Consider the following 72,089-nt stretch of genomic DNA (forward strand, 5'->3'; position numbering starts at 1 on the left):
TATCCACCGGGACGAAAGGCAGTCACCTACGAGACTTGTACCCTCGCCCCAAGGTTAGCGTTTGTTGCTATTGGTTTTGTCATGAATTCTGTCAACCTTTAATTGTCTATTTAATTAAATTGTGAAATTTGTTACACTATCACGCAACTCAACTGCAACTACACAGAAACATCCTCAGTGTTAATGTAACTCTGAGAGAGTGTACAAATGGAACCAAATGGTCCCATATTCCAGTTGGTACACATCATTTATCAGCAGCCATAGCTGAGTGCTTAACGCGCCGGCCTGGGCAGCCAGAGACCCTGCTGGTTTTCAGATTGCATTCCATATTCCTTTTTTCACAAAATAAGTACGAACAACACAAATACAACACAGTGCAAGAAGTATAAAGTGGAGAGTTATGGAACATAGTGCAAAACATGTCCGGGGACACTCCCTAGGGGGCAGGGGTGGGAGGGAAACCAGAGTCATTTAGCAGCCTGGCGGCTGAGGGGAAAAAGCTCAGTCTGTGGTGGGTTTTTGTAGCATTCGGCAGCCGCAACCTTCTCCCAGAGGGGAGCAGAGTGAGGAGGCCGTGGCCAGGGTGGGAGGGGTCGGCCATGATCTTTCTCGCTCTCCTCAGTGCCATGGAGTCATGCAAGGACTTGAGGGAGGGCAGTGGGCGGCCAATCACTCTCTCCGCAGAGCGTATCACCCGCTGCAGCTCGGCGAGATATTTTGCAGCTGCAGCGGGGAACCAGGTGATGATGGAGTGTGTGAGGATGGACTCAATGATGGCTGTGTAAAACTGAGCAATCATGGTCCCTGATAGTTTGAACTTCAGCTGCCTGAGGAAGTAGAGCCTCTTCTGGGCCTTCTTCAGGAGGGCCATGATGTTCAGCTCCCACTTCAGGTCCCGAGAGAGGATCATGTCGAGGAACCGATATGACTCTACTGGGGTCACCTGGGTGCCTCCCAGCATGATGAGGGGTTCCTCCACCATCTCCACTGTCTTTAATAATAATAATAATAACTAGAACTGCACTCTGTCGAGTGCATACTTGCTTGTTGCACACTAGTAGGCCATAAATGGCCAACTAGTGCGCAAGCAGAGCGCGCAAGTCCTTTCGACCGCTGTAAACTGTCAAATCTCAGTATCTCTGTGAAGGAACGTTTGAAATGATTAATGTTTAGATGTAACTATTTGCTACCTACCTACTTTATGCATATAAACACCTAGTATTATTAAGTATGGTTCAAGTTTCTATCTATATAAGAAATACTGTTTTATCGTTGTAGATATATTCTGGATCCCTTTTTAGTTTTTCAGAGACAAATAAATCATTGATATGTGTTGATATCCCCCAGCTGTTCCGCCATTTGATGTTTATGCAAGAAAACAGCAAATCTGTGCCTGGTTTGCTGGGACCAAATGACCACAAATGAACATATTTCTTACGTCATCATTAAGAGCTAGTCATACATATACACACCACGTACTCTGGTCCCAGCAGATCAGGCACAATTTGCTATTTTATTTTTTACTGATTATGTATATAGTATACGTATGACTAGCTCTAAATGATGACGTAAGAAATATATATAGTATATATATAGTATATAGGCATATACTATATACGTATACATATATACTCTATACTCTATACTGTATAAAGTGTGTAGTTGTAAGTTGATTAGCGGTATACTGTGGTTACTTTGCGCCAAAAACCGTGACAGCTGTTCCGCTATTTGATGTTTATGCAAGAAAACAGCAAATCTGTGCCTGGTTTGCTGGGACCAAATGACCACAAATTACCATATTTCTTACGTCATCATTAAGAGCTAGTCATACATATACACACCACGTACTCTGGTCCCAGCAGATCAGGCACAATTTGCTATTTTATTTTGACTGATTATGTATATAGTATACGTATGACTAGCTCTAAATTATGACGTAAGAGATATGGTAATTTGTGGTAATTTGGTCCCAGCAAAACAGGCACAGATTTGATGTTTTTCTGCATAAACATCGAATGGCGGAACAGCTGTCACGACGGAGGAGACCGGGCGAAAACATTACTTGCGCGCTCTGCTTGCGCAAGTAATAAAACTTTATTTGTATAGCACCTTTCATGACATGAAATGCAGCTCAAAGTGCTTTACAGAACAATGGAGAATAAAAGAAAAGCAAGGCAGCGACAGTAATGCAATACAGTGAGGACATGAATAACAAAAACTAAAATAAAAACAACTAAAAGATCAATTAAAAGCAATGTTGTAGAAGTGGGTCTTGAGCTGAGCAAAGCGAGCAGGCCAGCAGTGGAAGACCTTAGCGGGCGGTTTGGGACATATTTAGGTAGGTAGGAAGGTGCGAGACCATTGAGAGCTTTATAGACAAGTACATTTTAAAATCAATCTTAAAAACAACCGGAAGCCAGTGCAGTGATGCCAAAACTGGAGTAATATGTTCTCTCATCTTAGTTCTAGTTAAGTGCATTTTGCTCTAAATTGTTGTTACTGCACCAACTCTGCAGCCGCTCGATGGGCTGCTTTGATTCCAGTGCAGAATAGTGTTGCAACACGCAAGACCCTTATAAGGCTTAACCCCAAATTGCTCCCGAGGTGCTTCCCCCATAGTGCCCACTGCTCCTGTTACTCAGGATGGGATACATGCAGAAACCTAATTTCACTGGTTCGTCTGGTATGCAAATATACAGTGACAAATACCACAAAGCAGTGTGGACTATATTATTATTATTGACATAATATTATATATATTATATAGTGACTGCAAGTCCTGTTCCTGTGTGTTCTCTCAGCCTCTAGACCTGCCTTCAATTTTGAGTGTCTTGGGAGAAAAAGCAGTCAGGATGAGGTTCCCCCTCCTTCCTCCTGCACAGCCGTACCCCTGCACCTTATGCAGCAACAGGTAATTGTACTAGCCCTGCACCTTATGCAGCAACAGGTAATTGTACTAGCCCTGCACCTTATGCAGCAACAGGTAATTGTACTACCCCTGCACCTTATGCAGCAACAGGTAATTGTACTAGCCCTGCACCTTATGCAGCAACAGGTTATTGTACTAGCCCTGCACCTTATGCAGCAACAGGTAATTGTACTAGCCCTGCACCTTATGCAGCAACAGGGCTCGACTGAGACAAAGATTAGGCCCAGACATTTTCGTGGAATTTGGCCCACCACAACCAGTGCGCAGATACTCTATTGCCTTTTCCGGTCGAGGTCCATACAAATACTTGAAATACAAACCCTTAACACCACCACATTTACAGTACAACATAAATGATACACAACCAACAGACTAATTTAACATTTGGCCCAGACCGGCCCACCAGAGGGTCGGCCCACCGGGAATATGCCTGGTACAGTACGTCCTGTGGCCACGCCAGTCCACCCCTGGGCAGCAACAGTTAACACTTAAGTACGTTTAATTAAGTTCTGTACTTATCTATCATTTTGACACTTACAGAGACAAATATTGTACTTTTTACTCTATTATCATACAATTATTTGAGTTTAGTTACTGCTTACCTTGCAGATTTATATTATTATTATCTCAAAACAGCATTAACTAATACATTATGAATTGTATTATTGGTCATTTATATTGGTTAAGGCAAGCTACCCAGCAGCCCCTCTTTTACCAGCTGCAACATTTCATTCTGTGAGTAAAATTGAAGATTGCTAATATTTTAATTTAATTTCATGGATTCTCTCTTATGACTCACCATGACGTTTGTTGTTTGTACTCCATTCTAGGTAATGGCGGTGGCAGGTTTGGATGGCAGTAGGATTCATCATCTGTCACCGACAGGGTCACCTTGCACCTGGGCCACACCCCCTGCCTCTCCCATTGGTCGCGACTGCTCACCTAACTACACACCACTCATACAGGTGTGTGTGTGTGTGAGTGTGAGTGTGTGAGTGTGTGAGTGTGTGTGTGTGTGTGTGTGTGTGTGTGTGTGTGCGTGTGTGTGATGTACACTATACGGCTCAGGGGTCGGCAAATTATTTTGGGGGATCCCCAGATTATTAAAAACAAAAAAATCAATTGGCAACTGAATGGCTGGAAAATGGAAATTTACATAGTTACTCATAGTACATAGTACATACATAGTAAACTCATAGTACATACCAGTAGTACATGCATAAGCTTTTCTTAATGATTGTATCTGGTTTCAGTATTTATGTATGCTGTATTTTCTCTATTATTATTAAGGTTATTGTAGCGGTCAATTTGTATCTAGTGACAGCACTAGACCCGTGGTCATGGTGGTATGGTATAAAAACTTAGATTGGAGAGATTCATTGATTGATGTACTGTAGATTGATGTGAAAATCAAGCCTCTGGAATGTTTTCAATCAATCTGGAATCGGATATCTGGGACATATTTGGACAAACTTTTGCTCTGTTCCTGTCAGTCCTTGATGCCTGGCGCTCAGCATTTTAGTATTCAGAGGGAATGACAGTACTGTATAGCCCTACGTCTAAGTTCAATATTAGTTTTCAATATTGTTATACATGTATGTTTGTATTTAACCATGTTATGACATGGTTTCTGCTTGTGTGCAGGTGGACTGGCGTGGTCCTGGCAGTATCAACAGCATCCCCGGCATGGTGAGGAAGAGTTCATGGTATACAGACACCCAGGATGTCCCGCCCAGCCGCTGTCACTCTCCGTCACACCTACAGTTACCTACTGAGAGACGGACACACTTCCTGCAGAAGAGAGGAAGTGCCAACAGTCTGGTTGAAGCTGTGAGTTCAGACCTTGGAGTATATATTAATAGAGACGGCACCCGGCGAAATGGACATAGTGGCCGGATTTGGTATTGCAGCGCTGAGCCAAACACATGCTGGTCCGTTGACTATCATTGTGCACGTTCATGATGACACGTGAACGCTGTTTTATACGTGAACGCGTGCAATGATAGTCAACGGCCAGCGCGCTCATGTGTTTGGCCCAATCAATCCCAGAAAGCACTCTGTTCCTACCCGGAAGGAGGAGTGAAATCGCCTCATGCGCTTTAGAGCAACTTAATGCAATCATACACACAACGTCTACAATGTAGAGTAATGCGTGTATGTTTTTGCACTTGTGCTGTTAACCCATCATGTAGTCTCTACATGATGATTTTAGCCTTAATGTCTGACTGTGCCTTGTGCTGTTTACATTTTATTTTATTTTTATATATGTTATATATAAAACATGTTATATGTTTTGGGCTTTTTGCCTTTATTGATAGATTAACAGTAGTTTGACAGGAAAGGGGGAGAGATATGGGGGGGGGGAAGACACGCAGCACAGGTCGCCGTGATCAGGACTCGAACCCATGACACGCTGTCAGGCTGGCAAGATTTTACCTTTCATTTATCTCCTCCTTTTTTGCATTCACAGGTGCTCATCTCAGAGGGCCTGGGCATGTATGCCCGTGACCCAAAGTTCGTCACGGTGACCAAGCATGAGATTGCCGACGCCTGTGCGATGACCATCGACGAGATGGAGAGTGCCGCCAGCAACCTACTGAACGGCACCATGGGTAGTGGTAACGATGGGGGGGTGGCGGGTGGACCTGCTGGGGCTGCTGGGACCAGTAGTTCAGACACGCTCTACTCAAGCACAGGGCTCAGGGACTGTAGTATACGAGACTACAGCGACGAAGAGCCAGACATTTTGGTCAAATGCCGGGAGGAGGACCTCACAGATGAGATGATATGTGTCACAATGCTATAGCGGCAGCTTGCAATGGGATCATTTATTTTTTCGTTATTTTTTATTTTTTATCCCACGATTTTGCAACCCATTTTTTTTACACCCGGGAGCCAATTGCCTAAGCTGGAATCCTATGGGCGCTACTTTCCCTCTGCCAACCTGAGGAGAGTCCCGAACTAAGCTCATGCTTCCTTCGATGCATGAGGAGTGAGCAGCACCTGACAGGGGGGATTTTCCCTGACACGTGGAAGGAACACGTTATTCCAACCAGTTCCTTTCCCCTCCATCAGGCGCCCCGGCTGACCAGGGGAGGAGGCAGTATAGAGACCAGGATTACTGCATGTTTTTTGTGAGGGTACCTACCCTAGGGGACACGGGGAGAACATGCAAACTCCACACAGAAAGGCCCTTTCGCCAACCATACCTAGTGTATGGGTGTTGATGACTCAGAGGAGAGAACACGCCCCACAGCGACCCCGGCAGGAATCAAACCCGGGACGTTCTAGCTGTCAATGGGATCATTTAGGTTTTTAAATGTAATTTATGGAACCTTTATTTTTTACTGGGAAATCACATTGCAGGAGGCAATGTCTGTTTTTACATTTCATCCTGCTACTATATGAACAACTGACAGTAAATATAGTAGATATTTTTATGAACTCTTTAAAATCACAGGGAGGTGATGGCAGAGAGTGGGGATGAAACACGCTTTTCGGAAAACCGACGGAAAAACGCTGCTAAAAATTAAATGAGTTTACTGGACAGCGATGGATAAGAGAACAAAAAGTGCCTTGCTTTCTTTCTTTCCATGTGTTTTAGGAGGAAGGATTGCAACATTACAAGAGAAGATAAGAATGATTGTTGGAATGGTGGGCTGATATAAAATGATGAGAGGAAAGTACGGTAGATGAATGGAAGAAGGGATGGAATGGTGATGGTGATGGTGATGGTGGATGGTGATGGTGGATGGTGAATGGTGATGGTGAATGGTGATGGTGAATGGTGATGGTGAATGGTGATGGTGGATGGTGATGGTGGATGGTGAATGGTGATGGTGAATGGTGATGGTGAATGGTGATGGTGAATGGTGAATGGTGATGGTGGATGGTGAATGGTGATGGTGAATGGTGATGGTGAATGGTGATGGTGAATGGTGATGGTGGATGGTGATGGTGGATGGTGAATGGTGAATGGTGATGGTGAATGGTGATGGTGAATGGTGAATGGTGATGGTGGATGGTGAATGGTGATGGTGAATGGTGATGGTGAATGGTGATGGTGAATGGTGATGGTGAATGGTGATGGTGGATGGTGATGGTGGATGGTGAATGGTGATGGTGAATGGTGATGGTGAATGGTGATGGTGAATGGTGAATGGTGATGGTGGATGGTGATGGTGATGGTGAATGGCGATGGGGATGGTGGATGGTGAATGGTGATGGTGATGGTGAATGGCGATGGGGATGGTGAATGGTGATGGTGAATGGTGATGGTGATGGTGAATGGTGATGGTGGATGGTGATGGTGATAGTGAATGGTGATGGTGAATGGCGATGGTGAATGGTGAATGGTGATGGTGAATGGTGATGGTGATGGTGAATGGTGAATGGTGAATGGTGATGGTGAATGGTGATGGTGAATGGTGGTTGGTGGATGGTGAATGGTGATGGTGAATGGTGATGGTGAATGGTGATAGTGAATGGTGATGGTGAATGGTGATGGTGAATGGTGGTTGGTGGATGGTGAATGGTGATGGTGAATGGTGATGGTGAATGGTGAATGGTGATGGTGAATGGTGAATGGTGATGGTGAATGGTGATGGTGATGGTGAATGGTGATGGTGATGGTGAATGGTGATGGTGAATGGTGAATGGTGATGGTGATGGTGAATGGTGATGGTGAATGGTGATGGTGAATGGTGATGGTGATGGTGATGGTGAATGGTGATGGTGAATGGTGATGGTGAATGGTGATGGTGAATGGTGATGGTGAATGGTGATGGTGAATGGTGAATGGTGATGGTGAATGGTGAATGGTGATGGTGAATGGTGATGGTGAATGGTGAATGGTGATGGTGAATGGTGATGGTGATGGTGATGGTGATGGTGATGGTGAATGGTGATGGTGAATGGTGATGGTGAATGGTGAATGGTGATGGTGAATGGTGATGGTGAATGGTGATGGTGATGGTGATGGTGAATGGTGATGGTGAATGGTGAATGGTGAATGGTGATAGTGAATGGTGATGGTGGATGGTGAATGGTGATGGTGAATGGTGAATGGTGATGGTGAATGGCGATGGTGAATGGTGATGGTGAATGGTGATGGTGATGGTGATGGTGAATGGTGATGGTGATGGTGAATGGTGAATGGTGATGGTGGATGGTGAATGGTGATGGTGAATGGTGAATGGTGATGGTGAATGGCGATGGCGATGGTGAATGGTGATGGTGAATGGTGAATGGTGATGGTGGATGGTGAATGGTGATGGTGAATGGTGAATGGTGATGGTGGATGGTGAATGGTGATGGTGATGGTGAATGGTGATGGTGATGGTGATAGTGAATGGTGATGGTGAATGGTGATGGTGATGGTGGATGGTGATGGTGATGGTGATGGTGATGGTGATGGTGAATGGTGATGGTGGATGGTGGATGGTGATGGTGAATGGTGATGGTGAATGGTGATGGTGGATGGTGATGGTGGATGGTGAATGGTGATGGTGATGGTGAATGGTGATGGTGAATGGTGATGGTGGATGGTGATGGTGAATGGTGATGGTGATGGTGAATGGTGATGGTGGATGGTGATGGTGAATGGTGATGGTGAATGGTGATGGTGGATGGTGATGGTGGATGGTGAATGGTGATGGTGATGGTGATGGTGAATGGTGATGGTGAATGGTGATGGTGAATGGTGGATGGTGATGGTGATGGTGAATGGTGATGGTGAATGGTGATGGTGAATGGTGGATGGTGAATGGTGATGGTGAATGGTGATGGTGAATGGTGATGGTGAATGGTGATGGTGAATGGTGAATGGTGATGGTGATGGTGATGGTGATGGTGATGGTGAATGGTGATGGTGAATGGTGATGGTGAATGGTGATGGTGATGGTGATGGTGATGGTGAATGGTGATGGTGAATGGTGATGGTGATGGTGATGGTGGATGGTGATGGTGATAGTGAATGGTGATGGTGAATGGTGATGGTGGATGGTGAATGGTGATGGTGAATGGTGATGGTGATGGTGAATGGTGAATGGTGATGGTGAATGGTGATGGTGAATGGTGATGGTGATGGTGAATGGTGATGGTGGATGGTGATGGTGGATGGTGATGGTGATGGTGGATGGTGATGGTGATGGTGGATGGTGATGGTGATGGTGAATGGTGATGGTGGATGGTGATGGTGAATGGTGATGGTGAATGGTGATGGTGGATGGTGATGGTGGATGGTGATGGTGATGGTGAATGGTGATGGTGAATGGTGATGGTGGATGGTGAATGGTGATGGTGATGGTGATGGTGAATGGTGATGGTGATGGTGATGGTGAATGGTGATGGTGAATGGTGATGGTGATGGTGATGGTGAATGGTGATGGTGGATGGTGGATGGTGATGGTGAATGGTGATGGTGAATGGTGATGGTGGATGGTGATGGTGGATGGTGAATGGTGATGGTGATGGTGAATGGTGATGGTGAATGGTGATGGTGGATGGTGATGGTGAATGGTGATGGTGATGGTGAATGGTGATGGTGGATGGTGGATGGTGATGGTGAATGGTGATGGTGATGGTGATGGTGGATGGTGATGGTGATGGTGATGGTGAATGGTGATGGTGGATGGTGATGGTGAATGGTGATAGTGAATGGTGATGGTGGATGGTGATGGTGATGGTGATGGTGAATGGTGATGGTGGATGGTGATGGTGATGGTGATGGTGAATGGTGATGGTGATGGTGAATGGTGATGGTGAATGGTGATGGTGATGGTGATGGTGAATGGTGATGGTGGATGGTGGATGGTGATGGTGAATGGTGATGGTGAATGGTGATGGTGGATGGTGATGGTGGATGGTGAATGGTGATGGTGATGGTGAATGGTGATGGTGAATGGTGATGGTGGATGGTGATGGTGAATGGTGATGGTGATGGTGAATGGTGATGGTGGATGGTGATGGTGAATGGTGATGGTGATGGTGATGGTGGATGGTGATGGTGATGGTGATGGTGAATGGTGATGGTGGATGGTGATGGTGAATGGTGATAGTGAATGGTGATGGTGGATGGTGATGGTGATGGTGAATGGTGATGGTGATGGTGGATGGTGATGGTGAATGGTGAATGGTGATGGTGAATGGTGATGGTGATGGTGGATGGTGATGGTGAATGGTGATGGTGAATGGTGATGGTGGATGGTGAATGGTGGTTGGTGAATGGTGATGGTGAATGGTGATAGTGAATGGTGATGGTGAATGGTGGTTGGTGAATGGTGATGGTGAATGGTGATGGTGAATGGTGGTTGGTGAATGGTGATGGTGATGGTGATGGTGAATGGTGATGGTGATGGTGGATGGTGATGGTGAATGGTGAATGGTGATGGTGAATGGTGATGGTGATGGTGGATGGTGATGGTGAATGGTGATGGTGAATGGTGATGGTGGATGGTGAATGGTGGTTGGTGAATGGTGATGGTGATGGTGATGGTGGATGGTGGATGGTGATGGTGGATGGTGAATGGTGAATGGTGATGGTGGATGGTGAATGGTGAATGGTGATGGTGATGGTGATGGTGGATGGTGAATGGTGGTTGGTGGATGGTGATGGTGGATGGTGATGGTGGATGGTGGATGGTGAATGGTGAATGGTGATGGTGGATGGTGAATGGTGAATGGTGATGGTGATGGTGATGGTGATGGTGATGGTGATGGTGATGGTGATGGTGATGGTGATGGTGATGGTGATGGTGATGGTGAATGGTGATGGTGAATGGTGATGGTGAATGGTGATGGTGATGGTGATGGTGATGGTGAATGGTGGTTGGTGAATGGTGATGGTGATGGTGATGGTGGATGGTGATGGTGATGGTGATGGTGATGGTGAATGGTGATGGTGGATGGTGATGGTGAATGGTGAATGGTGGTTGGTGAATGGTGATGGTGATGGTGGATGGTGATGGTGAATGGTGGTTGGTGAATGGTGATGGTGATGGTGGATGGTGATGGTGAATGGTGATGGTGAATGGTGATGGTGAATGGTGATGGTGATGGTGATAGTGAATGGTGATGGTGGATGGTGATGGTGAATGGTGGTTGGTGAATGGTGATGGTGATGGTGGATGGTGATGGTGATGGTGATGGTGAATGGTGATGGTGGATGGTGAATGGTGATGGTGAATGGTGATAGTGAATGGTGATGGTGGATGGTGAATGGTGATGGTGGATGGTGAATGGTGGTTGGTGAATGGTGATGGTGATGGTGATGGTGGATGGTGATGGTGAATGGTGATGGTGAATGGTGATGGTGAATGGTGATGGTGATGGTGATAGTGAATGGTGATGGTGGATGGTGAATGGTGATGGTGAATGGTGATGGTGAATGGTGATGGTGATGGTGATGGTGATGGTGGAAGGTGGAAGGTGTCTGCAGAAGAAGTCGCTCAATCTACCTGACTTCCTCTTAGTGGCAGTACTTAAAATGTGTTTTATATTTTTACTCTTCAATGGTGAATTGTTAGTCAAACAGCCCACATGTTTGACTGGTAGACTGTAACAAAACACATTTTATGTGTTTCTCCCACATATGATTTTAGACCCAACACACTTTTTCAGATAATGAAAACATTTTATATCCCTTCAGGTCAAACCCTACGTTCTCCCCATTAATAATTTGTTTCATTGTGGAAATGCCAATTAAGCCATTTTTTTTCCTGTGAAGCAGTTTGACAATACAGGTAGTTTAGCTTCAGGGGCCAGTTCACCTCATTTCCACTGACACAGGGCTATAGGGCTCATGTCTGATCTTGAACCAGTTTGTGAATTTCCACCTAATAACTACTTGTTCTAGGCTGGAAACATTGTCTCTATACTAGAGAACTACAAAACCGCTGGGCTCAAAGCCAGGAGGCTCTGACAGCAAGGCTGTTTTGTTTCTTCTTGGAACAATATGGGACGCCTGTGAGCCGCCAACCTATATCAGTAGAAATAAACAATCAGGGATTAAGGGGTTGTTTCTGCCACAACTTGACTTGAAATGGAAATTACATATCTGTTGAATACGACGTCCTCCAGTCCTCGGGCATATCACACATACACACACACACACACACACACACACACACACACACACACACACACACACACACACACACACACACACACACTCACACACACCGTTTCCCTACAAGACTACAAATACAGGTACAAAATAATTGGTATGCAAATGTTGATATGGCATGTGTAGTATGCCACAGGTCTGTATTCTTATTGTCAGGTGAAAACCCTGTATATCCCAATTGTTTTTAAATATAATTTCTTGATTTTGTACTTTCTTGATTTTGTTCATACGCTTTGAGTTTTGAATACACTCAAATACGAAAGGCAAAATTCCAAGATTGTCCATCTGTGCATGCTGCCCGTTTTCAGGACTCTGTAATCACCTACAGGCTCATGACACCCGGAAAGTTTGGTAAAGTTATAGCCTAGAACTGCTACGGTATGTCTATAGACATGTGAATTTGGATATAAATGATTGAGGTTATGTATTGTCATTCTCTTTGGTTACTTGAAGTAACCAAATCAAAGGATGATGTTTAGCTCCATATTCTGACACGCGTGAATTCCGTTTGTCTGCATCTCGGAGGACAGTCAAGACGGGCAGTGTCAGTAGACCAATCACAGGCATGCTCGGACACAAACGGAATTCACACTTCTGACACTCAAGCATCCTGCTCAATGCTTGGCATAGTTTAATTAATGTAGACATTTAGCTAATGTTCTTCATAACCCCCAACTTCTAAATAATCTGTCCATTACGTAGGGACAGTTACTGTATCGCTATAAAGAACTTGGAAGTCTTGGAAAAGCTGTAGAAGGAATAGGATGTTTTATGACAAGCTTTTGATGACAGTCTTGTTGTGAGTCTATTTTGAGACACGGTCAAGGTCAAGCTGGGCGCTTCGTTTTACAGCAGATAATAAAAGCTCTTAAAACAGTCTCCTCGTCAGGTCAATCAGGCAATCCTCTTGCCATTGTTTTCAGAAGAACTTGACACCTCAGGGGCTATTTCAACCATGTGGTCTGCAGCAGCTTCCACCAGCACAGCAGGTTATTATTTTCCTAGTATTCTATCTTTTTCACTTTCTTGGAAACTGCACTTTCTTTTAAACCCGTGAACCTGTATTGTGACAATCAAGTTGAAGTTCATCAAAGTGGCTCAACGGCTTTCACTGTGTATGTTTAATTTAGTTTGACAGAGTTTTGAAGAGTCTTCCCACAGTGGCGGTGACCATCAGTTGGGAGAGGTTGTTGTCAGTGTTGAGTTTGGTTCGGTGTCCTAGAGCAGTGGTTCCCAAACCTTTTTGACACTAATTAGCCCGTGGACCCCCATAAGAGAAGATTTTTACGGCTCTAGCAGTGATTCTCAACCCGCTTAATTTACAGGACCCCCAGTTTGACATGCATTAGGCTACGGACGCCCCATTTACTGGCATTTATATCTCTGGGTCCCCCAATGTATATTATAAAATCAAAGTAAATTTAACTCTGAGAGTGTACAAATGGAACCAAATGGGGCCGCGAGGGTCCATTTGGTTCTATTTGTACACTCTGAGTTACAGACCAATAAGGGTCCATTTGGTTCTTAACTATCATTTAGCTGGGGACCCCCTGGAACTCTTCAAGGACCCCTGGGGGTCCCTGGACCCCACTGTCCTAGAGCTTGTCATTCCTCCTGGGGAGCCACGATGTCATTCCCTTTATGATCCACATTATCAGCTAGCAGAGACTGATTATTCAGTTTCAACTGTATTCTCTTGCAAACACGCTTTCTAAACAGAAGCTCAATGTTTCTTCCTCTCCAGAGCTTGCTTGCAATTTGCATAGACTCTTTGCTTCTTGCATTTATTTAAGTGTTTTATTCCCCTCTTCTCCTTACTTTATATACAGTAAAGACACAAAAACAAAGCTTTGTTATACTGTATGTGGCTATGTGCAATTCACAGCTTTATGCTTTATACTTTTCCTGATCATTTAGATTTTGTGTCACGTGATGAGGACACCATCAGAGTATATCCTCTGGTGTATGTTCAAACAATTACACTTAAAACTACTATCACAAAATCAAAAAACTTTGTCACAAGGCTGAGTACATCATCCCTTCTGATCCAATACAAAGAATCATGACATACAATATAGAGCGTCGCAGTCCCGCCCCCTACCAGGGCCCAGGAAATGATTCCCTGTTCATTTTTCAAAACGACGACCTCTGCATCCACGGGATGCACTACTGTACTACTGTACTGTTTTTATTACTTGCGCAAGCAGAGCGCGCAAGTAATAATTTCGCCCGGTCTTCGTTCACCGTGACAGCCAACCCGCCATTTGATGTGTATGCAAACAAAATCTGTGCCTGGTTTGCTGGGACCAGATCACATAAATGACCATATGTCTTACGTCATCATTTAGAGCTAGTCATACGTATACTATATACATAATCAGTAAAATAAAATAGCAAATTGTGCCTGATCTGCTGGGACCAGAGTACGTGGTGTGTATATGTATGACTAGCTCTCAATGATGAGATGACGTAAGAAATATGGTCATTTATGTAATCTGGTCCCAGCAAACCAGGCACAAATCTGCTGTTTTATTTGCATACGCATCAAATGGCGGGTTGGCTGTCACGGTTTTTGGCGCAAAGTAACCACAGTATACCGCTAATCAACTTACAACTACATACTCTATATAGTATATGTATGTATACGTATGTCTTACGTCATCATTTACAGCTAGTCATACGTATACTATATACATAATCAGTAAAATAAAATAGTAAATTGTGCCTGATCTGCTGGGACCAGAGTACGTGGTGTGTATATGTATGACTAGCTCTCAATGATGACGTAAGAAATATGGTCATTTATGTAATCTTGTCCCAGCAAACCAGGCACAAATCTGCTGTTTTATTTAGTATTAATATCACTAATAGTATTAATATCACTATAGTCCAAGATGAAATACATTTAAAACAATTGACAATTTACAATAAATAATAAAATAATTATACTGTATAACATATTTTAATTCAGTTTATATACCTTTTTTTCATCACATATCAATGATTTATTTTTCTTTGAAAAACTAAAAAGGGATCTAGAATATTTCTAAATCGATAAAAGTGTATTTCTTATATAGATAGAAACTTGAACCATACTTAATAATACTAGGTGTTTACATGCATAAAGTAGATAGGTAGCAAATAGTTACACCTAATAATTAGACATTTCAAACGTTCCTTCACAGAGATACTGAGATTCCACAGTTTACAGCGGTCGAAAATACTTGCGCGCTCTGCTTGCGCACTAGTTGGCCATTTATGGCCTACTAGTGTGCAACAAGCAAGTATGCACTCGACAGAGTGCAGTTCTAGTTCTAGTTTATTTTGCTAGCTTTAGTTATAATAATCATTTCTTCTTATGTTTTCTACATTAATATAACCACATTATAACCATATAAAATGAAATGGGAGTTAAATGCTGCAATTTGCAAAATATGACTCCTAACGTCGTTAAAGTGGGACACATAATGTCCCTGCAGACTCATCTAAAAGACCATCCCTGCATCCCGGGACTCATTACATTGAAAACCTATTTACATCACTGTTAATGTTGCTATGAAATTTTGTTAGACTCAACACAGATTATTATAATTGTTCCTACATAATCTCACCTTGCGACTCTCGTGGCCTGAAAATGTGTGTAGACCACGTGTACACACATTTATGTGGAGAGATAACTATGCACTTTCTCACGTCAAGTTTCCTTTTCAGCACATTTTTCAGCACATACCATATTATGGCCCCAATTACATAAATGTGTTCCTACGGTAATTTATTTGTAAACATCCATATACACTTCACTGACAAGAAATTAAATATATTTCGTATTTTTATCTTATACATGCAATTCATTGTGTTCTGAAGGTAAGAGGCAAAGCTACCGTTCTAATATCCTGAGCTATAATTCATACTTATTGGCACTTCATTGAAATGGTCACGAGACCAAACAGATCCAGTTAAGATCTGTTTCATGTTCAGAATGCACTGTAATACTTGATTCTGATTTGTAATAATAATAATTGTAACCACTCCTTCAACATATAGAAACAAATGCTGATCTACATTCCCACAACGCATCACAATGTGAGGCATTCTGCGCTGATAGATCTGTTATTTTAGTTGGTTTTTTTCATGTAAAAGAATTAAGGCACATTTTGACAAATTGATTGTTGCCCATAATCGGGATGCCAGGGTTAATGTGGTCAATTGTAATATCATACAGTCAACATTTCCCTAAAGGAAATTATTGAATTCAGTCTGATCAGAAGCAGGGATAAAACATATCCTCACCGGTGATTATAATTAAAAAAATGACCATGGGGGGGTATCTAAGACCAGCATTGGATTCCCCATCCTTTCCAGAAAACCAAGCCTCTCATAAGATGTTGAAAACATGTAAAACTGACAGTTCCTCATTCATTCTAAACGCGTTATTTGTTTTCATAACAAGGATTTTGTCTTTAAATCTAATACGGTAGTCATACATTGACAATTGTAAATCCTAGAGAATAGGCAATCCATAGATATTGTACAGTACACATTCACTTCATTTAGAATGCCCACTGTTGTTGAACAATATGTATAAAGGTCAGTAAACAAACTATTGCAAACGCTTAACAGTCGAGAAAAAAACGTGAGATCAGTTTTTGCACGGTCTTTGTTAGACTAGAATGTGTAAAATATAGAATTTACATAAATGTATTTTCAGGTCCCAAAATATATTTTCAAGTACATTTCTAATATTTCCCTTTGGACATTCAAATACTGTCAGCTACATTACTAAAGGGATACTGAATCCCTTTAGGGATTTTTTTATATATTAAATGGAGTTACTGTACATTAGTTTAACACTTGGAGGGCTTTATATTAAAAGGTGATATACCAAGGCTGCCGGGATTGTTTAATTACCTTTGGAGCATAAGGCCGAAGTATTTGTGCCTTTTATCCATGAAAATCCCCCTGAAAATAGTGTTGTCGAACCGAAACATATTCCACCGTCGCGATGCGGAAGAACAACAAGCAGCGAGAGCTGATGCAGCCCAGTTGAAACTACCGTTCACTTGCATTGAACTCATTTTCCCAGAAGCCCTTACAGACCAGAGCACGGATCGGTTTCCGGTTTTGTCATCATAACGCGACGCCTCGTCACCAGGTCCTACGACAAATCCGCTATTTATTTTTAATTATTAAAAAACGGCAAATTAAACACAAAACAAATAACGGGTTTAGCGTATTACTGAGGGGAGAAACATGGATTAATAAATATCGTGGAAAGCGTGTTATGCAACTAAACTGTTAAGACTTGATGAATCCCTGAGCACCATCATGGACTAAGACACTAACCAAGCAGCCCAGCCCAACTGTTATTAACCCATTTAGGTGTAACCTGTACGTGGTTTTACCTTAAATGCCGGCTGCGCCCTCTGTGTCGCATACACCTCCGTGTTTTTTTTTTTTTTTAAGATATTTTTTTTGCGGCTTACGCCTTTTATTGATTTTTGAAGGGACAGACAGTAGGCTGACAGGAAACGGGAGAGAGATGGGGGGATGACATGCAGTAAAGGCCGTGTCGGGTCCGGGAGTCGAACCCGCGGCACACTGCGACTGGATTACCAGTCCGGTGCCCAGACCGTTACGCTACGGCCTGGGCCCAGCATTTCTTTTTTAATAATAATTTGAAGGTTTTCAGAAAACCTTAGGTTAGGTTTTAGGAGGCGTTTTTAGAATCGGCCTTCAGGTCTAAATGGGTTAAGATAGGCTAAGGGCCGATTCATACTCCTATTTTAGAGCCGAATAAAAGTCGGTTCGGCGCTGTAGAGCCTACAATTTGACGTCATTTGAGGTTCGGGGGGGCGGGTACCGTCCTAAAGTTGGCTCTTCGGTGCTACTGAAATTTTCTGACGAGCCGAAATCATTTCGGCACTACAGCGCCGAAACAGTGGTAAAATAGGAGTATGAGGTTCGATTCCAATTTCAAAACGTTTTCCCAATTCTCATTCTGCCCATCCTTTGTTCAAATTCAACAATGTCAAGTATGACATTGTTGACAGTATTATATCAAAAAGGTTAAATTTGTGTTTCCTCATGGATTTGACCTAAATTCTCCATTTATCTGTCAAAAGAAATCTAAGCAGAAGGCAGTACAGGAGAGGCAGACAAGGAGCAAAAACAGAGCCTTCACACTATCTTCATTGGCAGGGCGTCTTCTTTCCCAGTTCCCAACCCACCCCAGCTCACCTCTGGGTGTCAAGTATCGGGGGGCTGTACACAGGAACACCCGGGTCAGCGAGTGCCGGGCGTCCACGGATGATGTCAGCCGCCTTCTCCGCCATCATGACGGTGGGCGCGTTCAGGTTGCCACTGACGACGCTGGGCATGATGGAGGCGTCGACCACTCGCAGGTTCTCCAGGCCCAGGACGCGCGCGTCCGAGTCCACCACCGCCATGGGGTCAGAGGGCGAGCCCATCTTGCAGGTGCAGGACGGGTGGTAGGCGCTGTCGGCCTTCTGTCTCACAAAGGCATCGATTTCGGCATCCGATTGGACCGCCGGGCCTGGCTGGACCTCAGGGCCGCGGAATGGGTCAAAGGCCTTTTGGGCAAAGATCTCCCTGGAGAGCTTCACAGACTCCCTGAACTCCCACACATCAATGTCTGAGGAGAGGAGAGGAGAGGAGAGGAGAGGAGAGGAGAGGAGAGGAGAGGAGAGGAGAGGAGAGGAGAGGAGAGGAGAGGAGAGGAGAGGAGAGGAGAGGAGAGGAGAGGAGAGGAGAGGAGAGGAGAGGAGAGGAGAGGAGAGGAGAGGAGAGGAGAGGTCTTGAACTGCATCTATCTGTACACCTGCTGGCTTGGAATGCAGCAGTGTATAGTAAGTAAGTAAATTATAACACAGTCTCCTTAGACTGACTGTTGGCTCACACAAAGTTCAAATACTGTCTAACGCCGAAGCTCTACTGCAGCCATGTGGGCGTTGCGTCAACGCAACCTGGAATGTTCCCATTTTAATCAATGACGGGTGGGTGCTCCACTGCCAACGTCATTGTGCCTCGTTGCATTCGCCACCGGTTCTTTCTTTTTTTACGCCGTCCGAACACAACGCAATGCATAATCAAAAAGTGTCAGGAAATCAATGCACTTTCCCTCCCTATTTCTCTATGCAATAACAGTGGAATGGAATCACTACTTATGTTCTCACGCTCACAGAGCACAGAACCTATACAAACCAAGATTCAACCAAAGTTCAATATAAATTCAGAATACGGTCACACATGCGATTGCAGACTAATCTGACCATCAAAGTGACATTCATATGTTGTCCAGCTGAATGTTGGCCGTGCAGGTCCTGCAGGATATGCTGCACTGTTGTTGCACACGGAGATCTGTTGTAGTCCGTTTGAGTGGATGGATTGGAATGGACAGGTGCTTCCTTGTAATCAGGTGTGCTTTCTCTCGTTCAGAGATACTAGTCTCTGCAGTAGTATACATGCAACATTGCAACAGCCACCAAAAAGATTTGTGTTTGATTATCTAACCACCACTGACATGATGACTGCATTATTTACATTGACAACCATTACATGGAGTTCTGAGGTCCCTAGAGGGTCAATAATTCTATTGAGCCTGTGCCATGTATGGTCTCATAGTAGCTCTTACCTGTGGAGAGGTAGTTTGGCTGTAGAATGGGGTGATCTAGAGGGTTGGCACTCTTCAGCTTCATCCATCCAATGCTGGTGCTCCTCATTGGTCCGACGTGAACCTACAGTATGGCAAAACCATCTCTCATTAGTTCACAATAAACTTAAAGCGCAAATAACATGCATTTTAAAACGGCTTTTAATATTTAATATCATATTGTTTATGTCCATCAAAGTTATTTCTAATGGTTTGAGCCTCAATCACCACTCTGATATAACCAGGCCTTGTCATTTCTTTCTGGACTTTGAAAGCAGTTTTAGCTGCAATACCACAATGTCCTGAGGTGGTGGGGGTGCTGATATGCAGAATATTTAATATTTGAGTCATTATAATACTGATGCTAGAAAAAAACAGATTTGTTTCCATTCCATGCCAGCTTGGAAAATCAACAATGGTGGACATTGTAAACAAAGTGGAAATGCAAATTTGAAACTGAAGACTGAAGAAGGAGGAAATATACAAAGTAGGGTGACATTGATGACGATGAGACCAAAATCAGTTGAGCTGTTCCTGAGAGCAATTTCCATTAAAGCACCTATATGATATGAAAGCCTGATTGTTCAAAATTGGTTATTTGTGGGGAGAGAAAACACATATGGGAGCCCCAAAAACACAAAATAAATTGAAAAAGTTTAATTTTATGTTATAGGTCCTTTAAAGATTATATTAATGATATCTCATAAGCCCAACATAAGCATACAGCCATTAAAATCTAGAGCTGAGCTGAGTGTCCCAGGGTGTGACAGTGATTGTTTTATTGTTGTGTATCTGTGTGATAGCCAGCTGTTATTCAGGTTAGCATGCATGAACACTGATGGACTGTAATAAATAACACCGTAGATTGCTTTTCACCTCTGACCAATATTTAAAAGAACAAGCAATCTGGAGTGTTCTGTTTATTATTTCTACAATGTTTTCTAGGTGACTTTTTCTATTTTTTCCCCTTTTTCTATACTTTTACACAACAATGTACATGCCCGTCGCAGTCGGTCACTGGCCTACTTGGGAACAATGCAACTTGGGAACCTAATGATATACGTTGTCATAGCACCCGTTTTAACTGTCAGCCAGTGTCCCACATGGAGATCTGTGTATGTGCCTGTGCCCACTGGCAGAGCCTGATTGGTTGAGCCTCAATTGGCTGAGGCAGAGGCTGGAAATTGCTGAAGGTAGTTAGTAGAAGCTCTTATCCCATTGCAGCGAACAACAACAAAGTGTGCAAGACCTACGATAGCATCTATATGGAAGAAAAACTAATTATTGCCAAAGTTCCCTGTGCTATTTAACCCTACCCTTTGAATTTACACAGCATGGCTTCAGATACATCTTCCGCTAGTGTGAACGCATTACACATACTTGGTAGGCTTCTATCTTGGAGGCAACGCGTCCATGGTCGATAACTTGTGAGGGTAGGAAGTGGAACTGGAGGTCAGGGTGCGTGACTCCAGGTCGACTCCGAATGAAACCCCCACTCTCCAAGTGGGCTGTCGCCCCATAACCTATAGGAGACAACCAACGGTTTTAAGTTCCAAGCAGTATAATAGGACAGGGGTTTTCAACTGATTGTGAACGAGGGACCACCACCCTGACTTACAATCAACCTGGGGACCGCTGTTATGTTGGATGGGGATATGGGCTAATAACTATATTATGCTATACTGTACATCCCACTGTTTCTCAACCAATGGTCCATTGACTACTAATAATTTCCTAATAATAATGACTCAACTAGACAATCTGGTGCACTTCCCCCTCTTGAGATTCTAACTCCCTTTTTATTTTATTTTATCTTTTAAACTTTTTATCCCACGATTTTGTAACCCATTTTTTCACCCAGTGTAAATTATCGAATGTAATCCTGGGCGCTACACTTCATCTGCCAACCTGGGGGGGCAGCCTGACTGACCTCATGCTTCCTTCCCTATGCATGAGGAGTCTAAGCTGCTTCTTTTCACCTGACAGGGGAGAGTTTCCCTGGCCGGACGTAGCGCGTGGAAGGAACACGTTATTCCGACCAGTTCCTTTCACCTCCATCATGCTGGCCAGGGGGAGGTAGTTTAGAGACCAGGATTACTGCATGTTTTTGTGAGGGTACCTACCCTAGGGGACACGGGGAGAACATGCAAACAGTCATCATAGGTCACCAGGTCATTCAGTTCACGGTTTATCAACTAGTGGAAAGACATTTCTAAATATCTACAAATCCTACAGCTACATTACTAAATGCATGGTCAGGGACCACATGCAATACCTTCATGGACCACCAGTGGTCCACGGACCACCTGTTGAAAACCCCGGTGTAGTAGATCACAATGAGATTGTGCAAGATGTGTGCAGTGTGCAGTGTGCACAGCAGCACACATTGTGTGCATGTATTGTACATAATGGGTGTCTGTGTGAGTCTTACCAGTAAAAATAGAAAGCCACTCCAGGCCTATCTTCACCATGCGGAAGGGTTTCTGAGCCTTATAGAGGGTGATAGGCTGAGTGCACTGCTGTTGAACGTACAACTCCAGATGGTCTTGAAGGTTACTGCCGACACCTGGGAGATATAACAGAGAAAGAGAAGGTGTGGGGATGGGGGACATAAAGACAAAGCAAGAAAAGTCAATATAAAGAGACACATATCAGAGAGTCAAACTGCTTGTTCATTGTAAACCAGCTTATACAAGCATTATCGGCATTATATTGTATCTATTGTCTGATTTGCTTTATTGGCCATTTAAAAGCTTTTACAGACAGACAGACAGACAGACACACACACACACACACACACACACACCTGGTAGGTGCTGGACTACAGGGATGCCTAGTGTAGTGAGGTCATCAGCATTTCCGACCCCAGACAGCATGAGCAGCTGAGGAGAGTTGATGGCTCCACCACTCAGAATCACTTCCTTCTCTGCAAATACCTGGTGACAGAGAGGAAATACAATGGATTTATCAATGAATCAATGAATGAGTGAGTGAGTGAGTAATTCCTTTTTTATCCTCTACGAGCTTGCAAGGCATTTTTAATTGTTTTGATTATTCAACTTACTTGATTATTATCTTGCCTATGCTGCCACCGAAGCTCCAATTACGGCATGCACACATTATTGGTATTTGTTCTGAAAGCTCCTAAAGCATTTCCTTCCTCCCTACAGTACCTTCTTGGTCTGCCCGTTCTGACTGTACTCCACACCGACGGCCCGGCTGCCTTCAAACAGGATCCTGGTGGTCAAACATTGGACCTCCGTCTTCAGGTTGGGCCGACCCAGAACTGGCCTCAGGTAGGCACTGGCTGTGCTCCACCTCTTCCCTGAGGAGGGTTTTGTATTGTTAGGCCTGACGTTGAAATTAAAAAGACGTCTTTTAAATCATGACAATTGTCTTGTTATTGTACTGCAATTGTTTCTATATCAGTGGTGCGCAATATTTCATGTCAAGGACTCCCAGAATTATCTGTATTTGGCCGCCATCTGAAAGTATGTTGTTCCAGGGACTTCCCCAGAAGCAAAGATTTGAATTAAAAACGTTAAAATAATAAATATTCAAAGATTTGTGCCACATATTCGCGATTTTTCAAAAATAGCAGACCTACAAGCTACGAGTTTATAGATCTGCTATTTTTCAATAGCTAAAGCATAACCATGCTTAAAACACCAAAAGGGGTTCCCACCCTGAATGGGTTAATCACATTATATATCACATACATATAGATTATCACCCAGGCATCTCTCCTAGCGAATACCATACGACGATTTGTCCATCACATACCTAGCTTATTATACTGTACTATACTGTTTGATCAACACTTTAATTTAATAAATATATTAACATTACACTTTTACTGGCATTAGGAAACTATCCCTGTTGGGGTTCCCTGAGTGTGCATTGGGAGATGGCTATAGACAGACATGACCTGGGTAAACTCGGTGTCTCTTCAGCTGCATGTTACCAAAATCTCTGCAGCAACCATGTTTGGCATTTTCCTACAGAGGGTATGCGTGTGACATCATCAAGTTATGCTGGAACACCTACTGAGTGGCAAAAAAAGAACTTTCTGGCCTTGACAGCCCATACATCCAAATAAAAAAGTAAAAAATTAAACGATGTTAAACGACGTTAAACTCAATTTGCCACTCGATTTGCCATTCACTTTATGCATGCACATACCCTCTATAGGCAAAACTATAGGCCTCTATCGTGCAAACCACGATGTGGCCGATGTACAGTATGTGTTGTCTTCAACGCTGACATGTCATGCAGCTGACCAATTTGGCGGTTCATCACATTCACTGTTGTTCCTCTTGCTGTCAGTGTTACTGAAGGCTGTTATGCGTTTGTTTGTTTGCTCCCACCACCACCCCCAGCACCACAAAAGGCCCTGACACTTAGAAGATACATTCCTCTGTGTTTCCTGTACCTTTATGGATGGTCATGTCCATCCAGCCCAGGCCCTCCTGCTGGAAGCCGTTCATGTCATCAGTGAAGGGGTATCCTGCCTGCTGGCCCGCTTCTATAAAAGTCTTGTGGAGAGGATGGTTGGTCTTCCCTCTGGACACGTGGAGAGGCCCACTGCCTCCTCGGTACCTGTGGAGCAAAGGGAAGACATCAGGATATTACAGCCATCGATTCAACAGTCGTTCCCAACCTCTGTCCTTTCCATTCTACCAAGACAGTAATTGTATTCACCTGTCTATTACAAAGCACTGTGAGAAACATACCTGTCTTCTCCCAGTTCGTGACACTGAGCCTTCCTAAAGTAAGGGAGGCAGTGCTCATAATCCCAGCCCTCGGCTCCCTCCCTCTGCCAGCGGTTGTAGTCTTCAGCATGACCTCGGATGTACACCATGGCGTTGAGCGAAGAGGAGCCGCCCCAGACGCGGCCCCTCGGCCAGTACATGACCCGGTTGTCCATGTGCGCTTGAGGTAAGGTGTGGTAGTACCAGTTGTACCTGAAATAGCGATGGAAAAGGAATGACCATATACGTTTACGCCAGTTGTAGATGAAGTGATTCAAAACCGAAATATTGCCTACATAAACTTCTACACAGGAGTCCAGCTTCAACCGTGTGATCTTAAAGGAGAATTCTTTCTTACCTTTATTTGTAGTTGTTACGTCCCCACCAAAGAGGTCCCGGTGTTATTTTGTGCAAAAGCGCATCATTGGCTATTTCCCCTAATATAAGCCCTCAATGAATTGAATTGCATTGAATTGAATGGGGCGATTTCCATCGCTCAAAAATCGTTTTTTTGTATATATCCTCTCTTCATAATGTAAATAGTATCCCAAGTGGCACACTTTACTACTTATTTAGATGGAAATAAGCGAATTAGCACAATATTAGGGGAAATAGCCAATAATGTACTTTTGCACAAAATAACACCTGGACCTATTTGGTGGGGACATAACAACTACAAATAAAGGTAAGAAAGCCTTCTAGCATGGAATTCTCCTTTAACCGTCTGTACATATTTACAAAAATCTAGCAAAAGTAATGAAATCAAACGGCATACTTTTCATCACAGAGGTTATAGGTCAAGGCGGCCGGCATGTGGATCTTCCATGACAGTCGCACACTGCCTAGAAACATGTCCTTTGGCCCCGCCTCCAACAGCAGCACTGACTCATGGGCATCCTCTGTGAGACGGTTGGCCAGGACACATCCCGCCGACCCCGCTCCCACAATAATGTAACTGTAGGAGGGACTTTTCTGATTGGCTGCGGATGATGCCGAAGCATTCCGATTGGCTGCTGTGATACTGATGGATCTGGAGAAGGCGCAGGTCGAGGATAGGGAGGAAGATTTGGAGGACAAAGACGAGAAATGGCCCAACTGTCCTGCCTGAAGGGTGGAGTGATAGCGTGCAGGTGAAAGGGCTTGCAGACCTTCATCTCCTGTCCTCCTCCACGATCTGATCACACCCAGTCGGGCTCCAGTTCTGCCCAGTGTGGTCCAAGTCAGCATCCTGGTTCTACATTCACTGGTCACCGATTGGGAAACTAGGGGTGGAATTAAGAGAATGAATGCATACTCGTAAATGTCCCAAAATAGTAGCATAAGCATAACTAATGTCAATAATTTGAATATCAATTACAGGTTTGAGTATGACACCTTAACAAAAGCTGAATCCAAGACAAATACTAACTAAGTGAACTAAAAGTCTTAAAGCACACAAATAATAATAATCAAATTGAAGAAGTGTTTTTAATTTATTTTGTATTAAAGTGTTAGTAATAGCTCTATATAGCCTACTTTTATATTCAGTAATAGGGGTTTCTCCAGTGAACAGAAAATACATTTTAATGTTGGGATACCAATTTCAACAGGAGAGGAGAGAAAACTCATACAGGATACAGGTGAAATTGTAACTGATAAATGGGTTCCCCTGATAGGACAAAATTGGTGTGACACCTGAACATTTCTGTTTACTAAAGAGTTATAGAGGCAGTGCCACCTAACTCTAGCAAAAACAAATTATCAGAATATAAAGCTTTTTTGGTTTTAATGAAACAATATCACTTAGACTATCCCGGGCCATCATTCTGTCTGGAAACATTAATTTGTGTGTGTGTGTGTGTGTGTGTGTGTGTGTGTGTGTGTGTGTGTGTGTGTGTGTGTGTGTGTGTGTGTGTGTGTGTGTGTGTGTGTGTGCGTGCGTGCGTGTGTGTGTGTGTGTGTGTGTGTGTGTGTGTGTGTGTGTGTGTGTGTGTGTGTGTTTGTGTGCGCGCGCATTGCAGTAAACTACATGTGGCCTGTGTGGGCAATAAAAGTCTGTAAACAATAGAAAAACAAGGCAAACCAAAGATTTAGGTCAAAGGCGAAGCTATATGAGAGTCGTATCAGCGCCCGATGGACTTTGCCGACTGCCTCCCTGGAGAGAGGGTTACATTCTCAGTGTTACAAATGGTAAATTAACACTGAGCATTTTACTGTGCAATAAGCCCATGGCATGTACAGTAGACTTTCACTTTCTGGCCGTGAATTGACTATCAGATATCAATGCAATTGCACAACGATATTAAATGCTACTGTAGCGTGTAATACCGTGTATTATCTTTGGGCATATAGGCATAGGATAGCCTATACCCTATAAGTTAAATTAATAGAACCGTTTATCTCACGAGCGCAGCCGCGGTCGAGTAAAGTTCCACTTCCAAGTTCCACAGGTCTCCTATTATGGCTGTTTACATTTCAAATCAACACAGCCTCGGCCCTCGGGATTTCAAGATTATAGCCTACAAGAAGGAAATCGATCGTGTAAATTAGATGCTTGGTCTAACACGCATCCTTACGTTCATGTTAAATGCTATTGTCTATTTTATACTACTGTTACTTATGTGGAAATGATCGCTTGAAGGGGGAGAAAAAGTTGTACGCACCGCTTTCATGGAGATACTCCTGTGAGGCTGTGGTGGGGAGTTTATGAGGAGGCGCGGTTTCATTACGCGTGGGCGGAGTGTTGTGTCGTCTTTCTTGACGATAGGCTATGTAAGGTAACGGTTCACTGAAGGTGCTGAGAATAAAACGGTGGACTACCCATGATACCCATCCATCCATCCGTCGTACCAGGGTGCTGTTGTTTGGACATAAGCCTAAAATCTTCGCAAAAAGACATCAAAGTGGACTAAAGGTTATTAATTAACTAATTACAAAATAACATAAGCGAGCGTCAGATTCCACACACGTCAATCGAGCAAATATCAATAAATAGATACAACATACTAGGTATCCCATGTTGTATCTATTTATTGATATTTTAGCCTTTGTCAATATAGGACAAAGGCAAAAGTGTATTCTGTAAATACCCACCCAGATGAATTTATTGAACTGATTGGGTCATAAGCCTAGTTACTTGGTCAATGTTTTTGTGGATAGTCTCGAGCTCCTTCTACACCAGCTTCGGACCAGGGTGTATTTTCTATGAGTTTGTAAACTGTGTAAAAGGATGAGGTTTCCAGAGTCTTCACACCCATACAAAGGATTTCAGGAATATATGGAGGAGGCCTCAGCAGAGACGAGGGAATAGGTCATGGAGAAACATGCAGGATAGGATGTGATATGGATGAAAAGCCTGCGTCTCACACAAAATGACTGAGAAAACAGCTGTGTTGGAGGCAATGCAGACTCCTCATCTGGATACCGAACGCCCCAACATAATTCAAAGATGTTGGGCGCTATCTTGTGCCACCTCTTACCCCTATTTTGAAAAACATTTTAAAATAGTTCAACAAGGCGATCTATATCGACACGTTGTGACTCGTGAGCTTGTAGATTGGCTATTTGAACTATTTTAAAAAGGTTTTTCAAGATAGTAAAAAAATGGCAAATAAATGTAGGGATAAGGGGTAGGCCTAAGGGGTGGTGCTGCAAGATATAACGTGTTGTCTACAATCTCTCTCTCTCTGAGCTCTGTCTCTTACTTATGATACTTTTGCATGTCTTGCACCTGGGCCACGGATGTGCGTGCACTATACCTTCCTCATACTGTGTATAGAACACAAGATACAACTTGATACATGACTCTGAATCCCCCCCCCCCCCCCCACCCCATTTCCCCTCACTGTATATGTATCTTTTCCCTTTTTGCTTCCTATATGATGAATTCCTGTTCTGTTCTTTAGCTACATAGAAGTGTCTATTTGTATGTCTCTAAATGTTTTGATGAATTGAACAATGTGGACCCTGTTGTAAACAAGTGTAATGCTTAATTGGCTCACAGTTAACAGTCTTTGTATTGAGTTTGTGCTTAAAATGTACTGTAAATTCTACAAACTGTTAATAAATATTTCAATCAATCAATCAAACTTTCTTGAATAAAGCATTTTGAATCATATACCAAATTGGTGTTGAATGAATCACATCCATGGAGATTTTCAATGCTTAGCCCTACAAATAACGATACATGCACAACAACATATTTGACGTTCAATGACAATGCTAAATCAAATGACCTATTGTACGAGGACAGGCTGTGAGGCTGTCTGATATGACTAAAACATCTCTTCCACCCACTCTGTACCAACACGCTGTCTGTACACTCTGTACCGAGCCGATGCCACAGCTCTCCATATGCCACTGACTCATTCTAAACATTTATATGGGACATTTAGGCTATGTGAATTGTTTGCAGACTTTAGCATTGCGCCCAAAATGATCCCTAGCCGAATGGTGACCAAACTACTTGAGCAGACTCAGCAGCACACATGCAGATGGATCAAGGACCTCTTAACAAACTATGCACTGTCACAAGACCACTGGCAGTGCCTTATATATAATACTAAAGAGCTTTCCCCCCCAGTACAGTCAGACGCTAAAGAAAAGCTTGAGAAAAGCTGACTTCAAATTCCTTGGGCACATACATCTCCCAGGACCTCACATGGCCTGTGAACACAAACTCATAAGGCACAGCAGCCCTAGCACTAGCAGCCGGTTAACTTAATTGACCCAGCAGCTGCTGGTGTCATTTATATTGCTGGTCTGTTGAACTTGGTATCTTTATGCTAGAAGCTGCACTGTGGCTGAAGAAAAAGCACTTCAGTCAATTGTTAAATCAGCACAGGAAATCACCAGTACACTGATACAGTATAGGCTATACCTTCACTTTAGGACACATAGCCTACTAACTGTATAAAGAACCTGATGCCTATGTTAGAACACAAACATAAGGACACTTCTCATATACACAGGCACACTTTTCCACTCTGATGACCACTGGGAGGCGCTATAAAGTCTACACTTCCAGACAGATGAGAAGTTTTTAGCCTATGGTTTTACATGTGCCACCAGGGGGGCAGTCAGACAGATATTTCGTGAAGCCACTAAGGAAATCGGGACTTCCTGAAAGTTCATATAATGGCCTGTTGTGGCGCTGTCATTGGGCCCAAAAAAACCCATAGGCCCATGTATTTGGGCCCAACTTCACCTAGACTGCATTACCTTAATAAACATGGTCATGAATACTTTCTGCTTCCAGTCACTAGTTTAAAGTCTCATTTCTCATGTCATAATATTATTTTTGGAAAATTATGGTCCCATTTATTAAAAGAATAACCATAAAGTCACGTATGTTCTGAGGGGCGTGGCTACCGTTACCGTTATGATCGGGAGCCAGCTGGGCCAGCTGGGCCCAAACGGAGCCAGCCAATGGCCAGCTGGGCCCAAACGGATCTAGAAATATGGTTGACAAGTTATGATACAAGTTATTATACAAAAATCCATTGTCTTATGTCTTACTGTATGTATCGCTAGTGCCGCTATATGCCAAAGCCGCAAAGCCCCCTCAGGTACATTTTTAACACATTTCAGCAATGGGATCATTTTTTTGGTGGGTAGATCTTATTGAGCTGGTCATTTTGAAAGTGACTCTCGTGTCAAAAAAGTGTGGGCACCCCTGGTGTAGAGCATCCTGTACAGTGCAGTGGTTCTCAACCATGTTTTAGGGGGAGATAATGTTAGGATCAATCAATTGATTGTGTTGCAGGCCGGCTTCGATCAATGGAACTAACTTAGTACAAGTAAGTATTTTGCCAATTACTTTGGGGGCCCACTTGCAATACCCTTGTGGCCTACGAGGATGCCCCGGCCCACAGGTTGAGAACCACTGCTGTAGTGCAGTAAACAGGGCTGAACCAATAAAGCCTCTTCTCCTTTACTTTACCTGTGTTTTCTCTGACTCCCAGTCCCTTACCCACATCATATCTGTCTCCTTCATGTCATTCATTCATTGTTTACTTGCTATCCTCCTAGACAGTCTCTTGGAGGTCCTACAAGGTTCACTTCTGCACTCTGTTCGTGGGGTGGGGTCCGGCCCAGCGACCCCCAGGTGTCCTTGGGCTCTGTCAAAAAGAGTTAAACCAGTACATATGCTGCCTTCTACCTGACAACATTTTTAATCTAAAATTTAAATCATATTAAAGAGCACAGGAGTCATATGATATGTTTTCATATGTTTCATATGGCAAGAAACTGTGTTTTTTCAATAGTTGTAGTAGGGAAAACAGATTTAAAATATTTGAATCCATCACTATACACAATGGCCCATTATGTAGTGATGGATTAAAATATTATATTATATATATTGTTATATATTATAAAAGCACTAATAGTCCCATTATTAATGGGACTATTAGTGTTTTGTGATCAAAGCTATATCAAATCACAGACACTAAGGTGACCAAACCTGTTGCGAAAATTTAACAAACATCAATACAGTAACAGTATACTCATCATATTGAAATCTGATTGAAATTGATGAACTACTCCTTTAACTGAGCTAGAATGGGAACCTCCAGTAAGCCAATAGATAACTCTGCTTGGTATCACGTGACCAAATACGGAAGTGTGATGTTCTTCACAGTGGTTGCAGAAAAGCTCCATGAAGCATAGTGTCCACAATCTTCTTGTGATTTTCTTTTTTTCCTGATGAAATTTTAAGTTCTCAACTCACCGATTTGAAACATATTGGTTTTGTTAAAACAACGAAACGGTCAAAATGACCCAAGCTGAGAGAGAACAAGAAAACGGGAAGGAGAAGGACAAGGAGCGAGAGAAAGAGAAAGACAAGGAGCAGCAGCGTGGGGTCAAACGACCCATCGCCCCCCCGGCGATCCCAGAACCTCTTCAAGAAGTAAGATGAAACCTGTGATAGAATCTAACTCACTGCCCAGCTAGCAAGTCATGGCGCCGGGCGGAGGACACGATTATTTACAGAAAAAATAAGGGGTTTTATTGCAAATATGTTTATGGTCAGTAGCCTGTATAGGACCGAATTGCAATAATTAAAATAAATTGTACAAGATCAAAAAGAGCACTGAACAATGGAGGGGGGTGAGCCATTCATTATCCATGCATACTTGTCATTTGACCAACAACAATAAAACTGGTTCTAAATGTTCTCCTTTGACAAACACACCAAGCCGTGTATATCCACGGTCAGAGAGAGATTTTTTACCTGTACTAATATTTTTACCTGTACTTTTAAACAGAGAGAGAGAGGGGGGGGGGGGGGGGGGGGGGGGGGGTAAAGTGTCTAGTTATAGTTAGAGTTGAGGGGGCCCAAGGGGGGGTCATCAGCCTCTTTTGTTTGAGTGTGTATAGTAATGTGGAAGAATTACTCTTATATTTAGCCGTGTGGCGAGTTAACTAATAATAATAATAATAATAATAAAACTTTATTTGTATAGCACCTTTCATGACATGAAATGCAGCTCAAAGTGCTTTACAGAACAATGGAGAATAAAAGCAAGGCAATGACCACTTACTTAATTAGAGGATGGTTTCCCTACCTGTTTAAGAGCAGGATTCGGCAGGTGGAGGCAGTTCAGTCTCACTTGAGGCTATAGGTAAGAGACAACAGGGGAGAACTGCCAGCCAGGGAAAAGCCTGTACGAGTTCCTGCTTGTCTCTTGATTGTATATAGTTTTTCACGTTTGTTTTGTTTTATTGGAATGTTGTTTTGGCCAGTATTATTTATTTTTTGACTCGCACTGCACAAAAAGTACTTGTGGACCTGTCTACTCCCTGGAGCCTCCGGCCAACTGCCAGCATTATCACAGGATCTGTAGCGGTCCGCAATTAACCTATTGTTCAAGCTTCACACTCCAATACAAATGAAACTATTTGAATAAAGGTTGTACACATCAGTGAAATTAACCTCTGGGAAAATCCCTAATTGAGAGTGTAGGCCTTGCAAGCCGCACCATGAACTGATTTGACTATAAAGTAGTTACATCGGTGTCCAACGCTATGAATATTTTTCCAACAGCGTCGGGACCCTTGGGTCCCGTAAGATTAAAATCCTGATGATCAGAGTCAGACATGACTTATCAGTCATGAAGTACTTTTTGGTTTGCATATAAATATATATCTGTCTACAAATATAAGCACATTTAGTTGTATAAATATATAAAACTATGGTTGTAACCATAGGTTGTAACTGCCTGACAAACTCAAGGTATCATAAGTTTAAGCTAGCTAGCTCTGGTCCATGGCATAAGAGGCTTGAGCATCATTGTACTGTCACCTTCATCTCATATATATATATATATATTTATATATATAGTCGATTTAATATGAAATCACTGAGGGATTATTACATTCACCTGGATAATAAAGTAAAGTAAAAACAGTATTTTGAACAGTAATCACAAAAATACTTTATATGAGGGAATGCCTTTTTAGTAGGCTGGCGCTGTGGTGGAATTTCCATCGTCTGCCTAATGCATGGCTCGATGTATTGTACTCTGCAACTTACAGTATATTGTTTTGTCTGTTTATTTCTTTCAGCAAATACAAAGCAACTTTGTAGTTGTCATCCACCCTGGTTCGCGGTCACTCAGGATCGGCAGAGCAACTGATACACTTCCAGTGACAATCCCTCACGTGATAGGCCTCAGACACAAGCAGAATGGACAGCCCAAACATGAAGACGCATGGCTAATAAGAGAGGGTCTGAATGTAAGTTACTAATGATCGTATTCAGACATTACATAATTTAGTCATTATTAGTCTTCCTGTCTTTAACTTTAATATGGCTCCTTGTTCCACTGCACTTAATAACTAGCTTGCACAAATGTTGTCTCTCTCTACTTCCTTTACACTCATATTTCCACAATTTCAGCAAAATCTTTTGTAAATGGCGCATAAGGATATAAAATGGGAGGTTGCATATCACTGGAGTCCTGTCATATTAAAATGAAGGAAATAGTTTTAAGTTTCATATGCGTGGATGATTAAAAAAAAACCTTTCCCCTGTACTGCTCTCCCACCAACAGAAACCAGAGAGTGGTGAACAGAGACAGAATGGTCTTAAAATGGTTGATCAGGCCATCTGGTCCAAGAAGATGTCAAATGGGGTGCGAAGGACGCCAGTTTCAGCAGAACAGGTGTGTTAAATGGTGTGAGGGGGGGTGTGTGTGTGTGGGGGGGGGGGGGGGGGGGGTGGTGGTGTGTGTGTGAGAGCAAAAGACACACATCCTGTATGTTTTAGTGAGGTTTGCTAATGGCAACAATAAGGCACTTTTTTCCTCTCATCAGCACCACACATTGTTGCTTCCTTTTTGAAAAGCATTGATTTGATGTGCTGAAATGGAAATAGCACATCTCATTTCATTCTTTAAACGCCCAAAGGAGGCTTGTTTCTAGTTTTAGTAATCTGTATTTGTTTGCTTGTGTGTGTGTGCTCGCGGCGTGCATGCATTGGTGCGCCCTCAGGCCAGGTCATACAACCGTCAGATCCGTCCAGGTGTTCTGGACAGCAGCTCCAGGGTGAAGTGGACCAGCACAGCCCACCACCCTCAGTACCTGGTGGGGGAGGAGGTCAGTGAGTCTGTCTAACTCAGTGCACCACCCACAGTACCTGGTGGGGGAGGAGGTCAGTCAGTCTGTCTAACTCAGTGGTTCCCACTTACCCCAGGGGTCCTTGAGGGAGTTCCAGGGGGTCCCCAGCTAAATGATAGTTTGGAACCAAATGGGCCTTATAGACAGGGCTGCACATAAGTGGTGCGCCACCGCGCATGCGTCGTCAAAATTCAAAATGCGCTGTCAATCAAGCGCCGGGAAGCGCTTCTGCGTACCAACAGCCGGGGCCGCCTAGAATGATTATTATGGCCAGAATACTAGTACATTCTGTGGCGAGAGCATTTTCCACCGACTGCCACTCAAAGTGGCTACTGGCCAATCACAGCGCGTCCTTACTCAAAAGGGGGAGGATCCATGCTGCTTTCTGTTTCTGCTGGGAGCCTGCTCAGCCTGGGAGGAGACGGAGGGCGGTTGACAGGAAAACCTGACACAAATAGTTTCGTCTTCTCCGTTTCAGATAGCAAACTACTGTAGTCCCCGGTGTAGAAGGGCATGCTTTGGATGCTTTGCACTCTTCCCATTTGCCGCTGTGCTTGTGTTTGTTTTCCGGCTGTTGGAGCAGCATGGTTGCTCGTGTGCGATGCCGTCTCAAAACCCGAATCCGAGGTAGAAACCATATTAGCGTCTCTCACAGCCTAGGCACCGGCCACCGACTTTTTACGGGTACTAAGGTTTTAGTTCCGACATAGTGGAGTGGGAAGAGTTTAAAGCATTGCGGACTGGCACTGCTGCTGCCCAACATGAACACCGTGTCTCGACATACTGTGCCTTATTATCGTAAAGTCGGGTAGTGTACACTGTTTATTTTTGCACCGAGGAGCCATGTGTGTCTGACTGTCTGACTACGTACGTCGCCTCAGCTAAAAACAAAAGGGAACTAGGGAAGCCTGATGTATGCTTCGCCGTACGATGCATGTTAAAAAAATAGCTGATCTGCAAGCTCACAACGTGTCGCAACACGTTGTGAGCTAGTAGATCGGTTATTTAAATACAAAATAATAAAAAATCTAAATATTGCTTTGATGCTCATATTATCCTTAGGAAGTATTAAGTTGTTACCTTAATTTTATCAAATTTATATATTTTTAATAATGGGATGAATCTACAACAAGAGCCATTCTAGGGCTAAATCTAGAGTTGCAATACCCTCCATTGACTCCCCACTCATCCAATAAATATTGTTTTGCTATAAGTTATTCATCCCTCTTTTATCCATCCGGCGAGACGGGTCGCCGCATTTTAGGAGCACCAAGCAACTCCTCCAGGTGCTCCTCTGAGTACTAGACCAAAAAAGTTGTGTGCAGCCCTGCTTATAGATCTGTAACTCTGAGAGTGTACAAATGGAACCGAATGGACCCATTTGTTCACTTTTTTTTTTTTTTTTTTAAGATATTTCTTTGCGGCTTACGCCTTTTTATTTATTTTTAAAGGGACAGACAGTAGGCTGACAGGAAACGGGAGAGAGATGGGGGGATGACATGCAGTAAAGGCCGTGTCGGGTCCGGGAGTCGAACCCGCGGCACACTGCGACTGGATTACCAGTCCGGTGCCCAGACCGTTACGCTACGGCCTGGGCCCATTTGTTCACTTTTAAGAGTTCAATTAACATTGATTTTACAATATAAATTGGGGGTCCCAGAGATATAAATGCCATTAAATGGGGGTCCGTAGACTAATGACAGAGCATGTGAGTGGAGCGGAGCGGCCGATAATTCCGCTCTTCGCTCTCGACGGCTTTTGTTATGCTCGCTCCGCGCTCACGTTCATCTCCCCCCACGCCGCTCCGCGCTCACTTCAAAATCCACACGCTCCGCTCCTCGCTCCGCTCGCGCTCACATGCTCTGTTGTAGCCCATCGTCATGTGTCTAAATCCAAAAGAACAGATATGTAAACTGTCGACACGCCATGAGTGGTGCATTGGTGATTTGTATGTCTACGTATTCTCATGGACAGTCCGTGAAGCAGATTACGCGTATGGGGCTGGGCTTGAGTCTGAGAGCAGGCCCGGTGCCAGGATGAAATGACTGAGAGGGCAATTGAGATTTTTGAGGGGACACAAAGGCAAAGAGGTTGATTTAAGGGCGCAAACATCCCCTTTACCCCCCCGTGGTGCCGGGCCTGCTTGAGAGGCAATGATTGATGTAAACTGCTAGCCGAGCTTGCACAGTGCCGTGCCGTGTGCACTGATCGGCTCGGAGCGGCTCGGAGCGGAGGACAGTTCTCGCTCCGGAAGTCAATCTGACCCATTTAAAAACCCGCTCCGCGCTCACGTCAAAATCCCCTCGCTCCGCTCCCCGCTCCGCTCCGCTCACATGCTCTGACTAATGCATTATCAAACTGGGGGTCCTTGAAATTAAATGTGTTGAGAATCACTGCTAAAGCCGTACAAATCTTCTCTTATGGGGTTATATGGCATATCTTTTCAAATGGGGGTCCGTGGGCTAATTAATGTCAATTTGGGGGTCCTTGACATGAAAAAGTTTGGGAACCACTGGTCTATATCCAGTGAAATGAGCTACACTTCTTAATCTCCCTCTTAATTTCTCTGTCTCCATCATCTCTAATGATCTTTCATTCTCTCTCCCCAACCATCTATCTCTCCGTCTGTCAACCTCCATCGTTATTCTGTCCTCCCTTGCTCCTGTCAACCTCCATCGTTACTCTGTCCTCCCTTGCTCCTGTCAACCTCCATCGTTATTCTGTCCTCCCTCTCTCCTGCAGGCGCTGTATGTGAACCCATCAGATTGTTATGACATGCACTGGCCCATGGTGAGGGGACAGCTCAATGTGCACACTGGTCCAGGGGGCTCTCTGACAGCTGTCCTGACCGACCTGGAGACCATCTGGACCCACGTCATCCAGAAGAACCTGGAGATCCCCCTCAAAGACCTAAAGGTAAAAAAAACAACAACATCACAGTTACATTCAGGCATTGTCATGACGCTGCAAGCTTGAATCCAATCCAATTCAAATGAGCTTTATTGGCATGAGAAAACAAGTGTCAAAATACAATAAAAACAGTTAAACTGTATATACAGTTGAAGGGGGCACAGCATTTTGTAGACAGCAATGTCACATTGCATCATTAATCATTATAACGGGGTATAAAGCATTTTGTAAACAATTTTCTTTGCAGCACTTTGGGATAAATGGTATCATTTCTTTCCTCAAGACTATATAAATTGTATACAAAAATCAGATTTAAGATGTGTTTAAAGCTCTATTAAAATCCCATGAAAGGGCCCATCTCAAAATATGAAGTACTGTGTGACACACACACACACACACACACACACACACACACACACATAGACACAGATGATTAATATTGAGGAGGTGAAAACTGCTATTGCGGCCCTGAAGGTGGGCTAAGCATCAGGTTTTGATGAAATAACAAATGAAATACTTAAGAATACCTGGTTCACAGAGGCACTTTATGTTCTATTTGGTTTTTGTTTTGAAACAGGTACTATTCCCTCAGTTTGGTATAAATCTATTGTAAGCCCAATACCGAAGTCTTCCAAAAATGATCCTAGAATACCCTTAAACTACAGAGGCATTAGTCTTTTGAGCACAGTATATAAAGTTTATACCTCAATTCTTAACTCAAGACTTACAAATTACCTAGAACAAAATAACCTTCTTGTTGAAGAACAGAATGGATTTAGAAAGGCTAGAGCCTGTATTGATCATGTATTTTCCATTACTACAGTAGTTAATGATAGAATAATGCAAAACAAGTCCTCCTTTGCTTGTTATATCGATTTTCAGAAGGCTTTTGATTTTGTCAACCGTGATTTACTGGCTTATCGTCTACTGGAAGAGGGTATCCATGGAATGTTTTATTGGGCAATACAGTCCCTGTATAAAGAACCTCAGGCTTGTGTCAGAGTAAATGAATACAGCTCAGGGTGGTTTCCAACGCCATCTGGTGTCAAGCAGGGGGATTGTCTCTCCCCGACCCGCAATATTCATTAATAATCTAGCAAAGGAAATCAAACAACTGGAATTGGGTTTAAACTATGATGGCAGTAAACTAGATATCTTGATGTATGCAGATGACATCATTCTAGTAGCAGAAAATGAAAATGAATTGCAGACAATGCTGATGTGTACAGCAAAGTGGTGTAAAAAGTGGAAACTGACAGTTAATCATAGTAAAACCCAGATCATGCATTTCAGACAAATCAGAACAAAGAGGAGTCATTTTCTGTTCCAGCTAGGAGAACACAAATTACAGTATGTTGAAAATTACAAATATTTGGGTCTTAACTTGGATGAACATTTACTTTATGAATATGGTACATCGGTATTGGCAGGATCTGCAGGTAGGGCCCTAGGTGGCATAATAGCCAAAACTAAACAGCTGGGTGATTTGGGATAGGCTGCCTACTCCAAACTGTTTCACACGTGTGTCTGCCCTGTCATGGATTATATGGCGGGAATATGGGGCTCAAACATGAATATGAAGGGACAAATGGTTCAGAATAGAGCCATACGGTACTTTTTAGGAGTGCACAAATTTGCGCCTGTATTAGCAATAACAGGAGACATGGGTTGGGAGCCGTGTGAGATAAGGTGGAGAGGCAGCATGATGGCCTTATGGAACCGACTAATCAGAATGCCAGAGAACAGAGTTGCTAGGAAGATTTTCAGTAAAATGTGCATGGGCAAGTGCAATAGAGGACACTCTTGTACATGACAGTTTTCTAAATAACAGGGTTGTAAACATCTCCATGGTTAAAGACACACTTTATAGTTTATTTCAGAACAAATGGTCACAGGACATATTGTACAAACCAAAGTTGAGAACATTTGTTACGATAAAAAGCTGTTACGCTAGTGAAAAGTATGTTTGTGCCCCATTATCCAAAAGACAAAGATCCCTATGTGCCCAACTTCGTTCTGGGATCTTGCCCTTGCACCTTGAGACTGGGAGGTATAGAGGAGTTACAGAAGAAGAACGTATTTGCACCTACTGTGATATAAATGATATTGAGAATGAGTTCCATTTTCTTTTCTATTGCCCGTTGTATCATGAGCTACGTCAAAAGTTATTTAACAGATGTAAAAATATAGATCTGATGTGGTTAAGTGATGCAGAGCGACTGAGATGGATTTTCGAACAAGATATTTGCATTAGCAGAATATATAGAGAAAGCTTGGGACATACGGACAAAGAAAACTTATATGTGATGTATTTTATTTTATTTTATGATAATGCTTATTTCTGTTTTCGTTTTGATCAAATACTTTGTGTAACTTCTGTGTGGGAAGTGAAACGTGATATTGTTTATTTATGTTGTTGGTGTCTTATAATCCCGTAAGGGATGGGTCTTAATGACAAGACACGAAAATATAAATTCATTCATTCATTCATTCATTAATTCATTCATTCACACACACACACACACACACACACACACACACACACACACACACACACACACACACACACAGTGTATAGTCAGTATATGTTAACCGTTTCTGATTGGTTGTCAGTATTACAGGTGCATCCTATTGGTGCCTGACATCTACAACAGACAGCACATCAAGGAGTTGGTCAACATGTTGCTTCTTAACATGGGCTTCTCTGGTAATGCACACACACACACACACACACACACACACCCCCACCCACATGTGCAAACTATTACTACTACACGTTCACAGTGTAACCCTGTGTCCCTCCCATGCTGTGCATGCAGCCATCATTGTGCACCAGGAGTCAGTGTGCGCTACGTTTGGCAGTGGGCTGAGCAGTGCCTGTGTGGTGGATGTCGGGGACCAGAAGACCAGCCTGTGCTGCGTAGAGGACGGGGTGTCTCACCGCAACTCCCGGTAGGAGCAGCCTAGAAGCCCTGACATATCATGCACAGACAATAGGCACCAAGGTGCAAGTGCTGAAACTTTTACCACTGAGCAACTAGAGCCTACAGTACCTGCTTGCCTTGCTCAGGGGATAAATGTAATCTTGGCCATCAGGACCATATTTTTGCGTGCATGTTTGCCAACACAGTGACGTGACCCCGCAGTGAGTTAGTAATGGATGGTTGTTGATGTTTATCTTCAGATGCTGAACTTAAACATGCCAAAGTAACAAAGAGCTGTATTGGCTCCCTTCTCCAAAAATAGAATAATTTTGCTGGTTTGTGAGATTAGCTCTGCACAAGCACACAGACCATCATAACCCATTCTGTACGGGAATCCCTTTTGGGGTTTTAAGCATTATGTTATACTTTAGGTATTGAAAAATACAAGCTCGTAGCGCGGCACCAAGTGCCGTGCTACGAGCTTGTAGGTCTGCTATTTTTGAAATATCTTGAAAATGTGGTACAAATCTTTGAATATATATTCTATCAGAGTGATCGTTTTTAACTCAAATATTCTTTTCTGGGGGAGTCCCTGGAACAACATATTTTCAGATGGAGGTCGGCGGCCAATTACATATATTTTTGGGGGTCCTTGACATGAAAATGTTTGAGAACAACTAACGGAAACATATAATAGGGTTTTTCAGGAAACTGTCCGGATTATAGAAGACATTCCGGATTATAGAAGACATTTGTAGAATCGTCCTCTAAATGGGTTAATATAGAGAGCCAGCCTCCTGAATACAGTCACACTGTAAAAACAATATGTATAATATATTATTTACAATTTAACCTTTGTCTGTGTGTTATTTTGCCCATCTGCCTGCAGGTTATGTCTGGCATATGGTGGGTCAGATGTGACTCGCAGTTTCTTCTGGCTCCTGCAGAGGGCAGGCTTCCCCTACAGAGAATGTCAGCTGTCCAATAGACTAGACTGTCAGCTACTACAACAGCTCAAAGAGACCTTCTGTCACTTAAACCAGGTGTGTGTGTGTGTGTGTGTGTGTCAGTCAGTCAGTCACATAATTCAGAACTTTGAACACAAATTCAATACTTTTTCTTTTCTGTTCGAAAAGGACATATCAGGACTACAAGATCATGAGTTCCGGACACGTTTCCCAGAAGCCCCAGCTCTTCTGTACCAGGTTCGACTAGGAGATGAGAAATTACAGGTAATTTATTACAAATGCCAAAGAACAATTTTTGCTTTCTTAGCACACACACACACACACACACACACACTACTCTGTCTCTCTCTCGTTCACATTTCTTCATTTCAGGCACCTATGGGCCTGTTCTATCCTACAACATTTGGCATCGTGGGTCAGAAGATGACATCACTGCAGTACCGTTCCCAAGGCGACCCAGAGGACCCTCACGATGAGCACTACTTGCTGGGCACCCAGAGTAAACAGGACCAGGTAACACACACTCTTATTTACAAACACACACACTTACACCCTGTGTAAACAGGACCAGGTAAGACACACTCACACACACACTAAATCAGTGGTTTTCAACCAGTGGTCCTTGAGAGGGTTCCAGGTGGTCCCCAGCTAAATGATGGGAGAGTTGGTAACCAAATGGACCCTTATAGATCTTTAACTCTTGAGAGCGTAAAATGAAACCAAATGGACACGTACGTTTCATTTTACGCTCTCAAGAGTTACATTACCACTGCAATATATGTCTGTTCCTGCTCTTTGCCTTTCTCTCTGTGCACTCCCTTTCTGCTTCATTCTCCCCATCTACTCCATCTTCAACCTCTTCCTGTCTCCTTCCTCCCACCTCCATTTTTCTCTATCCCCACCCTTATCCCTTCAAACCCTCTCCAGTCCTCCAAATCCTCTGCAGACAGAAAGCCCGTCTCCAGACCAGGAGGGGGCGGTGTGGAGGGCGAGCTGAGTGGACAGGGAGGGAGCGGAGACCCCTCTGACCCCACCAGGCCTGGTGGAGGAGGCAGTGGTTTTGGTGGTGGGAGCCAGACAGAGATGGAAATGGGGCCTTCCCAGGGAGAGGGTCTTCTGGGGGCCGGAGAGGTAGAGGAGCCCCCCTCCTCCAGCCTGCTCTCCAGGAAGACGGCCATCATGAGCCAGTTTGAGAGCAAGGCCCTGGGCCTGGACAAGGCCATACTGCACAGCATCGACTGTTGCGGTGAGGAGCGGAAGAGGGCAATTTCTGTAACATAAGACACCAGCCTAATACACAATGGGGACAACATGGCGAATAAACGATATGAAAATCTCACATCAAAACTACTCTTATAAATAATAGATGCCTCATTCATAACCTGCCTTCATCCATGGTGAAAAATCAACCTGTTTCTGAATACAAATGGCATCACTTTGTAGTGTACATTTACCTGTATGTGTATGAGCTAATGAAGCAAACAATAGACCGAAAAGATACACAGTATTCTGGAAAATGTATCTCAGACACAAAACAATGCTGCTGGTGTGTAAAAACCTTAAGACTTATTTTTTAAATGTTTTCCACAAACGCACTAGTCACAACATGGTGAAAAACATTCCCAAACCATTCCCAAAGAAATTATATAAAAATAGTAAAAGCATTTGACACAAGGTATGTAAGTAAGACCCGTTTTAATTAAACATAATTATCTTTGTTCATTTGGCAGCATCTGATGAGACAAAGCGTAAGATGTACAGCTCCATCCTGGTGGTGGGAGGAGGCCTGATGTTCCACGGTGCCCAGGAGTTCCTACTCCATCGCATCATCAACAAGATGCCGCCCTCTTTCAGGAGGCTGGTGGACAACGTGGAAGTCATCACACGTCCCAAGGTGATCATCTGATACTGTTTTTACACCCAAGAGTTTAATTAACGGGGCGCCCGTGTCATTCCCTATCTCTCTCTCTTTTTTCCTGTCTCTCTCCACTGTCCTATCAATAAAGGCAGAAAAGCCCTCCAAAAAACATAAAAAAAAGTTAAATGAACCGAGGACTTGACTGTAGGACATGTAATGCCCTCAACCTCATTGGCACTTCTGTGGTACTGGTGAGTGGTGACTCAGCCACTTACTGCATGTATCACGTAGTTATACCTAAGTTAGAAAGTTTCCCCCCATAAAACAAAAAGTTCATTATGCATTGCGATGTGTTTGTAGATCAACAATTTTTTCCGCACAACATTGTCGTAGGACTACGGTATGTTTACAATTGGGCTTGAGTGGTTACTCCTTTCTGTCCTGTTCTTTTTCCACTGTGTAATATATAATGGAACAGAAATGCCTTTTTTTTTTAAAGGTAACTTTACCTGTCTTTGAGGGGGACATGAACTGACTGTAAATGAGAACCTCAATGCCTGTGCTGGAACAATAATCATAAACGGGATTTAAGTTCAACAAGGAGCTTATTTTACTATCCTTTCCAAATTCCAACCATAGCAGCAATCTACAAAATCGAATCAAATGCTTCAGGATAGTAGACCACAGATTGCTATTGTATGTACTGTGCACTTTGGTGGGGATTCAATGGGGAATGTATGCCAACCAAATGATCAATAAATCATCCAGCATGTTACTAAATTCATGCATCGGTCACTGGAACATAAATTTGATGGTATGTCACAAATACATTTTAAGTGTACTAGTGATATTCTGATATACACTAGGGATGCCAGAAAGTGACCATCAGATTTGATATTATGCACATGCCATGGTCACATAACCATTAGTGCATGCTTTGATGGTTACAGTTTTATAATCAGTTTTGAAGAGTAAACCTTTGTGGAGATCTTCTCAGTTCTCATTGTATGCTAGTTACTGCCATTCAGAATGGAAAATGAAATCCATTTGGATTTGGGGAGAAGTAGTTTCATAAGGGGCTGGTATGAAGTACTTACAGTATATAAACAGAAAACATTCAGTTCACTAGTCTCTACACTCTACTCTACAACTGCCTTCATTTCATCTGATTGTCTGTCTGGCAGGCACTTAACAAGCAATCGTTAACTTTGTCTGTTAGAGAGAGGGGCAGAGAAGAGTGGCTTTGCTCAACTTGATTTATACTTATATTCTCTACTCTGATGAAGGTACATGTTCGATATATCATGCAGCCTTACTTATTAGCCTATAGTTTGGCTGTTAAAAAAACATTATGAAATATTAAAATCGATTTCGGAGACTGACGATTAATTGGAAAATCGATTAATCGGTGGCATCCCTAATATACATGTGACTGTGTGCACTTTCTGCAGGACATGGACCCTCGTCTGATCTCGTGGAAAGGCGGGGCGGTGCTGGCGTGTTTGGACACCACCCAGGAGATGTGGATCCACCAGAGAGAGTGGCATCGCTTTGGCGTCCGCATGCTCCGAGAGAGGGCCGCATTCGTCTGGTGACCAGGCAGTGACCACCGAGAATGTTCTCATGAAATGAAAACATGTGCTCCGAGAGAGGGCCGTATTCATCAGGTGAACATGGAGAACGTACACCGGTATTATGCTCTCATGTGCAAGTATTTAATGGTGGTACATTTCGAGCCACCAGGCTCTTCCTCATATCTTGGGAACACGAGAACATCCACATGAAATGAACAAATAAGGCAAAGTACTACATACTGTAAGACAAAAGGTCAGTATGGTGGTAGAGAAACGGGGTTGAAGTCTCGTATTTGTCACTGTACTGCTGAGGTGACCTTGAGCAAGGCATTAAGTCCCAGGCTAGCATGCCCCAAAGGGGTTCTGATCTGTGGCTCTGTGTGCTTGGACCTTCATGTGGAGGAGAGGGAGGCTTCCCCTTTGCCAGTCAAGAAAACAATTTAAAATGTAATGAGTTGAGCTTGTAGATCGTCTATATTCGTCTTACGATGTATAGTATTTAGAAGAGAATCATTAAATTGGTTGAGATGGAGAGAGAGAGGAACCAGAGTGAAGATTAGAAAATACTGTTAATCTGAGTTCAATTATTTTTAAAACATATCTTTTGGGGGCCGGATAAACATGAGATGGTTACCAACTAATTTATAAGCATGTCCTGGTGGTGGTATAAATCCATACAATGCTATATATCTCCCCTGCCTCTCACTGCCTCTGTCTGAAATGAAGCATAACATTTGGGGGGTCTTTTAAAGGTACATGATCTTTTCTTTTTTTTTTACAGTTTATCACAAGTCTGAATCTGGATTAAGCGTCACCTACAGTGTAGGTTTTTGTTTTGTACATAAACGTAAATGGGTTCTTCACCCCTGTAATAGTTTGTATATACACTAGTGAACCAAAATAAATTTCATTGAGACAGCAACTTAATAACTGTAATTCAATTTGGAGAAATCTGGGATTCCTTTCTCATTGTGTTAAAATCCAATCTAACCACTAATGGAGATCCTCAACTTTGCTTGACTTGTTTACCAAAACCTTTTCCTAACTTTGGGCATTCTTATGCTTGTTTGCCATAATCTCCAGTTGCACTTGTAGGCAGGACTCACTAATTGTCAGTATGTTTTGAGTAACTACCCCAGGGATATTTGATACTACCCATAATAGAGCGCCGAAGTCCTGACGTCACTCTATGGAGAATAACATGGGGTCATCTTAAAATAGTCTCAAAAATAAATAAACTGTCTCTGTGAAATTATCATGGAGGTGGCTCTGTATCGTCAGTCATATTTCATGTAGTACTCTTAAAAAGATGGCTGTGTTGAAACCATTGTTAAGTTTTCACTGTCAGTGGATCAACACCAGCAGATAACATGGCCTAAATCACTGTTTTGTCAAGTCGAGTCTCAACTGCTGTGCTTAACTGACCAGCCAACTGACCTGACCTGAACCCCACAGAGAATCTAGGTTGTATTGTCAAGAGGAACGTGAGACATCAGACTGAACAATACAAATTAATTTACGGCAAACCTGTGCTTCCATAACATCTCAACAGTGCCACAGGCTGATCACCTCCATGCCATGCCCCATTGATGAAATAATTTGTTCAAAAGTAGCCCAGACCAAGTATATATTCAGTGATTTCACTTAATTTAAATATACTTTTTTTGTTTTGTTGTGATAATCCTCCCTACTATAGAGTGTGCTGACCATATCAAGGTTCCAAGATTCAAGGTTGTCATTTCACATAGCATAAAAGCATAAAATCATAAAAAAAAGTGCTGTGCATTAAAACTGAGCAGCATATTACAACAATAATAATTAAAAACAACTAAAGTGCATTTTATTTGACTTAAGAGTTCAGTAGCCTGACAGTCCCCGGATAGAAGCTGCGTTTGAGCCTTTCAGTCCTGGCTTTGATGGAGTGCAGCCTATGGAGGACTCCACTCACCCTCACCCAGCCCATGAACGGTTTACCCCACTCCCCTCGGGTAAACCGTTCATGGGCTGGGTGAGTGGAGTCCTCCATATTGCGAGCCGAAGTGCTCTTGCACCTGCTGGTGTAGATGCCCTCGATGGACGGGAGACTGCTGTGGGTGATCTTCTGGGCGTTTTTCACCACCCTCTGCAGCGCCTTGTCAGCAGCAGAGCAGTTCCCATACCAGGTGGTGATGGTGAATGTGAGAGTACTCTCCACCACACACCTGTAAAACGCCTCCCGCACTGAGGTATTGAGGCCAGCTTGTCTCAGCCTCCTGAGGAAGTGGAGTCCCTGACTCCCTGGTGGGCCTTTTTTAGGATGTTTGAGGTGTTCATGGTCTCTCCCTCTAAAGTCCACAACCATCTCCTTCGTTTTCCCCACCAGTCCACTAGGGCTGTCACCTCCTGCCGGTACGACGACTCATCATTGTGGGATATCTGTCCCACTACAACCGTGTCGCCTGCGAATTTCACAATATGACTGCCTGGTTGTTTTGCTGAGTGTGAACAGTGTGTACAGCAGGGCGCTCAGGACACACCCTTCGGGGGGGGACCGGTGTTGAGGCTGACGGGAGATGACGAGGTGCCGTGGATCTTGACGGACTGCGGCCGGTGAGTCAGGAAGTCCAGGACCCAGTTGCAGAGGTTTGGTGTTAATCCGAGCAGCAGCAGCTATACAGGCATACTGGTGCGGGTTCACATCACTGGCGATGTTGTTCCTTATGTGGGCCATGACCAGCTGCTCAACATTTCATGACTATCGGTGTGAGAGCCACTGGCCGAAAGATGGATCCACAGGGCATTCAACATCCCTCTTGCCGTAGTCGGTGATGTTTTTTTATTCCCCTCATGTCCCGTGTATTATTTGTGGAGAAGTGACCCTGAATGTTTTGAGCATACTCCTCTTTTGCTCTCTTAATTCCGACATCCAGATTCCTCCTTGCTGCCCTCAGGGCTGGTGCATCTCCAGATCTGAAGGCTACATCCCGCTCCTTCAGAAGGCGCCTCACCTCTCCATTAAACCAGGGTTTCTGATTGGGGTGAATGGTGAATTGGTGATATCATCAATACATTTACTGATGTAACCGCAAACGGTTGAGGCATTTTCCTCCAGCTCAATCCTGCCCTCATTTGTTACAGCCTCCTTGAAGATCTGCCAGTTTGTCCTCTCACAGCATGGGAACAGCTGTACTAGGCCAGAGTGATTTCCTTTTGTGTGGGCTTATTTTGTTTTAGTACAGGGCGATGAGTAGGAATCAACAGCAAGGAAATGTGATCAGAGAGTCCTATAAGGAGTTATTCCCTGTCCCCAGTTAACCCCTGGGGTCAAAAAACCTTAGGTTATGTTTTTGGATATGTGGCCCAGCCTTCATCCAATCAAGATAGAGAGGGGCCTTTTGCCAATCATGATCGAGCGGGGGTGGGCCTTGGTGTTTGTGCTGTTGGCCTGTCGCATGCCCCCCCCCCCCCCCCCCCACTGCGTGCATGTGCACATCTTGTTACTGGGGTGGACCGGGGGGGTATCCAAATCACCCAAATTACTGAATGCTCCTTTAACTGCATACATTGATATACTTTTCCGATGGTCGACATTTCTCGTTGAAAAAAATCTTTCTTTTAGTGGTCTCGTAAAATCATTTAATATTTTGAGATAGGATTTTTTAAATTTTCATGAGCTGTACGCCATAATCATGAAGATTAAAACAAAAAAGCCTAGGTTTTAAATACTACACTTTATGCACAATGAATTGAGAATATATGAAAATTTCACTTTTTGAATTATATTACGGAAGAAAATTAACTTTTACACTATTCTAATTCATTGAGATGGAGCTGTATAATGTGTCTAATATGCAAAGTGTCTCATTGACTATACTTTACTAACTATACGCGGGTCGAGTGGATGTGACTGATTACAATGAGGAGGAATACTGAATGTAGAATCAATGAGAAGGTGGGGTGCGGGTGCAGAGAGAGCGAGTGCATTTTCCGGCAACGGCATCAGCCGCGGAACACCCACGGTAACCTCATATCAAATGAATTTGATATTCAGAAAATAAAAGAGAAGAAAAAAACACTCCCAATTATGCCAGGTTGCATAACTTCCAAGTTTATGCTGTTGGCCAGTAGAGGGCAGTATATGAATAGAATAAAGAAAAGCACCACATTGACACTGCAGTAGTGTGGGTTAGATAAGCAGCACTACTTTAAGCCCAGTGAAAGGACAGGTGTTCTGTTCCAGTTCATGTGTCATAGCTGCTGATTAGAGAGCTGTTTTATAATGTCACCTCATTGGCACATTCTCGGTGTGCTGCAATTGCAAGACTCTAAACTCAAAGTACCTAGTGATGATTGAATGCTGAATAACTGCTTGAATATCCAGCGCTGTACGCCTGCACAAAATAGAGATGCAATTGTCCATGTGCCTTATAGTATCAAAAGTGGGGACAGACCCGGTTCCTATCAGGAAGTTAATTGCCATTGAACTACTAGACTAGTGTCATTATAAAACATTAGACATGGAACACAATCCTGGTCTCTAAACTGCCTCCCCCTGGCCAGCCTGGTGGAGGGGAAAGGAACAGGTTGGAATAACGTGTTCCTAGTTCCACGAGCTACGCCCAACCAGGGAAACTCCCCCATCAGGTGTAAAGGAGCAACTTGGACACTCAGGCATGAAGGAAGCATGAGTTCAAGTCCGTTGCTCTCCCCATATATATATATCTTTAAAGACATGAAACACACAAACTGAATGCTAGGAGAGAAAACCAGCAGTAGCTAGTTTTCCTGCCCAAGGAACAACACTGTTCTGTCTGGAGATGGATACAATCCAGGGAATGGGTTAAAAATGCAGGGAATGGGTTTAAAATTCCTCTACTAAAAACGATGCTTGCATGAGATTTTGTGTAATTTGAGATCAGGGTGGTGTACTCCATAATGCTGGTCAATGGCACTGCACTCGTGTGATTCTGGGGAATGAGCTAAATAGGCTTCACTGATTTTGTGTATTATTTGAATGCAATGATGACATTCAGATCAGCTGTTATGTATTCTGAATTCAGACAACAGAGTAGGCATGTATTTACCCTGTTTTCATGGGTAGTATTTTGATTTTTGGAACTCTTTATTTGTCATCGTGGGTGACCTGACCTTGACTGTTATTAGTAATTTGGTATGCACTGAATAATGTAATTCACTGAATTCCGACTGCAGCAGCTAATGAATTTATCAGTGATTATGTATGCACCTTTATCCTGGAGCAAAGCATAAGAGAACAAGGAGGCTACAGGAAATCATTTGTTCCTCACAGATAACCGTAGAAGCTGTACAAGGGCCGAGATAACACAGCCTCCTCCCTAGACAAGCCTCAGAAAGATATACTTAGAATTGGAACAGAATATCTTTGTCTTGATCTTTCTCCATTTTGTCTGTTTCTTAGTTCTGCATTTGTCTGCCAGGAAAATCCTGTTTTAACTCAACATTGAGATTGTGCAAATGTAATCAAATTATATTCTCAGAGGTACTACATGGAAACATTAATACTGAGGATTTACAGTTTGTGTCTTAATTGGTCCCACACCAACTAAAAACGTTTGTCAATATGGTGATAACTTTGATTTCACCAAACAATACACAACACCTTTAACTTAAATTACATCATCAAAGTCTTCAATGCATGAGCCTGGACAAATATAGATCTATGTAAACTTCAACTGGTTGACAGAGGCATACAACAATGAATGACGGAAGTCTGAATCTGACATAATGTATGTAAATGTCTACCTGTGATACCTATGATTGATTGCTAAATAGTCTACCTGTGAAGAACATACTGTATTGTTTTGGAATATTGAATGCCTACTGCATACAAACATACTGTATCATTATGTGAGTATCTTACCATTGTAATTTTACACAGAAAGGTTGTCTCTGATCTGAGGTGTCATTACATTATTAGACAGTGTTGATGACAGTACTAGTTATAAAGGTATAGAGTATAGCCAATCAAACCTGGACTGATGCTATGCAATTTATTTCGCAAGCAAAATCGAATGTTAGCTCAGCTGCCAGTGCCTGGGTGAGTAGGCTATTATTTGCTCTTCTTTGAATAGTCCGCCAAATATGAACGCCATTGACTCCGATAAGGGCGCTTAAGTGCTTGGCCAGAAGATATCAAAGCTCTACTGATTGGCCAGTATGAGATGACCCATGATGATGTACGATGACAAGAGCGCCCCTCATTTCACACAGGTGTGATTTTGTATATAGAAGTGTATATTTGTTCTCTCTAAATGTTCTGATGAATTGAAAATGGTGGACCCTGTTGTAAACAAGTGTAATGCTTTATCAGTGTGTCCACCACAGTAACAGTCTTTGTATTGAGTTGTGCTTTGAAATGTACCCATTATGTAAATTGTAAAGTAAACTAATCAACACACACACGCAGTGTCGCGCACGCACGCGCACACAGCTCGCCAGCGACAACTGCAGACAGAGTTAGACCACTCTGAAGGGATTCGTTGTAAGGTGAGATAGAAGTTAAAGAACTGCATGTAATATGCATGTTGTTACTGTGTTTTGTTTCTTTTTGGCTGGCCTGGTTGGCGGACTAGCCAACTAGTAAGGATAGATAATAAATAACTAATATAAATATAGGCTACGTACGTAGTACATACACACAATAATATTGAGTCTGTAGCCTCTGAAACCCACTCGTCCTGGGTCTCTGGGGCGGTCGTGTCTGGTCAAAATGAATTATAAGTTATAACAACATGCCCGTTGTGCAAAAATTCACCGTGTATATTGTCGAAATGTAGGGGTCAATCATGACTCGATGAGGAGGGCGCTCGATCGCTTGGTGGTTCTGGAAAGGCCTCGTGCAGTCGGTGGTAAAAACCGAAAAGTCAGTGGAGAATGTGTGGAGACCCGAGTGCAAACGATGGGTGGTAATCAAATGGCAGGTGCGGAGAATTTGCTTGTGAGTCTGGGGACTGGGGAATTTGGCAAATCAAGCTTAATAGGCTGGTGCCATAGCAATCAATGAAATATTATTTGATTAAAATATCCCTTGTGTTTTTACGACCCCCCCCCCCCCCCCCCAACATCAGAAATGACAAAACTATTCCAATAATTTCAGTAGATCTAGTAGATTGAGCTTAATTGTACACATGTAGAGCTTCAGCTTAATACTGTTCCCTGTCAGGCTGACGAGCTGTCAAGACCAGAGCTAGCTGTCAATGTGTGTGTTCCCTGTTGCATCAACTTGCATGACAAGTAACCAGTTAGCCAATTAGACCCCCACTGTTCCCCTACGGGTGTGCAGGCTGCCAGGCTTTTGTGTCTGATTAAAGTTGCATACATTTTGACTTTAGTAGCAAGTTGACATCCCTACATTCAGCTTTTAAATGTAGACTATATAAAAATCTTTAAAAATAACTGATTTGCTCATCCACATGTAAATGTTCCATTCATTGTCAATGGGAATTCTATGTTTGTAAGTCTGTAAAGACAAATATCTACACAGGCATAAGTAGAATGTTCTATTCTGTTGGCAGACTTTTGGTCGCTTCCATGGAATCAGATGAATCTCTATAAGGACCAGGGTGTGAAGTCCATGCAGAGAGAGTAAGTAAGTAAGTTTTCCAAGGGATTTATTGTTGATTCAATATAAATAGCAGCATTTTGGAGAAGGTTCTGTGGGAGAAAGATTAGTCTCATATTCAATGATTATGTTTTTTTTATATTGAGGATAAGAACTTGACACTCTTATTCAGATTCCAGAGAATTGTGCAATATATCTTTAAAGTATTCTATGTGTATAATCCAGGGGGGCAGTCAGACAGATATTTTGTGAAGCCACAAGGAAATCGGGATTTCCTGAAAGTTCATATAATGGCCTGTTGTGGCGCTGTCATTGGGCCCAAAAAAACCCATAGCCCCATAGAAGTCCATGTATTTGGGCCCAACTTCACCTAGACTGTATTACCTTAATAAACATGGTCATGAATACTTTCTGCTTCCAGTCACTAGTTTAAAGTCTCATTTCTAATGTCATAATATTCTTTTTGGAAAATTATGGTCCCATTTATTAAAAAATATATATATTAAAAAAAAAATCGCGCATGTTCTGAGGGGCGTGGCTACCATTACAGTCTATGAACGGGATCCCCCACCCACTCGAGTCAAAATAAAAACCAACAGAGAAGAAAGGGGGAAGTCCCGCCTCGTTGTCTGGGCCAGCCAATGGCCAGCTGGGCCCAAACGGATCTAGAAAGATGGCGATGTACACAAGGAAGGACTGACAGGCTTCATTTTACGTTCATGTTAGACCCGGGGAACGCTTTGTCCATATTTTTTACAGTCTATGGTATAATCGTAGGAAGGGTTTCAGTTTTTTGATGACCTGGGTTAGAGTCGTAGTGGACCCTTTGGATAAAATGGCGCTATATAAATGCACCATTTACCATTCATGGCAAAAATTATATTAAAGTGACTAGACTATAGTTCCATAGTGAGAATGAGTGGTAACTGCCTCACAGTGAGTCAGGACCTGGCAATAATATGCAACAGTATCTGTGTTCCTAGAGTTCCTACAGTGGTGCAAGGCAAGACCTACGAAGTGCAAGGGTAGAGAAGAAGTGTCATTAATGCTTAGGTTACCAAGATGTACTATAACAATCCATTTTAAGGAATACAAGGGCCAAAGGTAGAACGTGTCTTGTGAATGTGAGGGAGGGAGGGATAGAGGGATAAATGTTCCTGTCTTTAATATGTGTTGAGTTGAGTGTGCATGCCATGCATAGATTGTATGTAGTAGTGGTAGTAGTACAGTTTATAATTCATGTTTTGAGCTTTTAACATGTTCACTAGTTCAGTGAATCTTACAGTAGTTGTAGTAGCATCAACATGATTCTGACAATCACACGTGTGAATTGAGGGGTGCCTTTGTTTCGCTTTTGTTTTGTACACCACAGGGGTCCATAGACTTGGCTGCTATACATGACGAGGTGGCAGCCAAGAATTATGGACTTTTTTTTAAGTAGTTAGCTTGTTTATTGTATGAAACTAAATGTGTTACAAGATGCTCTAGAGTCTAGTCTATTCAGGAACTATTCTCTTAATGTGACCATGGATCACATTTCAGATGAACTCTTCACGCCAAGACGCAACCTGAGCTGACACACGCACACGCAGACACACACACACACACACACACACCCTTTTAGTTGTACCGTCTTTCATAGCAGGCAGGAAGGAAGAGCCCGTTCCTGCTTTAATCAGCTGTCAGATTGACCTTTTGTTGCTCTGTGGAGCCACTCTGGGGTCGTTGGGTTCAATTAGACATCTGTTCAGTCTGTCTCAATTCTGAACCGGAACAGGAAGCACGGCCAGTTGTACTTGGAAGTGTGTGTGTGTGTGTGTGTGTGTGTGTGTGTGTGTGTGTGTGTGTGTGTGTGTGTGTGTGTGTGTGTGTGTGTGTGTGTGTGTGTGTGTGTGTGTGTGTGTGTGTGTGTGTGTGTGTGTGTGTGTGTGTGTGTGTGTGTGTGTGTGTGTGTTACACACTACAAACCGACTGAGTCATATACTGTATCATCGACTCTTCTTTTTTCCTTGCCTCAAGAAACCTCTCTCCTCTCTCTACCATCCTTCCGCTCGTCTCCTCTTCCTTACCCCCCCTGAGAGGACTGCTGAGATCCCTGAGGAGGTGTGTGTAGGCTGTTTGCTTTGATAAGACAAATGAGAGAGAGAGCACAGAGCGCTTGCCTCTTGCCTCCCGGCAGTTCTTCCCTTAACAGGAAACGTGTACTTTATGTGGTGCAACGAGAAGACCTGATCCTGTGGAGTGGAGAGACTCCTGCAGAGAGCGTAAACTCTTAATGATTTAATTAAGTCTTTCCCCTGAGCCAAGTGTTTTTATTGATCGGAAAATATACAGTATAGATAGAGAGAGGCCTGCTTGGATTCGCCTGATCCAGACGGACGTGTGTGTGTGTGTGGGTTATATGAAGAAAATGTCTGTAAAGGTTGCATAACTGTCCTGTGTGTGTGTGTTCATATTTTGTGTGTGCCCTTGCATATTTTGTATGTAACTGTGCGTGTCCCCATGCTTCAGGTATCATGGCCTGAAGCATGACGTGGATACCTTAGTTATCACCACTTGTTTTTCATTTCTTACCCTCTAGTTTTCTCTCTCCTCCACTGTCCCTCCTGTCTTCTCTCTCCTCCTCTGTCCCTCCTGTCTTCTCTCTCCTCTGTCCCTCCTGTCTTCTCTCTCCTCTGTCCCTCCTGTCTTCTCTCTCCTCTGTCCCTCCTGTCTTCTCTCTCCTCTGTCCCTCCTGTCTTCTCTCTCCTCTGTCCCTCCTGTCTTCTCTCTCCTCTGTCCCTCCTGTCTTCTCTCTCTCCTCTGTCCCTCCTGTCTTCTCTCTCCTCTGTCCCTCCTGTCTTCTCTCTCCTCCTCTGTCCCTCCTGTCTTCTCTCTCTCCTCTGTCCCTCCTGTCTTCTCTGTTCTCTGTCCCTCCTGTCTTCTCTCTCCTCTGTCCCTCCTGTCTTCTCTCTCCTCTGTCCCTCCTGTCTTCTCTCTCCTCTGTCCCTCCTGTCTTCTCTGTTCTCTGTCCCTCCTGTCTTCTCTCTCCTCTGTCCCTCCTGTCTTCTCTCTCCTCTGTCCCTCCTGTCTTCTCTCTCCTCCTCTGTCCCTCCTGTCTTCTCTCTCCTCTGTCCCTCCTGTCTTCTCTGTCCTCCTCTGTCCCTCCTGTCTTCTCTCTCCTCTGTCCCTCCTGTCTTCTCTGTCCTCCTCTGTCCCTCCTGTCTTCTCTCTCCTCTGTCCCTCCTGTCTTCTCTGTCCTCCTCTGTCCCTCCTGTCTTCTCTCTCCTCTGTCCCTCCTGTCTTCTCTCTCCTCTGTCCCTCCTGTCTTCTCTGTCCTCTGTCCCTCCTGTCTTCTCTCTCCTCTGTCCCTCCTGTCTTCTCTCTCCTCTGTCCCTCCTGTCTTCTCTGTCCTCCTCTGTCCCTCCTGTCTTCTCTCTCCTCTGTCCCTCCTGTCTTCTCTCTCCTCTGTCCCTCCTGTCTTCTCTCTCCTCTGTCCCTCCTGTCTTCTCTCTCTCCTCTGTCCCTCCTGTCTTCTCTCCTCCTCTGTCCCTCCTGTCTTCTCTCTCCTCTGTCCCTCCTGTCTTCTCTCTCCTCTGTCCCTCCTGTCTTCTCTCTCCTCCTCTGTCCCTCCTGTCTTCTCTCTCTCCTCTGTCCCTCCTGTCTTCTCTCTCCTCTGTCCCTCCTGTCTTCTCTCTCCTCTGTCCCTCCTGTCTTCTCTCTCCTCTGTCCCTCCTGTCTTCTCTCTCCTCTGTCCCTCCTGTCTTCTCTCTCCTCCTCTGTCCCTCCTGTCTTCTCTCTCCTCTGTCCCTCCTGTCTTCTCTCTCCTCCACTGTCCCTCCTGTCTTCTCTCTCTCCTCTGTCCCTCCTGTCTTCTCTCTCCTCTGTCCCTCCTGTCTTCTCTCTCTCCTCTGTCCCTCCTGTCTTCTCTCTCCTCTGTCCCTCCTGTCTTCTCTCTCCTCCTCTGTCCTTCCTGTCTTCCCGTATAGCTCTTTCTGTGATGGTTCCTACACCAGTGGTTCCCAAACCTTTTCATGTCAAGGACCCCTAAATTGACATTTATTAGCCCACGGACCCCCATATGAGAATATATATGCCAGGGTCCCCCATAAGAGAATACTTTTATTACGGCTTTTTCAGTGATTCTCAACCATTTTAATTTCAAGGACCCCCCCAGTTTGACATGCATTAGTCTACGGACCCCCATTTAATGGCATTTATATCTCTGGGACCCCAATTTATGTCATAAAATCACTGTTAATTTAACTCTGAGCGTGTACAAATGGAACCAAACGGACCCGTTTGGTACATCACTTGGGGACTATAGAATTATCTAGGACCTAAAATAAAATGTGAATAAAATGTACAAATGAACAGTCTTACTGCTCTGCTTTTCCTGCTATTTTGGCGTGGAAGGGTTGATAACTGTGCAACAACAGTGTATGTTTTGTTAATGTCCTTAAGTTTTGCTTCATAGTGCTGCACTATGACGTCGTTAGGTCAGGTGTGCAGCGATTAGAGGTGAACCCTGCATGGGGGGGGGGGGGTGTCCACCGGGCTTATCTATCTAAAAATACCCTCTCGACGGAATCCCCAGAGGTCAACATTGTTTACTGACGTGTGTGTGTGTGTGTGTGTGTGTGTGTGTGGCATAGGGCACAGTGTGGCTAATCCCCAGTTGAATACACGTGTTGCAGTTATATGTTAAGGAACTTTTTTTTCCAGGTGCAGTACACTGGTCTCCGGTCAAAGGTTATTTTCTTTTTCTGCAGGTCAAGTTATTTTGAGCCTGGGCTTTGTTCACAATTAGAAACCTTTATACAAGGTTGTTTAACTGAAAAGGTTTATCTGCTTTATTGCTTGAATGTGCGTCATATTAGTGTTTATGTAAGTACAAACATGTACCGCTGCTTGAATGTATGTCAAATACTGTATAAGTGTTTATTGCGCAAGGACAAACATGTCACAATGCCAACAGGCATTCACTTCTTAAACTATTTCATGCTTCAGCTATTGAAAAATAACACATGCCTTCTCTTAGGTCCCTGGCAAAAAGATATTTCCAGGTGGAGGTCTGCGTGTGGTGTGCGTGCGTGTGCGTGCAAGAAAATTGATCTGGATGTGTTTCTAAATTGAGTATTATCAGTATTATCCTGTCCAACAGGAAAGGAGGGTGTTATGCAACGAATTTCCATGTTGTGGACATGCACTTAATGTCTAATGTATTATGTTGTTTGTGTTGTATGGACTAGGGAGTGAAATGCACAGAGTAATGTCTAATGTATAGTATTATGTTGTTTGTGTTGTATGGACTAGGGAGTGAAATGCACAGAGTAATGTCTAATGTATAGTATTATGTTGTTTGTGTTGTATGGACTAGGGAGTGAAATGCACAGAGTAATGTCTAATGTATAGTATTATGTTGTTTGTGTTGTATGGACTAGGGAGTGAGATGCACAGGTCAAATCACATGTGATTTGGTTGCTTAAAGGACAACCTTTTTTTTTTCAACCAAGGTTCATGTATTAGGTTATTAGAGAAAGTAAAAGGTGAGTGTTAATTTGTTTTCATTTGCTGCTTTCTTTCGTTTTAGCAATTTTAACTGTTTTTGACAGGGGAGCGTGTAACAATATCATTGTTAGTTGGCTACGTGTTGCCACACGGACATGTTAGAGCGTAACACCAAGGCAGCCGAGTGACAGAGAGCCAGACGAGTACGTTATGTGTTATCAATCTATGTGAATAAACTAAGTGTAAGCAGCTTGAGTAATGCTCCATTAATCGTCCATTCTTATAAGAGAGGTAAGAATGAAACAGAGCGGGGGCATTTGAACATGGGAAGAATTATGGTGATTTATTTTGTATTATTTACTATAGTCCTATAGAGGAGGTAACAAACTGACATATTGTGCCTATGACACACATGCAGCATGGCATCCCCCTAGTACCTCTACCTTCACATTCCAGATGTAATTTCCTAAGGTCTAGTATGACTATAGTAAATATTATTAAAGAAATCGCCGTAAAAAATTGTAAAAAAAGAAAGAAAACGTATTTAGCCCCACGTTCGAATGCCCCCGCCCCCCTGTCAAAAATAGCTAAAATCGCTAAAACGAAAGAAAGCAGCAAATGAAAAAATAAAAGTAATGTACTGTAATTTTGCAAACTGTTAATGAATCAATCAACCAATCAATATTTTACTTTCTCTAATAACCTAAAACATGAACCTTGGTTGAAAAAGTTGTCCTTTAGGAGAAAAGCACTGCACTCATCCGGTCCATTAGCTTTCCTTGTGTTAGTACACTGAAACACTTTCCTGACATCCTCCTCTGTGATGATGATTCTGTCTGAGGGGGCAGGTGTTACAGCCTTAAGTGTCTCAGTGCACTTACAAGAATTGTCTAATGATTCGAATCTGGCAAAGAAAGTATTTAGGTCGTCAGCAAGGCCAAGTTCATTATCTGTCGTGATAGGTTTGGTTGGGGCTGACATTCCTGTCATAGATTTCATGGTGTCCCACGCCTTTTTGTGATTATATGTCATGAACACATTCTCTAGACAGCTGGCCGTGTGCCAATTTTGCCTGCCTCATTTTGCTTTTTAGCCTTTTCTCTGTTAGTTTCAGTGCACTTAGATCTTTATTTATGAAGGCTGTTTTCCTTTCAAATTCATTTATTACCTCTTTTATGTCCTTGGTCACATATTTGGGTAGATTCTTATCTCCTCTTTTGGAACAACCAGATCTACACAAAAGTTAATATAATCTTTTGTAACCATAGTGTTTTCATCCAATGAAGCGTTTCTAAAAGTGTCCCAATCAGTCCAGTCCAGGCATGCTTTTAGTTGTTCTCTGCTTTCATTAGTCCATGTCCGGCTTCCCCCTCTTTAGTTTTGGTCTGTATCTCATGGGAGGGCTGTGGGCAGTTCAGAAACACGTCCACCAGTGACATCGTCATGGGGAATCCATGCTAATAGAAACAGCAGGCTTTCTATTCCTGAAATGTTCCATCGTTCTCATGATAATAAAAATAAAAATAAATCTTGTTTAAAAAAAAAGAAATCTGCCTAACGATGATGTCACTGGTGGACGGGTTTCTGAACTGCCCACAGCCCTCCTATGAGACACCAAATTGTATGAAGAATAGTCATAATTGTTAAAGGACCACTTTTCAACTTCTCTTCCTATAATTGGTCTTAACTAATGTTCATGATAAAATACATTTTATTTCTTTTTAGTTTGAACTGAAAGCTATTAAAGGAGAATTCCATGCTAGAAGGCTTTCTTTACCTTTATTGTTACAGGTGTTATTTTGTGCAAAAGTGCATTATTGCCCATTTCCTCTAATATTATATAAGCCCTCAATGGGGGTTGGGTTTTTGTGCTAATTTGCTTATTTCCATCGAAATAAGTAGTAAAGTGTACCGCTTGGGACACTATTGGTTTTTGAGCGATGGAAATAAGCGAATTAGCACAACACCCCGATGGCCAATGCCCCATTGAATTCAATGCAATTCAAATCGATTCATTGAGGGCTTATGGTAGGGGAAATAGCCATTAATGCGCTTTTGCACAAAATAACACCTGGGCCTACAAATAAAAGTTATAAAGAGCATGGAATTCTCCTTTAACTGACATCACAAATCACCTGTCATGTTTTATTTCATGTCCAGCTGCACTCTGATTACACTCCCTTTCTGTGATCTCTCTCTCTTTCATTCCTTCCTTCCTGTCCCTCCTGTCTTACCACAGCTCTTTATGGTTCCTATACTTCCTACACACATTCTTACTTAAACTATACCTCCCCCTCTCTCTCTCTCTCTCTCTCTCTCTCTCTCTCTTTCTCTCTCTCTTTAATTGTGGTGTGTGTTGAGCTCCTATAGGGTTTTATAATGAGTCTCTGGTACACACTGTTCAATGCTGCTGAGTGACGTACTGTATGGGCCATAGCATGCGTGATGCGTGCGTGTGTTAGAGAGAGAAGGGGGGTGTATGTGTGTCTGAGACTGGTTATGAAAGGCTTGTGATGCTCGTGTGTGTGTGTGTGTGTGTGTGTGTGTGTGTGTGTGTGCGTGTGCGTGTGCGTGTGCGTGTGCGTGCTCGTGTGTGCGTGTGCGTGTGTGTGTGTGCGTGCGTGCGCGAGCGCGTGTGCGTGCGTGTCCAGCATCCGTGTTTTCATGAAGCACACTGCCCTTTTGAGAGAGGCAACACTGCAGTACAGGTATGTGTGCTTCTGAAGCACCACATGTGCGTGCGTGCGGGCGGATGTGATTGAGAGTACAGGAACCAGAGAAAGTTCTGTGGTATCTGATAATTCATTTTCAGTATACTGTATATCCATCCAAGCCTAGTGTCTACCTTTGAGCACGATTTACAATTTAGACATCTTAATCCATGGAGCGAAATACAGTAATTGCCCTTAAAGGTATATTCAGTGATTTCACTTAATTCAAATATCACTTATTTTTTTGTTTTGTTGTGATAATCCTCCCTACTATAGAGTGTGCTGGCCATATAAGGAGTTCCTCCCTGTCCCCAGTTAACCCCTGGGGGTCAAAAAACCTTAGGTTTCGTTTTTGACTCTCTATCCTGATTGGACGAAAGGCTGGGTCCCACAGCCAAAAACGAAACCTAAGGTTTTTTGAGTGAAATCACTGAATATACCTTTAAGCGTGCTGTGTGCATGTACAGTACAGTACTGTATAATGTACTGTATTGTGCGTGAGTGTGTGTACATCCTCCTTGCTCATTCCATCTTGTACAACTTTCTCATATAAGTGTTTAACAGTGGCAGTATTAGCCAGATCTTATGTAAGGCAGCTTATGCAAGCTGCTGTCTTCACACGGCCTCCCCTCCCCTCCTCCCCCTCCTTTATCATTCCTTTTTTCCCTCCTCTCCGCCACCTCACTTTTTTTTCAGGCATGCAGATGAAAAAAGACGTCTTTGACTTTCACTCCTCTCTCGCTCTCACTCCATTCTCTCGCTATAGCTGTCGTCCTTCCTCCCTCTTGTTCCGTAGTCTCTCCCCTGGCCTTTCAAAAAGTAATTATATATACTGTATATTGTGTGTGTGTGTGTGTGTGTGGCTCTGTATTAAGTCACGTGTAGGCTACTTATTCCCACTGCCTCTAACACATGTAATGTTTTCACATACCATAGTGTCCCCCCTAGTGTACCCCAGAGTTAGTGTCCCCCCTAGTGTCCCCCCTAGCAGAGCTCGATGCTTAGCATTTTTCCAAGTAGCACGTGTGCTACGAAGTTGAAAAATCTAGTAGCACACAAATTTGTGTGCTACTAGTTTACTACATTTGTGTTTACATATGTAAACTAGCAAATCAGCTAACCAATCACAGGCAACAGGCATTCTGATTGGCCAGTATGAGATGATTCATGATGTATAATGATAAGAGTGCCCCTCACTTCACACAGGTGTGATTTTATGGCAATATGGCAAATTTTATCACAATATCTTTTCAGAAATTATCACAATATTGATATTTATCTGGATATCATTTTTATGTTTGTTTTTATATAATCTATAATCTATATAATCAATTTGTTTTTATACTGATAGACTATTAGTTTTGTATGCAGAATTGCAGATAGATAATCAATTCATTTTATGAATGGATGGACAGACAGACAGACAGACAGACAGACTATCCGTTTTTATCTTGCTGTTCTATCATGTGAGTGTGATATTTAGTGCAGAAGCTACTCGATGGTGAATTAGTATTGTAACATTCTCCTTGGCTTTGACTGCTTCAGTTCAGACAGAACATCGGACATATATAGGCTACACCTCGGCGTGGTGGAAGGAGGTGGTGGGGGGGAATGGGGGATCTTAGCCATTTTTCCGTTGCTCGTTATGCAGGCCACTGATTAGCTCTGGTCCATAGCTCTAGTCTAATGCGTTGCATTTAGAGCTATGGACCTGATCTAGCCACTGACTAATATATCCAGCCAGGTCAGTCATTCGTATTGCGCTGCGCACACACTTTTGTAAGAGAGGTTCTAAGCATAAGCAAGGGTTGTTTTTGTTTTGGTATATCAATCAATCCGTCCACTCCAAGTGCGTGCGCACGTGCACTCTTTGCCTGCACGGCTGCACGCTGTTTCAACCACGTTTGGTTAAAAGTGATATCATCAAGTGATGTTTTAACATTACAAACTGTGTGTGTGTGTGTGTGTGTGTGTGTGTGTGTGTGTGTGTGTGTGTGTGTGTGTTGTGTGTGCAGCATTACATGAAGAGCGTGATGTGATGGCTTGAGCGTAAGTGTTACAGCGTTACACGCGTGTGACCACTTATTTTATTTGAGCAAGGCTAATAGCCATGTACTCTGAACACATTGACTGTTTGACCGGTGCAACACAGCAGTGATTGGTGGTTGGCCTGCTGAAGGGTCACTATTTGAAGAGTGTTTTTAGTCAAAACGTTAACCAGTTAACCCTTTGACTGTAAGCCACAGTGCAGACTGCAGAGTAAACTTTGTTTTTTAATTAGCTTTGCTTATGACCGCATTCAAACCTGTCAGCGTTGGGAACATGCATGCACAGATAAAAGGTAATAGAAAACTACGCATGCTGAACCCACAGTACTTAGATAAAAGTTGTGTGCAAGCCTCATCAAATCTGTATGGCCTTCATCAGCGCTGAGGAAAGCCAGAAGGGCAGAAGAAGCCAAATTAACCGAATACAATGGCATCCCATCCACCATCGATTCAGCACCATGGACAGAGATGTGCTGCCATCTCTGGGGTGAGTCATTTCAGGGCAAATATGGGCCTTCGATTCAGTGGCTGTTTGTTGTCAGGATGACAAACCGTCGAGCTTAATGGGCTTTCAGTCCAATGGGAAATCTTTTGGACTGTCTGGGTTTTGTAACAATGGGCCTTCGGACCAGTGCACACCTGTGTGTTGGAGATAAGATCTGAACCAATTTAGGACTGTGCCAGAAAGCCCAACCCACTTTTCCAGTCAGTTCGGCACAGTATTGTATGGTCTACTCTATACACAGTGTTGAGAAATTGATCGGGCAGGGGCGTTTTCAAGCCGGCAGCTTTTGGATCAAAGTGGAGGATAGCGTGTGTGTACAGTGTGTCATAAGTAACCGAGTAGGATGCCCTTCAGACACCAGCCTATATACCGGAACTCGGGGACCACAGAAGTCATGAACAATGTAAGTCGAGAATGATGTGAGTTGGGAATTCATGGCCCCGCCCGGTTATGTAATACCCATTGTATACCTGTTGTCAGAGTACTTGCTGTTATACCACTGTTTGAGTATACCCAGTACGGTACCTGTTTCTACAGTACTAGTGAAGTTATGATCAGTTTTATTTATAATGGTTAGGGTTGATGCTGTTACATCAACAGCACAAATATATGTTATTATTAAATTAGATAAATCAGATGTTCATTATTTGCAATGAGATTAATGGTATTAATTTAGTTGGTTGGGACCTGTACCTTTTAATACATCTGTCTAACCACTGTAGAGCTATACCATACAATGACTGTTTATTATAATGTACTAGAGTGGTGCCCGTGGGGCCTCTACAGCGGTGCCCGTGGGGCCTCTACAGCGGTGCCCGTGGGACCTCTACAGTGGTGCCCGTGGGACCTCTACAGTGGTGCCCATGGAGCCTCTACAGTGGTGCCTGTGGGGCCTCTACAGTGGTGCCCATGGAGCCTCTACAGTGGTGCCCATGGAGCCTCTACAGTGGTGCCTGTGGGGCCTCTACAGTGGTGCCCATGGAGCCTCTACAGTGGTGCCCATGGAGCCTCTACAGTGGTGCCTGTGGGGCCTCTACAGTGGTGCCCATGGAGCCTCTACAGTGGTGCCCATGGAGCCTCTACAGCAGTGCCTGTGGGGCCTCTACAGTGGTGCCCATGGAGCCTCTACAGCAGTGCCTGTGGAGCCTCTACAGTGGTGCCCATGGAGCCTCTACAGTGGTGCCTGTGGGGCCTCTACAGTGGTGCCCATGGAGCCTCTACAGTGGTGCCCATGGAGCCTCTACAGCAGTGCCTGTGGGGCCTCTACAGTGGTGCCCATGGAGCCTCTACAGCAGTGCCTGTGGAGCCTCTACAGTGGTGCCCATGGAGCCTCTACAGTGGTGCCTGTGGAGCCTCTACAGTGGTGCCCATGGAGCCTCTACAGTGGTGCCTGTGGGGCCTCTACAGTGGTGCCCATGGAGCCTCTACAGTGGTGCCCATGGAGCCTCTATAGTGGTGCCCGTGGGGCCTCTACAGTGGTGCCCATGGAGCCTCTATAGTGGTGCCCGTGGGGCCTCTATAGTGGTGCCCGTGGGGCCTCTACAGCGGTGCCCGTGGGGCCTCTATAGTGGTGCCCGTGGGGCCTCTACAGTGGTGCCCATGGAGCCTCTATAGTGGTGCCCGTGGGGCCTCTATAGTGGTGCCCGTGGGGCCTCTACAGCGTTGCCCATGGAGCCTCTATAGTGCTGCCCGTGGGGCCTCTATAGTGGTGCCCATGGAGCCTCTATAGTGGTGCCCGTGGGGCCTCTACCGTGGTGCCCGTGGAGCCTCTACAGTGGTGCCCGTGGAGCCTCTACAGTGGTGCCCATGGAGCCTCTACAGTGGTGCCCGTGGAGCCTCTATAGTGGTGCCCGTGGGGCCTCTACAGTGGTGCCCGTGGGGCCTCTACAGTGGTGCCCGTGGAGCCTCTATAGTGGTGCCCGTGGGGCCTCTACAGTGGTGCCCGTGGGGCCTCTATAGTGGTGCCCGTGGAGCCTCTATAGTGGTGCCCGTGGGGCCTCTACAGTGGTGCCCGTGGGGCCTCTACAGTGGTGCCCGTGGAGCCTCTATAGTGGTGCCCGTGGAGCCTCTACAGTGGTGCCCGTGGAGCCTCTACAGTGGTGCCCGTGGAGCCTCTATAGTGGTGCCCGTGGGGCCTCTACAGTGGTGCCCATGGAGCCTCTATAGTGCTGCCCGTGGGGCCTCTACCGTGGTGCCCATGGAGCCTCTATAGTGGTGCCCGTGGGGCCTCTACAGTGGTGCCCGTGGGGCCTCTACCGTGGTGCCCATGGAGCCTCTATAGTGGTGCCCGTGGGGCCTCTACAGTGGTGCCCGTGGGGCCTCTACAGTGGTGCCCGTGGGACCTCTACAGTGGTGCCTGTGGGGCCTCTACAGCGGTGCCCGTTTGCTAGTAGTTTGACACACCTGGTCTGCAGGCTTTATTTTTGGTTAATTGTACAGTACGACAGCAATAATAGCCAATCTCTAAGCTCACAACAGGTCACAACATTGTTGTGAGCTTGTAGATGGTTTCTTTCTGGTGCGGGGACACAGTCACACGAGTGTCAACATACATTACACTCCGGATTCAACTAAACTTATATTTACACTCCAGATTTGATATCTAGCAATAACTCCACTTAACAATGTGCTACTTCCGTAACAATTTAACACTCCTCTTCTTTTCTCTTCTCACACTGACCTCTGTTTGGCTTTATTTGGCACTGGCAGTACAGTCCTTGAGCCGACTTGTGAAAGCATTTGGGCACCTCTGCTCTAGTATGTGAAGTTATATAATAAAATGGCATGGAGTCAAACATGTCACAGGTCACTGTAACTCTCCTGGGTTATGTAACCTAGGACAGGTTAGATATTCACAATACACAATCACAGTATTAACTGAAAAACTGAATCTGGTATACAAATCAAGCTTGTGTGTTTACATGTGTGTATCTGTATAGTACTACACACACTGACAGAGTGCCAGGTATAGACATTACAAACGGATTAACACTGAGGACTTTACTATGAAGTATTAGAGCACTGATCCACAGAGCAAGGCTATGATTGGAATCACTGCCATGTCCACTGATAGTTGTGAACAAAGATTTGAAGACAAATGGATGGATGAACCGATTGATGGGTGGGTAGGTATGATGCCAACGAACCACCTGGACATCCCCAGGACCAAGAAACGAAGCTGGGGTAACAGGGCCTTCTCGGTGGGTGGCTGGATGGAGGGAAGGTCTCTATATAGACATGCTAGTATAGAAATGCCATGGGATGGGCAACTTTGACGATGGAGAGGGCCACTATATTTCCACACTCACTCCAGAGGATCACTCTGTAGTGAGTGTGGAAAGGGCCTCATTAAGTGAAGATGGGGGCTGCCAGTTGCCCATGTATGAGATAGATGGTATTGATATATTGATGAACAGGTATAGATTTAGCTTCCTCGTTAGTTAACTCAGCAGACAATGCAGGAAACATCCGTGAATGATGACATCATGAAGCAAGATCAGAATGCCAATCCAACCAATCAGGTGGCTTGGCTTCGGGAAAGGTTGTGTAATCCGGTGTCTGATGTTATGCAAGGTAAAACTGTAAAGGATGCAAGGATGAATAGAAGTCCTGGGGTGGATATTACTCCACCCCAGGCCTTCTGAGGTCCGGGCCAGCCCTATCTGAGTGGGAGTGCCTATTATTTGAAACCATTGTTCAACGGGACGAGTTGAACTAGGAGTGTGAATCTTCTTTATAGCAGAAGTTCTACGCAGGGAAATGAGACACTGTCACGAGGCACAGTGAAAAGCCTATTGTAAGCAAGACAACTATGTATAAGACATTGTAGGATTATAAAGAAGGCAAGCACCACCCTGGGCAAGACCTAAGCGGAAAAGACTATCAGCGGAAGTGCGGGATTTTAGCGGAAGTATCGCCGAAGGAAATGACGTTGATGCTTTACAAATCAGTTTACATTCTCCGCGAATGAAACAAGTGTTGTGATTGGTCGGGAAAATATCGTATCCGGGGGAAATACATCTGACAGATATTCCGGAGGATACAACCGCCGATAGCTTCTCTGCCTTAGGTTGTGACCAGACCGAGGCTAGGCAAGCACAGGTGCCCCTAAAACAACATTGTTTTATTTTTTAATGACTCTTTGTTTCATATAGAGCCTGACTTATTAAGTTTCTCATTCTCATGACATAAACATTTTTGCATGGGCAGGGGGAGAGGCTAATTTATTTTTATTTTTTATATATATATATTTTTTTTTATCCCACGATTTTGTAACCCATTTTTCACCCCTGTGTCAATCATCTAATGTGATCCTGGGCTCTACACACCCTCCACCAACCTAGTCCCCATAGGGGGACAAGGGGAGAGCAACGGACTTGAACTCATGCTTCCTTCATGCCTGAGTGTCCAAGTTGCTCCTTTACACCTGACAGGGGGGAGTTTCCCTGGTTGGACGTAGCGCGTGGAAGGAACACGTTATTCCAACCAGTTCCTTTCCCCTCCATCAGGCGTCCCGGCTGGCCAGGGGGAGGCAGTTTAGTGACCAGGATTACTGCATGTTTTTTATGAGGGTACCTACCCTAGGGGACACGGGGAGAACATGCAAACTCCACACAGAAAGGCCCTTTTGCCAACCCCGCCTTCGGGTGTGGGCACTGATGAAATTAGATTTTCTTGTCTTTCTTTTTTTGGTGGACTGAGAAAGTTGGCATGGATGTGCAATTATGCATGCTTGACGGCACCAGTGGTGGTCCTAATGCTGCTTTATAAATAGCACAAGGACTTTTAGAGTTGAGTATACTTCGGCTTCACTATCGTACCCAGAAGGTCTACGAGACACCCTGTGGAAACCCTCCCAGACCGAGATGCCGATGGAGGGCTCGTCTGAGGACGACGTAGAGAGATACTTGACAAAACATCATTCTAAGCCACCATTCAATTGTGCTCTGTCCTCAGCTCTGCCCTGATATAGGGCCTGGTATTATAATAATAATAATAAACTTTATTTATATAGCACCTTTCATACATAAATGCAGCTCAAAGTGCTTCACAGGGCAGAACACAAAAATAGAATACAATAAAACACAAGCAAATAAAATGATAGAACAATGGCAAAGAACTAAATAAAAGTGGAAAAACGTAGAAGAAAATAAAACACAACATGTAGCAATCAGTCAGGACAGAGTAGGAACGCAGATATTAAAACTGGCACTTCAAGCAGGCCAGCAGTGTAGCACCTTATGGGGCGGTTAGGAACATATCTAGGAAGGAAGTCACGGAGGTAAGAAGGTGCAAGACCATTTAGGGATTTATAAACAAGTAAAATAATTTTATATATCGCTGTGTTTTTCAGAAAACTAGATTCGGCCTCAGTCCAAATGCATTCTTTCTATGTAAATTAGTTTAATCTCTCAAGACAGATTCTGCTAACAAAATGTTGTTGTTAGTAGGAATAAACAGAGAAGCACATGGGAGGAAGTGGACTAAGAAAGGGGAAGAGCCAAACTGAGGCGAATTCCTGTTTTACACTAAAAAGGAGGTGTCCCTGCAGTAGGCAAAAACAAATCGATGTTTCCTTTTTTGAGGAATGGGTTAACAGATTGAATAGAACTGTGAAACCAGGTTCAGCTCCAATTGAGCAACATTAGAAGACTGTGGTTGAACTGTAAAGCTCTTCAATGTCAATTCACCTCCCCTGTTTTTCCCTTTTCCTTTCTTCTCTTTCTCTCCACTCTTTTCTCTCAGTCTTTTGCTCTCTCAGTCTGTCTCGCTTTCTCTTCCTGTGGTGACTCCATCACCGCATGCACCCGCTGTGAAACCGGCCTTGCTGTTGCCTATACTGCCAAGTGTGATCGCTACTGCAGTCGTGAGTCGTGAGTCGTGACAGTCGTCTTCATCCCGTCTCCTTGATCGCATTTGGTACAAATCCCATTCTGACTTCCGGTCGCTCTCCCTCTCTGACTCCTCTCTCAATTCTTAAGGGTCTGTATTGGCATGGGGTACATACGCTTTAGTTGCCAAAGCAAGTGTGAAATAAGTAACAGCTCACAAATCTTGCTGCTATGTTTGCACATTGCTGTATTAGTTGACTAGTTTTAGTCATCATAGCTTAGTTTTGATTTAGTTTCCATTTTTTATTTTAACCCATATTGGACTGGAACAGCTTTTTCGTCTTAGTTTTAGTCGCCGAAACCAACACCCTTTTCAGAGTCATAACCTGCAGCTGGTAATGGATGGAAACGTCCTTCAAATGACAGGTTATTATATATGATCTTATAGAACCCGCACGTACAGTAGGGAAAACAAATGGAAAGTTATAACACACATACTCACATGTCTCCCTCTTTGTGTGTGTGTGTGTGTGTGTGTGTGTGTGTGTGTGTGTGTGTGTGTGTGTGTGTGTGTGTGTGTGTGTGTGTGTGTGTGTGTGTGTGACTGTGTGTGTGTGTGTGTGTGTGTGCATGCGTGCGTGCGTGAGCGTGATGTAACAGTGCAGTGAAGAACTAAGGCCATTAGTCATAATGTGACTTTGAAAAATTGACTTGAGCCTAAAATAAAATAATACTCCTCAGCAAGACCTGATCTGCTGGGAGAGCTGTTCTAGGTCAGCTCTCTCCCTTCTTTTTTCTCCTCTCTCTCCTCCTTCTCCTCTCACTTTTCTCTCCTCCTATCCCTGCTCCTCAACATGTATCGTTCCTCTCGGTTCTCTCCCGGCAGCACCTCCTCCTCCTCCTCTTCCTAATGTCCCTCCCCCACCTGTGTAAAAGAATGTAGGTTAATACATGTGCAGCCATGTGAGGCTATGCCCCCTTTGTGTGTGTGTGTGTGTGTGTGTGTGTGTGTGTGTGTGTGTGTCCTGTTTGTGCATGTGTCTCGGTCTATGCATGTCCTGTTTCTCTCTCTCTCTCGCTCTCTCTCTGTGTGTGTGTGTGTGTGTGTGTGTGTGTGTGTGTGTGTGTGTGTGTGTGATTGATAATCCTTGAAGCAGTGCGGTTTTACAGAGGTCCTGAGGTTCATACAGCCCCCTCCCATGATACTTATCTCTCTCTCTCTCTCTCTCTCTCTCTCTCTCTCTCTCTCTCTCTCTCTCTCTCGCTCATTTTACTTTACCTTTCTCTTCTACTTTTTCCACATTTCTCATTCTCGCTCCCCTCTTTCCTCTTTCTCTTTTTTTAGCACCATCATCATCATCAGTCACCTTCATAATGTCCTTTCATCCCTTTCTGTTTCCATCTGTTTCATAGGGCTCCATCATCTATTTCTATTGTGTTCTTGTCTTGTTCACAATAGAACCATCTTGGTCATTATTTTCTTTTCCCATGCAGCTCCTTCCGTTCAACAGACAGACGCTCTCTTTAAATACTGCTCTGTTTTAGCTTGCTCTCTTGCACTTTACCTCAAGTAGCAAATCTCTTAGTTTACTTTAATGCGTCGTTATTGTTCAAAAGGTTATCTGATAGTCCAATAAAAAGGATGTAAACCCAAGTCATGGAATAATAAGAACTGGCATATTTTAATGATTGCCCAAAATTAATGGGTCCATGTGATATGCATATGAACAGCAAAGACATATAGATGAAAGCAAATACAACCTATTACATCACAAATTAGATTTGATCATATCAGTCCGTTGGTCGAGGCGGGCCAGAGGGGTCGTCTGGTCCTGGAGAATTTCAGCATGTGTAAAATCAGCCATTACGACGGCATCAAGGCCCGCCAAAATACATTTTAGTTGACTAAATCAACTGTAGTTTTAGTCGACTAAAGTCTTACGATATTTAGTCGACTGAAACTAGACGTTTCAAGAGACTATATGAAATTTGCTCCCAAAAACAACACTGCATGCTCTGATCGTGCTGAAGGTTGCCTTTTTGGTCTGTTCATCAGGGTAATTAGTCTAGTTGCCAGCCCATAGAGCCCCGTTGTCAACCCGGACATGTTGAGTATACACCAAAGTTTTATGTTAGAAATGTATGGGTCCCCAGCATGTACAAACTGCCGGATGCTAACTTGCATTATGTTGAGCAATTTTCATAATTGGCATAATATGTGACCATACAATTAACAACCTATATGTCAAACTAGGGGGGTTTCATGATGCTGAATCCATTCCAAGAATTAGTTTTGCAAAAGAAAAACACTCCTTGGGCTATAAACGGCCATAGCTACTTGTGCAAATGTGCCGACATCATCACATTTGTGATTACGGCTATGGCCGTTTTAGCCTAAGGAGTGTATTTTGTGCAAAACTAATGCTTGAAATGGTTTCAGCATCATGAAAACCCCCTAGTTTGACATGTCACATGCTACATAATGCTAAATTTTTTCCCCTTATAGGTTGTTAATGGTATGGTCAGATATTATGCCAATTATGAAAATTGATCAACATATGCAAGTTAGCATCCGGCAGTTTCTACATGCTGGGGACCTATCTATATTAACAAGTGAGAAGTTGTACCCAACACATAGCAAGAAACCCAAAGCCACAACAGCTACGTAGCTATTGCAACACCCACAACACCATCTTACACACTCACACACACTCACACGGGCAGTGACGTCACACAGTTACCCTTCGCAGTGTTGCAACGCTATCTCCTCCTATCGCGCCCATCGACCACACTCAACACCACCCGCCAAAAAAAATTCATTGCAGTGCCACCAAAGATGCCTCCCGTCCACACTCACGGCGGCAATGCATTTGTTTACTACAAACATTATCGCGCCAAGCACCCACACCCCCGGAACACTGTTGCCCTTTCACCACGCTAAATTCGCCAGGTCTATGCAAGTGAGCACAAATTACATGTGAGAAAATTCATTCACAAGCCCACAAATGCCATTCAAATGCCATTCAACACACACTACGACTCGCTTACAATTCGCGAACCTGGCAACTACTACTCCGTCTTTTAATTGGCTACTAGCTCTCAGCCTGTGCTGCTCTGATCTCCGAGTCTCCCTGACAGTCCTGTCCACTGTCCGGACTCCGCAGGAGAAAAAAACCAGGAAGGAGAGGAATTTTCGCCTCACGATTTAGCTTATTCCTTCTAAATCTCTGTATATAAAATATCGCTCTCTCAGCGAATCTCTTAGTTACATCAACATTGTTCTTTGGCAGTTTTTGGTTTGTGCCAAACTATTACAATTACACCGTTCGAATTCGCCATTTCGCCTGCCAGCCATACTGCCGAGTACATTTGATTGCGCACACACACACACGCACATGCACGCCTGGAAGCCACGATCTCTCTCGCCACGCCACGCACGCACGCACACACACACACACACACACACACACAGGAATAGCCATGCAGCCTATACACGGCTAAAAAAAACTATCATCCCATTGCTCAAAATAGTTACAAAATGTAATTGAGGAGCCTTTCATAGGCTACATACAGTGGTGTCTCGTTCGTCTGTACCAGGCTGACTTATATAGGTTTTGA

General features: G+C 43.7%; 3 protein-coding genes across 5 annotated transcripts in view; 2 read left to right on the forward strand and 1 right to left on the reverse strand.

Moving 5' to 3' along the window:
• Positions 1 to 5,735, forward strand: part of LOC310861995 (voltage-dependent L-type calcium channel subunit alpha-1D-like) — a gene marked incomplete at its 3' end in the record, with an annotated part of 99,210 nt that extends 93,475 nt beyond the window's left edge. Inside the window, exons 42-46 of the mRNA XM_083769733.1 lie at positions 1 to 53; positions 2,802 to 2,911; positions 3,760 to 3,894; positions 4,574 to 4,759; positions 5,400 to 5,735. The exon at positions 1 to 53 is cut by the window's left edge and continues 105 nt beyond it. Coding sequence (XP_083625859.1) covers positions 1 to 53; positions 2,802 to 2,911; positions 3,760 to 3,894; positions 4,574 to 4,759; positions 5,400 to 5,735 — 820 coding nt within the window. The remainder of the gene's footprint in view (positions 54 to 2,801; positions 2,912 to 3,759; positions 3,895 to 4,573; positions 4,760 to 5,399) is intronic.
• Positions 5,736 to 15,165: 9,430 nt separating this feature from the next.
• Positions 15,166 to 27,141, reverse strand: chdh (choline dehydrogenase). 3 transcript variants are annotated; one of them, XM_083768491.1, is made up of 10 exons: positions 27,116 to 27,141; positions 25,249 to 25,735; positions 24,456 to 24,686; positions 24,155 to 24,321; positions 22,896 to 23,047; positions 22,529 to 22,658; positions 22,154 to 22,288; positions 21,103 to 21,245; positions 19,705 to 19,807; positions 15,166 to 18,705 (listed from the first exon to the last, which is right to left on the reverse strand). In XM_083768491.1, exons 2-10 carry the CDS (start codon positions 25,698 to 25,700, stop codon positions 18,287 to 18,289), a joined length of 1,932 nt encoding a protein of 643 aa, XP_083624617.1. In that variant the 5' UTR covers positions 25,701 to 25,735; positions 27,116 to 27,141; the 3' UTR covers positions 15,166 to 18,286. The 3 variants fall into 3 exon arrangements, with proteins under 3 accessions (XP_083624617.1, XP_083624619.1, XP_083624618.1); XM_083768493.1 differs by lacking the exon at positions 27,116 to 27,141 and adding an exon at positions 26,858 to 27,026; XM_083768492.1 differs by lacking the exon at positions 27,116 to 27,141 and adding an exon at positions 26,536 to 26,717.
• Positions 27,142 to 31,090: 3,949 nt separating this feature from the next.
• On the forward strand, positions 31,091 to 45,259 carry LOC310861210 (actin-related protein 8-like). The gene is made up of 13 exons (XM_083768562.1): positions 31,091 to 31,362; positions 33,021 to 33,191; positions 33,509 to 33,619; positions 33,948 to 34,052; positions 36,816 to 36,989; positions 39,597 to 39,690; positions 39,803 to 39,935; positions 40,797 to 40,950; positions 41,044 to 41,139; positions 41,248 to 41,388; positions 41,803 to 42,121; positions 42,606 to 42,769; positions 44,185 to 45,259. Exons 1-13 carry the CDS (start codon positions 31,228 to 31,230, stop codon positions 44,326 to 44,328), a joined length of 1,941 nt encoding a protein of 646 aa, XP_083624688.1. The 5' UTR covers positions 31,091 to 31,227; the 3' UTR covers positions 44,329 to 45,259.
• Positions 45,260 to 72,089: the final 26,830 nt, after the last annotated feature.

The sequence above is a fragment of the Protomyctophum parallelum genome (genome assembly GCF_964188405.1).
Source record: "Protomyctophum parallelum genome assembly, chromosome: 7".
Classification (NCBI taxonomy): Eukaryota; Metazoa; Chordata; class Actinopteri; order Myctophiformes; family Myctophidae; genus Protomyctophum; species Protomyctophum parallelum.

What these genes read in the sequence shown, in the direction of transcription:
- chdh (XM_083768491.1), bottom strand. Translation starts at nt 25,700, where the DNA reads ATGCTGACTTGGACCACACTGGGCAGAACTGGAGCCCGACTGGGTGTG. An exon ending in TATAACCTCTGTGATGAAAA is followed by an intron (nt 24,687 to 25,248) that starts GTATGCCGTTTG and finishes TCGCTATTTCAG; the next exon opens with GTACAACTGGTACTACCACA. An exon ending in GTGGCTTTCTATTTTTACTG is followed by an intron (nt 21,246 to 22,153) that starts GTAAGACTCACA and finishes TGTCTCCTATAG; the next exon opens with GTTATGGGGCGACAGCCCAC.
- LOC310861210 (XM_083768562.1), top strand. Translation starts at nt 31,228, where the DNA reads ATGACCCAAGCTGAGAGAGAACAAGAAAACGGGAAGGAGAAGGACAAG. An exon ending in TCTTAACATGGGCTTCTCTG is followed by an intron (nt 39,691 to 39,802) that starts GTAATGCACACA and finishes CTGTGCATGCAG; the next exon opens with CCATCATTGTGCACCAGGAG. An exon ending in GTGTCTCACCGCAACTCCCG is followed by an intron (nt 39,936 to 40,796) that starts GTAGGAGCAGCC and finishes ATCTGCCTGCAG; the next exon opens with GTTATGTCTGGCATATGGTG.